Genomic DNA, 70362 nt, shown 5'->3' on the forward strand with positions numbered 1-70362 from the left:
GGGACTCTCGGCCATTTGACCTTAGAACTGAAGAAGCTTCTCGGATGAGAGGTGAAACGTCTTCAAGCAACTTAAAGAAGTCCAGACGCTTTTCTTTGCAAACTCCTTTGACCACATGCAAGTTTGCAAACCCCGACCATACATGCATAGCAGACACCAGGTCAGAGACAGGAAGTAACTGGAAGAACATTGAAATGTACTCAATGGGCAACTGGAGGAGGGGAAAAGAGGCCTCTGCTCATACTGGGCTGCTTGTGGGAGGTCAGCATGAGAACAGAAAACAAAAAACTCGTCTACACAGAGAGCACAGCTTCACATCACAACACCATGAAGCACATGACAAACAGCAGGGTGAGATGTGAGCTGATGTAGACGCAGCCATCTTGCCAAGCAGCTTTTAATCCAGCCTTGGATTCTGTCCACTATAGTTTAAGATGTATTATTTATTTGGTGTAATAACATTTCTGGGATTTTGTAGCTTAAAAATTGAATTTTCATTCCCAAGTAAAGCAAAAATGTAAATTAGCTTTTGTCAAAGCATCAATCATAGCAGTCAGAACGACTTCTTCAAAGACACGTTACTTTATTCTTACAGCAGCATAAACAAATGAAGCTACACACAGTTAAAAACAAACACTTAATTTTTCACATAACTATTGTTTTCTCACCACACAAAGCCTCTCGGCCACCCGGTCTGTCATATAATCACTTTAGGATAAAGATGCTGTGTATGTGACAAACACAGCATGACTCACACACAAACACCCCCACAAAGACGAGGACAGTGGGGGACAGTCAGGGAGTTTGTTTGAAGCAGATAAATGTTTCTGTAATTAGCTCTGTGGTGCTGAATTAGTTTAGACACACAGTGTTAAACACATATTTATATTTATCACACATAGAAGATTGATTTGATTTTAAAGACACATCATCACAGCTGATATTGTAACTGTGCCTGAATCAGCTGCTCCTGTGTCTCGCAGCCGTTAGTCATGTGACTCATCATGGAGTCCACTTCATGAGTCAGTCCCTTTGACGGGACCTGTAGAGAAACTTGAGGTTCTTGTACTCAGTGCGACTGTTTCCAGTCACATCAGGGGAGCATCTATTTTTTTTTTAAAAAAAGAACCGTGTATAAACGTGATTTTAGTTACATCTCTTCCAACCTGAGACTAATATTTACAGGATGTTTTGACTGTATTCATGAGTTCCTGCACTGAGTGAGATGAAAGAAATCATGGAAACCCCCAAATTATCATGAGATTCATGAATACCAGTATTTAAATGTTTTATTGCATCGAGTCAGAAAAGAAAGCTCCATGACACGACTTCCTGTCCACGTGTCTGTGCTGTGAGCCACCGTCAACAAACTGTTTACATGTTTTGATTCCACTTTTTGCTTTTTCTGCTATGATCCAAAAGCTCTGTGTGTCTTAAAGAAGCACAGAAATACATACAGGCTTCAATTATCTGTCCCTTCATCGAATCATGTGTGTGACAAACATCTACAGTTAATGGGTTTTCATAGTAAACAAAGACAGTATGTTTGTAATTGAACTTTTATTCAACCAGGAAGATCCCACTGAAACAAAAACCTTTTTTAGGGAGACCTGACGATGGGCAGCAGCAAGTTACAAAAATGACACAATTAAACACAGGCAGCAACAACATGCAGGCAAAAATAAATAAACAAATTAAAACATTCCATAAAATTCTATTAAAATTGAGAAACTATAACAAATCTATTAGAAACAGTTCCATGTTATAAACTCGGCCTCAATGAAATGAATTGTGTCATTGTCAGTCCTGCAGTTGGCTTCAAGGGTGCTAAATGGACCAAAGCTCTTTTGTTCAGTGTGATGCACGCTGGGCTCTTCAGAGGCTGCAGGCCTGGAACTTCTTGTCAGCCAGCCTGAGAGACACCCAGGTGTTGAGCATGGATGCCCTCAGTTTGCACCACACCAGGTGGTCCCTCAACCCCAAGATCTGAGCTGCAAACTGAGCACAAGCTTCAGGAGACAACACGGTGGAGCAGCCGAGACCTGCAGGACAAAAATAAATAACTGCAAAAACAGCACGTATGATTAACGCTGCACGTTACAGTAAAGAGCTCTGCTCACCACTTGGCATGCGGAGGGATGACCAGACATCTTGTGGTCCCCAGTCTGGAGTGAGAGGAGGGCAGCTGATCACAGGGTAAGCCGTGTTACCAGACATCACTGGGCCGAGGCCGTTACTCCTCCCAGCCACAGCCACGAACACAGTGGGTACGCCATCACCTGCAACACAGCATAAAGAAATGATCCGATTAGAAAGAATCCCAGATCAGAATAAAGACGCAGTTACGTCAGTATTAAAGCACACCTTCATATTCAGCTTTAATGCGCAGCGTCTCATCTGGACCCCTGTGTGCCGAGCTGACTCTGAGGACACAGGGGATCCCGTAGGAGGCGCACGCCTTTCTTATCTTTTCACAATGGGCCACGTCTGAGGTGGAGCCCATTAAAAGCACCACCCTGCTGCTTGCCTGGGGCTCCAGCAGCAACTGTAGACACACAGAAACCATTGAATCATCACTTTATGTCAGTTTTACCTGCTCAAAAGAAAAATCGTACAGCTGTGCTGGTTTTTTCCTGAATGACATCAAAAGCAGCTGCAGGCTTTTGTGATGTTAAACAGTGTTTGTTGGTTTGGATGTTCAAAGCAAAGAAAGAGCTAAACACTCCTACAAGATCAAGAATAGATTAGAGGCATCTGTTTGCTGTACCTTGACCCTTTCAGAGACCCACTCAAAATTCCTCTTCACCATCTGCATTGCCTCTGGGGTCACTTCCTTCAGCTCTCTGTAAACCTACAAAGGGGAAAGAAAAGTTTGAGGCTTGTGTCTTTTTTTCATATCAGCATGAAAATAAATCAAAGTCAGTCCATCACCTGTTTGTCTTTTTGCTGGCTCCGATCTCCAGCTGGCCAAAGCCTCCATGAATCGTTGTCAATCACGTCAGCGAGCACAATCTCTCCACTTTTCACACTGACGCCAAATTCAGTCTATAAGCAAAGAAAAAGTCCTTAGTTGTAGTTCTGCTGCAGCTACAGGAGAAAAGTGATCGCACCAAGATGTGACATTAACCAGCAGGGGGCGCTGCTGCACAGCTACCTTCATGTCCACCAGGGTGCAGTTCTGAGTGGCCCAGGCCTTCTCCACCATCTCAAAAATGGCCACAGTGCTGCGACTCATTATGTCCACCTCACACTGACCAATAGTGAGCCCAGCCACACACAGTTTGGCCTCCAGCAGCTGCTCCTCTGACCACTGAGGATCATTGTTGGCATCATCCTAAAAACACAATCAGTGATGAGTTTGCTGCAACACTCAGACTGAAAACACACGGAGAGAATCACTGCACGCCTGCAAGACTCACTTTAAAGAACATCTCCATCTTTAGAGGAGAAAAGCGGTAGCCCTCTTTGACTCCTGGATTCCTCTTGAGGAAAGATCCAGTCGCCACTCTGCGACACACCCACTCAATGGGTATCATCTGGCAGTGCGCTGCGATGAACGCCGTGTCCGAGTGCTGCTTAACAAAGGCTGTCTTAATGCCTGAGGAGAGAAGGGTGGATATCAGAGCAACCTCAAACTCACAGACAAATTACAACATCTGAGATTAAAAACTATATTTTATTGAATTTGTATACATGAAGTATTATTGCATGATTATCATTTCTGTTCATGTACGAGATTTAGTTTTTCCAGTCACTGAATCAACCTTTGATGCAAGCTGTTGTTTCCAAAACCTTCTGCAGAAATAAAAACCTCACCAGACTCCTGCAGCAGCTGGAACACGCAGCTCGTGGTTTTGTTGGCAATGGCAGCTTTGCCCTCCATCTGATCTTTCCTCACGGCGTTCCCAGCTGTGTTCTGGTCCTTAGACTGGACTAGAACCAGTCCCGGCTGGTCCACCAGCTCGAAAATCTGTTTAGTCTTGCCCTCATTGAGCTTCTGGCCGATTTTTAACTCTGAAAACAAGGAAAGAATTAAAACATGCTCATCTAACTGAAGCTCTAAAGTGCAGATTAAGGCTCGTGCAGTACCTGGGGTGGAGGCCATGGTGCTCGTGGATCCTGAGCAGCCCTGAAAGACAAATCACAAAACACGCCAGTGAACTTACAGAAGAATTGCTTCATTTTAGTCTGTGCACATAAAAGCCGGATTTGATTTCCTAGCAGGCAGCACTTGTTTCTTTTTTAAAGAAGAAAAACGTGGGAACACAAATCGCCTTTTAAAGTGTCACTGTTGTTAGCAACATGTTATCATGCAGCTTGTCTGTAAGGATGTCACATGATTGCCACATTCTTGGTTCTGATGAAATATAAGATACAGTTGTTGAGACCAGGCTAGTTTGAAGTTATTAATGTGATGACAGCTAGACTTTGTTTTTGGTTCATGAAGCTGTCCCACATAGAAATCACACCTTAGGTCATGTGACCCAAATAACCCATTGAGTCACACGTCAGCTCAACTGATGGGACCCTTAATGACCTGCATAGAAACCGTGTGGGTCAACGATCCATCACCCATGAGAGGTGAAATGTCTTCATGAACCAAAACCCTGGTTTCCTTCTACAAGCTTGCAGTTTAATATATTTTTCTTTATTTCCCAATTACATTGAATTTAGAAAGTCAACCAGACAACCACAGGTTAGCAGATTGCACAGGACAGAAGAGCTAGCTCATCAGGCCAGGACGCTGTGGTCTGTTTACACCTACAGGCCAGTGGCAACTCTTTCAGTGGTGATGTGCACATCCTGGTTTGAGTGGGGAGCCGTTATGTGAAAAGGCGATGACATCTCTGAACGATTGTTCATCAACTTACAGTGATGTGATTGGTACACATGGTACCAGTTTGCATACTGACGATCCTGAAACTGAACTGGTGGCTCATTGTTAGTCAGTGGTGCTGGTTTCAGTTGTTATGCAGCTGTTCTGCACTGTTAAGGTTGTGGTCAGCTGATACTGACGAAGTCACCTGGATAAGCAGTGAAACATTTCTCCCATTAAAGATCCTGTGACCAGATGAACAAAACCAACTCTCTGGAATTTTCTAACATGGATTAGTGAAAAACACGTAAGACATAACTTTTCCTCAGGTTTGATTAATAAACGTCAGCCCAACATACATCATAGAGCTGCAGCTTTTGGCTTTACAATATTTGCATTAATCAATTAATCTTTGTTTTTGCAATCTGAAACAATCTGAAATCTAAACATGTTAAAGTTTACAATTATAATTTTAATGTTGGGCATTTTTATTTGAAAAATTATGAACTTATTATATAATAATTTATCACTCGATTAATCAAGTAGTTGGGGTAGTTTTAATAAACGCTGGTGTGGGTTCTTTTATGTCTAAGAATACGTCAGTTTTGTAATGGTCACATGAGATCAGTGAATGTTACCTGTGGCGATGGAGCAGGGGAGGCCACTGAACAGACTGAGTTGATCTTTATTATGGGGATATGGTCCTGCTCTTCTTTACACTGGGTGTGCAGTCTGTCAGCAACAACAGGGCCAAGAGGGTTCAGCTTTTTCACTGATGTGTGCAGTCCAGGGTCTGGAAGTAAGAAGGACAAAGGTTAACGTACTTTTTAAGTACGAGTAGTGGAACATGTCAGCTCCTAACAGGGTTTCACGAGTTGTGCATTGTATTAGCTCACAGCCATGTTCTTATCCATATTTAATTATTTCAGAAGGAGACACATTTCAGACCTTCATCCACAGCTTTCCTCTTCAGTCTTCTGTTTGATGCAGTAGTATTCTCTTTATCGACCTCACTCTCAGAAGCACCTGCAAAATTATAATATTTAAGGTGATTACAAAAACAGATATAGATATGCTTCTTTGCTGCAAAAGAAAAGAAATGTCTTGGTGCTAAACAAAGTAAGACTGGCTTACGACCACCTCGAGACTCATTTTTAAATAAAACACATCTTAAAACCACTTCCTGTGTGGCTGCAGCTCAAGTTGGACCAAGTTGTTTACTGACTGGAAAGTTGGTAGTTTGAAAATAATATTTATTTCCCTCTAACTTCAAGTCTATTCAGTGTTAAAGGGTCAGTTTACTGAACCACAATTTCTCTGTAGATTTTAAGGTTTGAATTAAAATACTAACTAATATCTTTTGTTGATATAAGTTTTTAAGAAATGTTTTAAGGGACAAAAAACCCCAAACATTTGTTTTTGGCTGTCCGTGGTGTTCCTGCTTGGTTATCACTCATTGTAACTGACCACTGAAAGCATTGTGTAACCTTTTGATCTAATTCATACTGAAGATAATGATGATTAAATGATCTGCTCACTCATCAACATGTGTTCTTGATCCAAACGATGCTCCTTGATTTTATGCCGCTCTGACTCGTAAGTGTTTGATGCCTCGATGGTTACTGATAAGTCAGAATCAGAGGTGCAGGTTTTGTCCTCCACAGCTCTCCTCGTGTTTGCCAAGTTGCCGTCCACCTTATTTTTCTCATCACAGTTGTCAGATATTGTAAGTCTGTCTGAATCTGCTCCTGGTTCTTGCAGAGAGTCGTCAGTCCTCTGATTCATAATGGAGTCCACTTCTTCGTAGAACCTCATGAGGCATCTCGGGTCAGCTTCATCAGTCTTGCCCCTTTGGAGGGACCTGTAGAGATACTTGAGGTTCCTGTACTTAGTGTGACACTGTTTCCAGTCACGATCAATGCCTTGCTGCAGCAACCTGCTCGAGATCTGGACAAAGATGTCCCTCTTTCTGGTTGAGCTCTCCAGCTTCCTGCGTATGCGCTCATCGGACCAGACTTGGATCAGGGCTCGCACCTCTTGGTCGCTCCAGTTTCGACCAGCGTCCGACACTGTGACCACTTGGTCAAAGCTGGAGTCTGTGTGTGCTCGATGGGCATCTGGAATAAAAGAACAGATATGGAAGGAAAAGCTTACATATGCAGCTAAACTCCACAGGTGGCAGATTCTTTTCTTTGTTGGCAAACCTGAACTTCTCTCTCTCTTTATTTCCATTTCTCCGTCCATGTTGCAATCGTCACTGTTGTCATCTTAAATAAGGAAAAATAAGAAAATTATTTTCATGGAGTCTTGAATCTAAAACAACTGCTTGCAAACTTGATGCTTACCATCATCCATGTCGATGACCACCTCCCTCTCAGAGCCTGTTATCTGCCCCGTGTGGCCTGCTGGTGTTTGTAGCCTCCCTGCTTCCAATTCACCATCATACAGTCTCTTCTGCATCTCCATGCTCCCATTTTCCAGTCCTTTGTCCAGTAAAACAGCTTCCACTTCATCAAAAAACTTCATGTACTTCCCCAGGCTTCCTGCACTGCTGCCTCCTGCAGCGTGTGCACTTTTAGCAATCTTATAGTCATATTTCAAATTCTTGTATTTTGTACGGCATTGTCTCCAGTCGCGTATCACCCCATATTTTCTTTGCATCTGCTGAGCCATCTCTTGGAAAATGGATTTGTTGCGCAGCGTGCTTTTCAAACGTTCCCGAATGTTGCGGTCGGCCCAGACGCACAGCAGCGCTCTTACTTCATCATCTGTCCAGTGGCGGATTCCCTCTTCAGCAACATTCATAGAGTCAGAAACAGCAAAATGAAATTGAGTCTTTATCCCTGTGCAAACATGAAGACATTGTCATTTTTGGCTAAATGGTGATTTAAAAAAAAAGAAACTTTAACCTTCGAGGATCCACATACATGGACATCACATTTTAGGTTATTTAGACCAAAATACTCAATTTTGCTCTACAAGGGCCTGATATCCACCTCCCAGGACATTATACTGCTACTCTTCTCCTCATATGTGGCTCTCATTTTTCTTAGAAACAAAAATCAGGTAAAAAAAAAAAAAATCATTCTGATAATTCTTTGTTTTTACATTCAACAGATCCCAATCAGCCCAAATATCAAAGAGAAATTACAAATGCATGCCATGGAAGAGTTCAGGTCTTAGGAGGTTCATGTAAGTGTCTGAGTTTTTAGCACAAGCAAGCTTTATCCTTGGATGCTAGTTTTTGTTTTTTCCCAAAGTGAACAAAGTCATGTTATCATCATTAGTACAGTTGGTGTTGAACACATTTACCTTGCTGGACTGGGTAGATTCTTCTTTGCTTATCCACACCTTCTTCCTCCTGTGGCCTTTCCAGCGGCCTTTCTTCCACTCCTGCGCTGTAGTTCACTGACGTGCCTGCATCAGGCTTCTTGCTCTGAAGTCTCATGCTTCTGTATTAGCTGAGACTCCTTCCAGCTGCGCACAACACTGAGCCTCCTCAGACGCTCTGAAATCACCTCAAATGTGCTTCTGCTCTCTACTACGTGCTGTTGTCCACCCTGGTCCCACACTGAGAGTAGAGCCAGCACCTCAGCCTCCCCCCACTGCCTCTCCACTGAGCCTTCACCCTCCCCCACCTCACTATCACCCCCTCTTTGTCTCTCTGCTCCTCTCTCCAAGTTTGAGCCGACCCGGAAACGCTTTTCCGCCCAGCCTGTCTGCTGCACGGTTCCCTAGGAAACCAGGCAGTTAAGCCTGAAAGCAACGCCTTCATGCTGAAAAGCTGCCTCACCAGTGGCTTAAGCTGTGTGCTGAGGGGCGGGACTAAGTGTAATCTGAGAAGCAGCTTGGTAATGACTGAAACTGCAGGAAGACGACTCTCCATATATGGCAGCCTCACAGCAGGGAAGCAAATCTGCTTTTTTGTTTTGGGGTGAATTTTGTTTCTGCTCCATTTGGCCCTCGTTAAACCAGTTTTGATTTGCCTCAAGGGAACCGTTACTGACTCAGAAAGGTCTGAGCGCTGCAGGAAAGCCTCCGGGCCGAGGCTGTTTGCTCATAGCTCAGATGAGCTCCCAGGGATCACTGGCTGCTGGTGAATACACAAAGGCTGCGGTGAGCACATCTGTGTGGGACTTGTTCTCAGTTTGTTTACATGTGCTTTGTGTTCTTTTCAGCTTACAGCTGTTTTGTGTTGCACAGGTGCAAATGGCAGAGGAGCACTCGGACTTTGTGATGGGGTTTATCTGTGGCTCCAAGCTCACAGAGAGGCCAGAGTTCATCCACATGACCCCCGGGGTGCAGATGCAGGCTGGAGGTAAATCTGACTGCTTCTGTTGAACATTTTCACTTTTATTCATAAATTCACACTAGAAGAACTACAAAGTGAGGTGTGCACACAGTGTTGATATGAAACCCCCCGAGTGAAGACACATGAATACACAGTGCATGCTTTTAGTGATACATCCTTTGTTGTTGTAACTCGTGGAGCCCCATCCTACACAGTCTGTACAGCTGAAGGTGAAGCCTGCACCGTCTGATCAGGAGATTCAGAGATTTGTGTGAAGTCGTTCTGTTTTTGTAAAGTTCAGGCCAAACTGCACCTCAGACAACCTTGAAGTCTGCTTTGTGCCACGACTCATTTCTACCACAGGGTGGTGCTGTAGTACATCAAACTAGCTATAGCTATTGCTAATCTCCCAAAGTCTGCAGCAGTCTCCCCCTTTAACCCCATTTCCCTTCTCTCGGTCTCCTTCCCCCCTTACAGGAGATCTGCTGGGCCAGCAGTACACCACTCCAGAGGAAGTTGTCTACAACAAAGGCTCTGATGTCATCATTGTGGGACGAGGCATTTTGGCAGCCTCTGATAGGGCGGAAGCTGCAGAGTTGTACAGAAAGTCGGGCTGGGACGCTTACAGACAGAGAGTGGGCCAGAGCAGCATCTGAATGTTTTTCTGTGAGTCTGTTGTGCTCAGTGCTGTCAGTGCTGCTGCAGGCTGAGGGTCACAGACACCAACAGACTCAATAAACTGATCCACAAGACCAGTAATGTTGTGGGGATGGAGCTGGACTCTGTTAGGTGGTGTCTGAGAGGTGGATGTTGTCCAAGATAAGGACAATAATGGATAACACCTCCCACCCACTCCATGACATGCTGGCTGGCCACAGGAACAGGTTCAGTGAGAGACTGAGATTACCCATAATGCACCACTGAACAACACAGGAAATCATTCCAGCCTGTGACCATCTCCCTGTACAACTCCTCCATCTAACACACTGTAAACACTGTAGTTACACCTTTTTACACAAAAAACAAATAAAATGACAACGTTCACAGGTTGGAGTCCAATCATATATATTCCACCTCTGTAATATTCTTTGTCAGTATTCTTGATATTTATTTATAATCACCTTTGTAAATATTTTATATTTATAATTCAGTGATTTGTATATATTACTGCTCTTTCCTAAATTTGTAAACTCTGTAACATATTGTATATGTAAATAGTTTCATCTGTTACTGTCTTGGAGCAGCTGTAACTCATAATCTCCTCAGGGATTAATAAAATATTCTGATTGTGAAATAATTCTGCCTCCAGTTTGAAAGTGCAGCTGTAACAGGACCTGTGCAGGTAAACTGAGTGTTTGTAGGCAGCGTGTGATGATGTACATGGTAATGTTTGCTTCTGATATCACATCAGTGTTTGACACTTGCAGCTTGTTCTTGGCAGGTGTGTATTTTACTGTTGTGAACAGTCTGCCGAGCACTGTTGTGTTTAAATGCTGAACTGTAATCTACAAACAGCAGTCTCACATAGTTACTGTTTATTTGTCCACATGGCTGAGAGTGGTGTGCAGGACGTGGGTGATGCGTCCTCTGTGGATCTGTTTGGGTGAATATAGTGAAATTTGATGCTTAATTTTGCAGTGAAACTTGTTTCTTGGATGGAAAAGAGACTATATAGCAACACCACAAGCTGCACATACTGGAAGAATACGTTTTATATGTCAGGTAACACTGTAAGAGAACTATAAGCTTTATACTGGTGTCAGTTTTTAGTGTTTTTGCACTTTTTTAGTTTGTTTCTGACAAACAGGAAAAATCTTAAACTGTGATGGAAACAGAAAGGTTTTCTCGTCTGTGCTGGAATCTCACAGTTTTTAACTGTGACCTGTTAGTTTTTAACACTTCTTCTCTGCTCTGTTCAGGAAAATCCTCCCACACACCCACTGACTGTTAAACTTATGTAAAGCTACTGGTTTTTGTGGAATTACAGGGATTATTTTACATAACCATCATCTTATCATTGCATTAATTATCATTTTATCGAAGCGTTTATTGAAGCTGCTGGCATTATGTTATAATTTATATTATAGGGGTTATCATAATCAAATATTAACATGTTTATTACAGGTGCAGTTATAACTACTTCAAAATGATTGAGTTAATATATATATATATCATAACTCATAGGCTGAGTATATTGTTAGAGTAAAATAGTAGCTGAGCAAAGGCCTGAATGTATTCAGCTTCTTGTGGCATTTGAGTTTGCTTAGTTACAGGTGACGGAAGGATGTCCAGTCCATGGTGACCTCAAAGGCCTTAGGTCATCACCATATTCTTAAGAGTATGCCACAAGGAGGAACTTCTGTGTTTGCATTTAATTCTTAAAATACATGAATGTTCTGTACATGCAAATTATGTGCTTGTAAACGCAAGAAGGGGCGTTACAATACCCTGATGTTATAAAAGCAATCTAGAGTGTATTTTGGGTAGAGATGTACAACTGTTTTGCAGTTTACACCTCTCCACGCTGCGTGCATTAAAATCAATTGTTTGAACGACCTCTTCTGGACTATCATTGTTTTGCTCTCATCCTCAATTTCGAACCCGTAACATTTGGTGCATTGGCCGAGGTTGAGTAGAGAGAGTTGGAGAATGAGACTGAGAGGGTCCAAGGTGCTCAAACAGGCAGACACGAGTCAGTGGTCGAAGTGAGTGGACATAAGCCGGCTTATTCAAAGGTAAGGCACTACCTGTTGAATTATTTCCAAACAGTGCTGAATTGGATCTGACAAAATTGAAAGTCTACTCACTGAAAATTACTGGTAAAGGTCTGTTTTGATTTTGGTGAAAATCTCATGAGAAGTTGAAGTTGAAGTAATGATAAGTTATAAGTAAAAGTGAGTTAGAGTCTCACTAAAGGTACCGGGTTAAAGTCCCAAAGGAATAAGAATAAAGAGGATTTAGAATAAAGAGGATTTAGAATAAAGAGAATTTAGAATAATAGGTAATTGGTGAAGTTTGTGACATTAAAGTCTCAATTGAATATAAAGCCGGGCTTGGACACCGATATGGTGGGTTGGTGATTTTCGGGGTGTCTTCAAAATAATTAAATTGTATAGAACGGGACTCTGGGAGTCTAACAAGTGCATTGTTCGGAGGTGACGCTCCCAATTTCCTGGGGACGCTCAGGATTTTCCGTTGGACGGGATAGTTCGATTGGCAATCGTGGACAACTGAGGACGGTCCAAAATAGCTACTGACTGGGTCAGTTTACCGTCCGGGACGGTGGTTTGCACTTTTTTGGTCAGTAGAAACCGGGTTTCGGGCGTGTAACTTTTAACTTAAAACTTCGGGGAAGCCTGGGATGTGAAATGTCCCCAAAACAGAGCTTTTCGGCAGGGGTTGAGTTGATTGATGCTTTTAAATTGTGTAGGGTCTTAGATATTTGACCACGGCCCGGGGCCGAGACTGGTTAAATTGATCACAAAAAACTCAGGGAGTTTGTCCCTTGGAGGGTTAACTTAAAAATTGTCTAAATTGTGTAGGTTTTGAAATGAGAGGCCTAAAATCTGTGCAGTTGTAATCATAGGACGTCTGTGTAAATATATTAAGAGACTTGTCTGAGTCTGTGAGTCAGGCTGGTATTATTTTTAGATTGTGTGTGTGTGAGAGAATGCAAATAAGGCAGCTGAGAGGTCAATAGAGTATGAGGAAGTTTATAGAGACTGCTAGACATTGCTGAGGGCTGTATTTAAGACGCTGGATTTGTTTATCACAATATTGTAAGTAAAGTTTTATTTCTTGCCATGACTGTATGACTTTTGCGGGGTTTTGAGATAGGATACATAAACGGTTGATACTTAAGACCGTTACCTGGGTTCTGAGAAGTGAAATTGAATTTGAGATAATTTAATTAATAAAGATGTCTGTAAGCGATGTGTGTTTTGGGGTGTCGAAGTAAGATGTTTTAGGATTTTTAGATGGGTTTTGTTTCAGTTTGAGATAATATATACAGTTACATTTTCTGTGTGTGTGTTGTTGAGTGACAACATGCGCAGTTTAAATAAAAGGCGCTGTTCCTTCCTCTTTTTAGTTTCAAAACACAGAGGCTGTTAGATTAAATTACTGTGAGTAACGGTTTGACTTTTGACTAGGGAAATAATATGTTCACTTTGGGTCTATGAAGATATTTGACTTTTAGTGATGTTATGAGAGGTTGAGTTTATTTTTCTGTTTAAAAACACATAAGTATATGCACTTAGTACACCCACTCAAGAAATTATTGTGTGACTGATGCTACAAAACTGACCTAAAGAATGGTGATGTGTGTGGAGAAGTGTTAGTTGTCCTGATGTGTGAAAGAGCGCTATTAAAATGTGTGTGAGTGAAATGAAGGCATATTGATTTTAGATCAAGATTTAGTAGAATTACTGATTGTTTGTAGACTGTGAAAATTCAAAGGGAGACAGAGTCTAACTGTTGCTTGCAGGAAGTCTCGGTGGAGGTTGCTGCAACAGGAAGTATGTGAGTGTGTGTGGGACAGGAAACGCATGCCCATAAAAGGAACTGAGTGTGTACAGAAAGAACACAGAGAGACAGATGAGGCCCATGAAGCAAATGAAGCCTTTAAGAAAAATGAATATAATACTAATTGTATGCTTTAGTGTGTCAATACAGGTGGACTCTCTCAACATTGGAACCTTGAGTTCAGCAGCAGAAAAGTAGATTAAAAGAATTGGGAGAAAATAAGCCAGTCTTTGGCTCGAAATTGTGCGGCTGGATCTCTCACTTTGTCCCTGAAGCGGAGAAGAAGTTCAAAGGACAGTCAATCGCCTGATGAAGACCGATAGAACATCGTGGACTTGAATACAGCAGGCAAACGACAGTGCCACTGATCCAGTAACACTGATGACGACTGACGACCAGCAGCAGCATGTAAGAGTACTGCAACATGTACTGTGAAAATACAGGCTGGGCAGTTGAACAGTGGGATAAAGAATTGTGGTAGAGCACTGGACATTGACTGTCATATTTGCCATGCTTGAAGTAATTTTGGAAGAGAAGACTGGAGAAGAAACAGAGAAGAAGACAACAGCTGAGTTGAGACTGTGTTTGCTGGAGCTTTGAAGCCCGAACAGGACATTGTGCAGAGAGGACCAGTGAGAGATGAAGCTGGACGAGTTTGACTGCGAGAATATAGGATATAATTGGATTGAAAAATTGAAACCTGAACTCATGAATTGTTTAGGGATGTCCACCACAGCATAACAAAGACGTAAACATTAGAAAAGGTAAGAATAATGAAAGAAATAATTGTCATTACCTTAATGAATAGAAAACACACATACAAATTGTTACATGTGAGATTATTTTTGAAACGAATCAGAAGTGAGATAGTTTGAATGTAGAGCTCAGTGAAAAGATGCATTAATTAAATATGAATACATGAAAATGCAATGAATACATAAGGATGCAATGAAGAAAACAGCTTACACTGCATTTACATGACCACATAACGCAAGGAAGAACACGCTTACATACATGGCATAATTGGTATTTTTGAATAGAAAAGAGAAATGGGTCGTTTAGGCGTCCGTCATAATAATGAAAATGTTTTAGTTTGTTATTTCTCCAGATGCAGGAGTCGGACGAAAGTACAGGTTGACATGAATGGATAAGTTAAGGCAAGTTTCTGGTGGAATTGTTCACAGAATGAGGTGTCCAGGAACCTGAAAAGCAAGCCCTAGCTCCTGGCTGAAGACCAGGAGGGCGGTAATTTAAGGTGAGAAATCAAAACAGAGGGTTAGTAATTCGAGGAAGGAGAAAACTGACTGTTTAACTGGAGGGGTGGAAAGGTGTCTGACAGACTGCGAAGCCATAGATGCAAAATACCACACACAAACAGAAAATGCATTAACCGTACAAAGACAAGCTCATGAAGCTTGTCTAATCAAAGCTTGATGCATAGAGACATTGATTTAAAACCTGGCTAAGAACATAAGCATATGCAATGAAGATCTGCTTGCTGCTTGTATGAGTGAGAGAATGGTGTGAATGGTTAATACAATTGATGGAAAGATTTAAAAAAGATGGAAAAAACACAAGAAAAGTATTAAAGCAGTTTTTAAAAGGGTGACTTAGGAGTGCTCTTGCACTGATTGATCAAAACAAGTGATTAGTATAGAAAGAAAATGAAAATAATTGAATAGTGGCATGAGGTTTAAAAAAGTATTTCTCTTGCCAAGTTAAATTGTTGAGATATGGCTGAGTATGCAAAAAAGTTTGAGAGCTCGTGTGAATGTGGACAGAGGAGCTTGCTGTGTGTGTGTGATTGAGGCCTTAAAGGAGGGGTAGATTGTTCAGAGCTGAAAATTTGGTTAAGAGGTTTTAAATTGGTGTTGACATATTGTGAGAACGTGCTTATTTGTTAGGTTGAATGTGAGTTTGGTAAAGTGCGTAAAGGGGGATGTTGTGTACAAAACGGTGAAGCTTTTTACGTTTTGGGTGTGTGGTATGGGTGAAATTTAAGATTCTTGAAGAATTTTGAGGTTGTTGTTTTATTTTAAAGAGGGAGTTTTAATAAACATGGACATGTTTAAGGGGTTTTGTAACAGTGCACTTATAAAGAAAAAACCTGTCAGGTGATTTTGTTTTGTACTTTGATGAGCTAATACTCAGCTCTCTTTTTTCTCATTTTTGTTCTAAGCAGGCCTGCAAAAGAGTGGATAACAGCGCTGAAAATTCTCGGTGACCTTCTCCAGATTACAATGGGCAGAGGAGAAGGCTAAGTCTCTGTCTAAAAGGATTGCCGCGAGCCAATCCAGTCTAAAAGCAGAAAGAACTATTTTCTTAAAAACAAAGTAAAACAAATAAATGAGTTGATGTTGCTGAGAGTGAAGACTGAATATTTGCGAGATAGTCTCCACTGTCAGCAATACCTGATGTTAATGCGTATGAGTGAATGTGTGTAAATGGATGGTGACTGGACGGACGAGGCAGACCATAGGTTGGACCGACTGGACACTGAGATAAAGACTGGACTAAGGTTGGACACATGACTGATAACTTTTCTGTTTTAAGTTTTCTTTTTTATAATACAGGTTGGATCATAAGTGAGGAAAAACTGAGTATGAAATGTGAAGTTCTGGTTAACACACAGGTTTTTGTTTCTAGGACGTTTCAAGGATGCAGGCTGTGGATGGAGCCAAGAAAGGATTTGACATGATGATTAATTTGATTTCATTCCTTAAACACAGGTTTAAGCTCCGGAGCATTTATACATAATATGATAGGACTAAACTTTTCTTTTAATTGCCTAACCTGAGTGAAGGATTTTGAGTTTGTAACACATGAGATGTGTCACAAAAAGGGGGGTGGTAATATATGCGATTAGCTATATGAAATGTGTTCTTTTAGGGTTACTAAGCAAATGTCTACGTGACCTTTACCTAATAACCTTTGTGATGATAAACTTGTTTACCGACTTGCTCTCTTGTAGAACATACAGACTTAGGAAAGGGGAACCTAAGCTCCGAGTTTTGAGAATAATTCTGTTAAGTTGACAGGAAACACGTCGGAACAGCCAGATAGGGCAAATGTGTTAGAGCTTGTAATTAAATGTGGGACTTGAAAAGAGGAAGCAAATTTGGTACAGGACGTACTTGAGATGATCAGATGAGAGAAGGGGACGGTCAGGAATAGTTTAAACTAAGATTGAGAAAGTACATGGGGTAAAAGGGGGTGTAGCTTCAGGGCAGCTCACAGCCTGGTGTAAACGCAAGGTGCTGTCACACAGCTTAAGTTATTTGGTTGATTTATTTTATGACAAAATAATAAGGAAATATTAAAAATATACAACACGTTGAGAAGATCTCTTTTGTTATAGTTTAGTGTTTAACATGGAAGATGCCTCTCTGGAGCTTCTCTCCTGATGCTACTTCACCAAAAGAAGCTTATTTATAGAGACTATGTCAGCTCCCAAACAGACAACAACAAACCAAGACTAGCAAAAACAATCTGAATATAAATAATAACAAATAAAGAACAATACAGAATCCAAATCTGAACCAAAGAACAAAATAGTGAAATGTGGATTATTGGGTTTTTCTCTGTATATATGAAGCATTTGTAATGTGTATTTGCTCATTATCTTGTTTTATGTACGTTAATGATGAAGGCTTGTAGAGGCCAGTTTTTACTCACAAACAAGTGCTCAGCCAGACTGAAAAACAGGAAGCTGTAGTGCACAAGGCATATTAATAAATATAGACACAAAAAGAGGAACTTCCGATATAAACAACGTTGAAAATGTGTGAAGTATAAAGTACCGAAATAACACTATATAAGTCACAGTTGATGATTCTAATGTTAGAGAGCTCTTGCAACTGGCGTCTGAGCTGTGCAGAGGTCGCTCTTAAGACAGGTACTTATGTAGGTTAGCATAAGGTTGAGTCCAACAGAAGCAAGGCACCCTAAATGCGCACAGCATGCAGCAGGGGCTGCCAAAATAATATAGGACAGGTTGAGTTCATTTTATACACAATGCATAACTGTGCTTGTTTAGAGTTGATGTTCCGTCCAAAAGGGTTTTAAGCTTCACTGGTGAGAGTGTCCAGGTGATACATGTTGAGGGAAGATGAGAACATAGCAGGTTAATTGCATGCACGCTTACAAACACACATGATTAATATATAGGCCAGGCCAGAGGCCTGGACTTGATGCAGCTTTCAACTTTACAGCTCCTAACTTGCAGGAATGGCGGGGAGTGTAAGGAATGAATGCAAAACATGCTTACAGACACAAACATGACAGGGGTTTATTTTACAGGGTAAAGGTGGACCACAGGTTGCTTTGTTTCTGCTTAGCAACTACTGAGGTAAATGGTGTTAAAGATAAATATGCAATAAGTGAACAGGAAATGTGTGAGGGTGAGCCGGGTGAAACAAAATGTTGTAGATAATGGAAACTTGTCTAATGGGCATTAACAGTAATTTTCGCATGTTATGTATATGCTTGAAGCCAAAAGAGGCGTAAATCCAGATAGAAAACTTTGAAGTGCGCTTTTTAGCGGAGATTTAGGCTGACAGGGGGATGGTGTGTATTTTACTCAGGTTGTGTTTAATAAAGCTAAAAGTGTTGCTCACACACATAAAGAGTATTGAGATTAAATAAAGTTAATATAATGGATAGAGCCCAGAACATGATAATATATAAGTGAAATCAAATGTAATGTTTGATTTCAAAACAATCAGGCTAGAAATGTGAGTAACCTATGTTTAAACTGTGAAAAAGTGGGTTGATTTCCATAGAAAAACTGTAGAAAAAACAAGAACTCAAGTCAGGAGGACCAAGTTAGAAAATGAACCTGAAGATGGTCTCATGAAGAGATCTGCTGTTGGGGTGTGCTGAGACTGGACGAGTATTTTAAACAAGTGAAGGAGAAATGGTTGAGTGTGTGTTTAAGTGTAGATATGTGCTTGATATTGATATATATATGTATATATGGGGGTTTTCATAGTTATTCTAAATGGCACCTCAATGGTTTAATAATTAGCCAAGAAATGTGTATTGAACTCTCCACATACATTGAAACTGCGCAACTCTGAGTGGGCCATGCAATCAAGCAACTGTTACATATCTGCATTAAACTAGCCAACATAGACTCACCACCACATGATGCAGGATGTTGCCCTGCAGTGGGGGTAGAAAATAATTTGCAAACCAGGGATCTTATGTTGATTATAATATGCTTACTTATGTAGACACACACACACACAGAAGGGAAAAATGTCAAAACAAAACAAAAAAAACAACTTCCCTTAACCTGTCAAGCACAGGAGCAAAATAAAAATCTCTTTGGGCTCTGTTAAAATTTCTTTAGTAAAAGTGTAAAAGGCCAAACCTAAGAGGTTGGGCAACCCGGAAAGTCCCTCCAGTATCAGGAGTTAATAGTCAGGAAACATTCTTCACTTTAACGCCTTATATCTGAAAAATGATTGACTCATAGATGCAGATAGACATACAAGTGCACATACATCCAGATGTGCATTTAGACATTAAAAGTGTAGAGGCATGTACACACAGATTGGCAAACCGGTACAGAGTCTAACTGAAGAGCTTAACAAAGCAGACGTGGCAGTAGGGTTTGTGATTTTGCCTGATATGATATTGGGAACCAACTTTGAATAATGACAGGAACCTTAGACGAACACAGTAGGTTAGTAAGGTGTAGCAGAGAGAGGGTCAGAGCGAAGGTAGTGGACCTGGGAATGGTGTAGTGACGTCTTTGGAAGACGTCAAAAGAGGGAATTGTGGAATTACAGGGATTATTTTACATAACCATCATCTTATCATTGCATTAATTATCATTTTATCAAAGCGTTTATTGAAGCTGCTGGCATTATGTTATAATTTATATTATAGGGGTTATCATAATCAAATATTAACATGTTTATTACAGGTGCAGTTATAACTACTTCAAAATGATTGAGTTAATATATATATATATCATAACTCATAGGCTGAGTATATTGTTAGAGTAAAATAGTAGCTGAGCAAAGGCCTGAATGTATTCAGCTTCTTGTGGCATTTGAGTTTGCTTAGTTACAGGTGACGGAAGGATGTCCAGTCCATGGTGACCTCAAAGGCCTTAGGTCATCACCATATTCTTAAGAGTATGCCACAAGGAGGAACCTCTGTGTTTGCATTTAATTCTTAAAATACATGAATGTTCTGTACATGCAAATTATGTGCTTGTAAACGCAAGAAGGGGTGTTACAATACCCTGATGTTATAAAAGCAATCTAGAGTGTATTTTGGGTAGAGATGTACAACTGTTTTGCAGTTTACACCTCTCCACGCTGCGTGCATTAAAATCAATTGTTTGAACGACCTCTTCTGGACTATCATTGTTTTGCTCTCATCCTCAATTTCGAACCCGTAACATTTTATAAAATGATTTCCCACTCTGGAGAACAATTCAATTCAATTCAATTTTATTTATATAGCGCCAAATCACAACAAAAGTCGCCTCAAGGCACTTTATATTGTACAGTAGATAGCACAATAACAAATACAGAGAAAAACCCAACAATCATATGACCCCCTATGAGCAAGCACTTTGGCGACAGTGGGAAGGAAAAACTCCCTTTTAACAGGAAGAAACCTCCAGCAGAACCAGGCTCAGGGAGGGGCGGGGCCATCTGCTGCGACCGGTTGGGGTGAAAGAAGAAAAACAGGATAAAGACATGCTGTGGAAGAGAGACAGAGTTTAATAACAGATATGATTCGATGTAGAGAGGTCTATTAACACATAGTGAGTGAGAAAGGTGACTGGAAGGGAAAAACTCAATGCATCATGGGAATCCCCGGCAGCCTACGTCTATTGCTGCATAACTAAGGGAGGATTCAGGGTCACCTGGTCCAGCCCTAACTATATGCTTTAGCAAAAAGGAAAGTTTTAAGCCTAATCTTGAAAGTAGAGATAGTGTCTGTCTCCCGAATCCAAACTGGAAGTTGGTTCCACAGAAGAGGGGCCTGAAAACTGAAGGCTCTGCCTCCCATTCTACTTTTAAATACTCTAGGAACAACAAGTAGGCCTGCAGAGCGAGAGCGAAGTGCTCTAATAGGGTGATATGGTACTACAAGGTCATTAAGATAAGATGGGGCCTGATTATTTAAGACCTTGTATGTGAGGAGCAGGATTTTGAATTCAATTCTGGATTTAACAGGAAGCCAATGAAGGGAAGCCAAAACAGGAGAAATATGCTCTCTCTTTCTAGTCCCTGTCAGGACTCTTGCTGCAGCATTTTGGATCAGCTGAAGGCTTTTCAGCGAGTTTTTAGGACATCCTGATAATAGTGAATTACAGTAGTCCAGCCTGGAAGTAATAAATGCATGAACTAGTTTTTCAGCATCACTCTGAGACATGATATTTCTAATTTTAGAGATGTTGCGCAAATGGAAGAAAGCAGTCTTACATATTTGTTTAATATGTGCGTTAAAGGACATGTCCTGGTCAAAAATGACTCCAAGGTTCCTCACAGTGTTACTGGAGGCCAAGGTAATGCCATCCAGAGTAAGAATCTGCTTAGATACCATATTTCTAAGATTTTCAGGGCCGAGTACAATAACCTCAGTTTTATCTGAATTAAGAAGCAGAAAGTTAGCGGCCATCCAGGTCTTTATGTCTTTAAGACATTCCTGCAGTTTAACTAATTGGTGTGTGTTACCTGGCTTCATGGATAGATAGAGCTGCGTGTCATCTGCATAGCAGTGAAAATTTATGCTATGTCTTCTAATAATGCTGCCTAAGGGAAGCATGTATAATGTAAACAGAATTGGTCCTAGCACTGAACCCTGTGGAACACCATAATTGACCTTAGTGTGTGAAGAGGACGCTCCATTTACATGTACAAATTGGAGTCTATTAGATAGATATGATACAAACCACTGCAGTGCAGTACCTGTAATACCTACAGCATGTTCTAATCGCTCTAATAGGATATTATGGTCAACAGTATCGAACGCAGAACTGAGGTCTAGCAGGACAAGCACAGAGATGAGTCCACTGTCAGAGGCCATAAGAAGATCATTTGTAACCTTCACTAAAGCTGTTTCTGTGCTGTGATGAGCTCTGAAACCTGACTGAAACTCTTCAAATAAGCCATTCCTCTGCAGATGATCAGTTAGCTGTTTGACAACTACTCTTTCAAGGATTTTTGATATGAAAGGAAGGTTGGAGATTGGCCTATAATTAGCTAAGACAGCTGGGTCTAGAGATGGCTTTTTGAGTAAAGGTTTAACTACAGCCAGCTTGAAGGCCTGTGGTACATAGCCGATTATTAGAGATAGGTTGATCATATTTAAGATTGAAGAATTAATTAATGGCAGGACTTCTTTGAGCAGTTTTGTAGGAATGGGGTCTAAAAGACACGTTGATGGTTTGGAGGAATTAATTATTGAAGTTAACTCAGAAAGATCAATTGGAGAAAAAGAGTTTAACTTAACATTGATGGTACTAAAAGTAGGTGTAGATAATATTACATCTGTGGGATGATTATTGGTAATTTTTTCTCTAATGATAAAAATTTTATTTGTGAAGAAGTTCATGAAGTCATTACTAGTTAATGTTAAAGGGATTGTTGGCTCAGTAGAGCTCTGACTTTTTGTCAGCCTGGCTACAGTGCTGAAGAGAAACCTGGGGTTGTTCTTATTTTCTTCAATCAGTGACGAATAGTAAGATGTTCTGGCTTTGCGGAGGGCTTTCTTATAAAGCAGCAAACTATTTCTCCAGGCTAAATGATGATCCTCTAAATTTGTGACACGCCATTTCCTCTCCAGCTTACGAGTTATCTGCTTTAGGCTACGTGTTTGAGAATTATACCACGGAGTCAGGTACTTCGGATTTGAGGCCTTAGTTTTCACAGGAGCTACAGTATCCAGAGTCGTACGTAGTGAGGAGGTAAAATTATTAACAAGATAATCGACCTCTGTTGGAGTAGCGTTCAGATAGCTGCTCTGCTCTATGTTGGTACAGGGCATTGAAGATGATAACAGTGGGTGGATTATATTCTTAAACTTAGTTACAGCACTTTCAGAAAGACATCTACTGTGATAAAGTCTACTCTCCACTGCTGTGTAATCAATTATTGTAAATGTAAATGTTATCAGGAAATGATCAGACAGCAGAGGGTTTTCAGGAAACACTGTTAAATGCTCAGTTTCTATGCCATATGTTAAAACAAGATCTAGAGTGTGATTAAAGTGGTGGGTGGGTTCTTTTACATTTTGAGAGAAGCCAATTGAGTCTAATAACAGATTAAATGCGATGTTGAGGCTGTCATTTTTAGCATCTACATGGATGTTAAAATCACCCACAATAATTATTTTATCTGAGCTGAGCACTAAATCAGATAAAAAGTCTGAGAAATCAGAGAGAAACTCTGTGTAAGGCCCAGGTGGACGATAGAAGATAACAAGTAAGACTGGTTTCTGAGTTTTACAGCTGGGGTGGACGAGGCTAAGCATCAGGCTTTCAAATGAATTAAAAGTCTGTCTTGGTCTTTTGTTAATTAATAGGCTGGTGTGAAAAATTGCTGCCACACCGCCCCCTCGGCCTGTGCTTCGAGGTTTCTGGTAGTTAGAATGACTCGGGGGTGTTGATTCATTTAAACTAACATACTCATCCTGCTGCAACCAGGTTTCTGTAAGGCAGAGTAAATCGATTTGTTGATCAATTATTAAGTCATGTACTAACAGAGACTTGGAGGAGAGAGACCTAATATTTAATAATCCACATTTCACTGTTTTACTCTTTGGTTCAGATGTGGATACTGTATTGTTCTTTCTTTGTGATTTTTTATGTTTAAGTTGTTTATTGCTGGTTTTTAGTTTGCTTTTTGTCTTTTTGGGAGCTGACACAGTCTCAATGGAGATGGGTTTTTTGGGGGGTAGCAGGAGGAGAGAAGCTGCAGAGAGGCGTGTAAGACTGCAACTCTGCTTCCTGGTCCCAACTCTGGATAGTCAGATTTTGGAGGGTTTAATAAATTGGTCCATAATTCTAGAAATGAGAGCTGCTCCATCCAAAGTGGGATGGATGCCGTCTCTCCTAACAAGACCAGGTTTCCTCCAGAAGGTTTGCCAATTATCTATGATGTGACTGTTCTCCTCAGTGGTAAAGCAGCTGTCTCTACTCCTGTGTCTCTGTCTCAGGTGGTCACCGTCCCGTCCAGGTGATCATCACAGAATCAGGAAACCAACCAGACTCCCACCCTGTTCAGTGGAACGCCCACTCGTCTGCACACATCACCCACTACATCCTTAAATGGAGAGTATAAAGTTTTTTAGATTTGTTTTCTCTTCCTCCATTATTGAGCAAAACTTAATATCTTTTTTTCATTGATAATAATTTCAGCCTGTAAACTGAGCCTCAGCCAATTATCTTACATCTCATGTCATCTTACAGGAAACTCTCACAGCCCGAGGAGAGAGGTGGCAGTTCCTGGCCATCTAAACTCACAGACGAGGGTCAGCTGATCAGTGTGCTGCATTTTGGACACAAACAGGTCCACATTTTGACTTCACCACCACTTATGGATCGTGTAAGTTAAGAGAGGCTGGAATCACCTCAGCGCTGTGTCACTGATGGTTTTGAAGGAGCGTGTATGAGACTGTCCTGAGTAACTAATCTCTGACTTTCTCTGTTTGTCCTGTAGTGGCTACAACACGAGGTCAGACCAACCCTCTTCCACCTGTGGTTGACATCTCAGAGTCTGTGACCGATATGACCTCCAGCAGCTTCATCATCTCCTGGGTTTCTGCCTCAGACACAGTTTCAGGTTTCAGAGTGGAGTACGGGCTCATTGAGCAGGGACACAGCACTGGATAGCCTGTGGTTCTTGGTAGGGGCAGATACAGACATTTACACTTTCAGTTCAAAAGTGTTGTGTGTTGAAATTTTGCCTGATTACAAATTCTCCTGCTCATCACAGGTTTGTTGATACAAGATATTTGTTTCTGTCAGATGTGTCCTGCAGCTACCTCTGTGAACATTAATGAGCTTCTCCCTGGTACACTGTTAATGTCTGTGAGGTTACTGAGGGAGGCGAGGACAACCTCATTCTTACTACCTGACAAACAACAGGTGTGAACACTCGTCCTTTATATTCTGACTCCATTTCTGCTGTTATTTCTCATCATCTTAATTTTAAAAATAAGTGCAGCCAGACTGAAATACAGTTTGTGTCATGCATCAACATCACACACACAGTGGTTCTAACTTGTTTGTTTCATAGCACCTGATGGTCTCAAAGAGCATGAAGTGGAGGAAGTGGGAGATCCATCCATCATGATCAGCTGGGAAAAACCACTGGCTCCCATCACTGGTAAGCTATGCTAACATTTTCAGTCGCTGGCTACTGAACTCATCGGCCTGCACACGGGTAACTGTGTGGTCATCCTCTGTGAAGGTTATTGTGTGGTCTACACTCCATCAGTAGAAGGTGAAATCACAGAGCTGAATCTCCTGATGCAGCAACGTCTGTCACTCTGAGTGACCTTTGACCAAGGAAACCTGTAAACCATCAACACGAATGAACCTGCTTCAGCTGCTGCTCCTTACTACCCACAGCCTCCACTGATGGATGTGTCAGCTCACCTGTACTGTAGCCGTGGGGAGAGCGAGGGAGAGATGAAGCTGAGAACCAGTTCATAAAGTCCTCTGTGTGCCCAGCACGTCTGTCTGACCATCTTCATCAGCTGCTACATGTTGCTTCCATCTCTCTCCTCCCTGGATGTGTCTTCTCTCTGTCTCTTTCATTCTTTCCTGTGGGATCGTTGCCCACTCTCTCTCTGACTGTGATGCCATCTCTCTCCCTGACTTCTCTCACAAAATAACATGCAGCACATTTTGAATTCTGCTGCTTCAGAAGAAATGTCACAGTTGGAGATATTCAGGCTGACTTTTCCACAAATTCAGTGTTTCACAATAAAAGCCTGGTTACAGCCTTGATTCTACTCTGCTGTGGACACGGACAGCTGGACACTCCACGGCTGAGGAGTCCTCCCTGTTAGAAGAAGCAGCATGTTTGTGATAGAAGGACACATGAAGCTAACACGGCACATCCAGTTCATCTCCAGCCCTGTCAGCAGTTCCAGCTGTAGTGCTGTTACAATAATAGTCATCACTTCTAGTTTCACAGCAGGAAACTGGGAACATTCAGCGTCTCAAAGATTGACCTGTTAGCACCTGCAGACATTGTTGAGCTGGGTCTGCTGATCTTATGGAGGTCTTCATTTCTATAAGCTTCAGCAGGATCCACAGTCAGAGTCAAAGTGGAGTTCTAGCATGGACGTAACGCTTCAAGAAGCTTCAGACAGACAGTGTTCTCCAAAAGTTCTGCTCTAAAAGGAAACTTTGAGCTGGCTCTGTAATTGTTGTAGTCAGAAGGATGCAGTTCTGCAACGTTATGTACATATGGACAGTATTAACATAGGGAAAAAGATATATATACGTATAATATAGATATAAAATGTACAATATACAAGCCGTAAGTAATATGTAATAAATAGTGTTATGTATAAACAGTTGAGTTGTTGCACATAGAATTGGTATTGCAGAGTGGTGGTCCATAGAGGAAGAGGGAAGTGGGGGGCTGTGTTATCGGTGCATGTGTGAGTTCAGGGTGGTTATCGCTTTGGGGAAGAAACTGTTTTTGAGTCTGTGGGTTTTTGTGTTGATGCACCTGTAGCGATGAACATGTAGATGAACATGTTTCTCCTGTTTCCTCATGAAAAGAGCTTCAGCGTACTGACACAGCTTCTTGGAAAAACGATCTCAAACAGAATCCATCAATGATCAGATAGAAACACATCAGCTCACAGCATGGAGTTCATACTGAAGCCCACAGTTATATGTAGGCCAACAACACACTGTTTGAAACCAATGAATTTACTGTACTGAGGAACTCTGTACATCATCTATCCGATCTTTAAGTGATGACGTATGAATCCTGCTTCTGGGTCCAAACTGCGTTTTTTAAGGCTGTTGTGTTTTTCACATGATTTCATGCTTTGTATCTGGTTCTGTTGAATCTGAACATGCCATGGTCTCCAGGATCTGTAGGATGTGTTGTTGCGGGTTGCTGTCTTCACCCCTCTCTCACCAGGGTGGAGCTGGACCTTGCTCCCTGCCTCTGGCCTTGCCTACAATGGAGACCTGTGGCCATCTACCATATTCACCCACTGGCTTCTCATCATGCGTGATGTCCTCCTCACACTACTTAAGACCGCAGGAGAGTCTGCTTCTTCACTGGATCGTTGTGCTAACTAGCGTCAGTGTAGCTGCTGCTCTCCTAGTAATTCCTTCTGGTTTCTCCTGACGACCTTCTCCTCTCCTTGCACAAAGCGTCCCTTCAACAGCCAAACCCATCTGCTCTCTGATTGGATTGTTAAATTTGTGATTGACAGGACATTGACCAATCAGCTGAAAGGAAGAAAAATCAGGTCAAAGTTCGTCCTTGCAAGTGGAAACTCATACCCAGCCTGGGTACCCAACTTGAGTGCAGTGTTTTAAACGTAGTTTTTTTTTTTTGCTTTATATCTTAACAATAACAATTTGTAACTTGTGTAAATATTTTTTTACAAACACACAAATTCTCATCTGTAGAGTCACAAACATAAAATTTTCATATATTTTGGTTTACAACGTCACAAAACTGACCACAACTACACAAAATATTTATAACGACAATTTGAGCCCATAGTGGAGGTTTAATGAAGTTTGCTGGATGAGAATTATCATGTGCAATGCTCCAGTTTGACCACATGGGGGCAGTGCTGTTACACACTTAGGACATAATAACAGTGTTGGAGTGTGAAAGTAAATCAGCTTTAAACTATAAACCACATTTTTTTCTGAGTATTTCCAGAGTGTTTTCTGATGACATCAAACTGTTTGTGTGTTTGTTGTCACAGCAGCAGCCATCAGTGAGCAAAACAACAGCAGGTTCAAATACTCAGAGGTACAATTTATTTCTAATGTCTGACCAGTTTGTAGTTTATGTGTTTGAGTTCAGTTTAAGAGCTTTAAAATACTGATTATAAGAACATAAGATGGAAACAAACACATACAGAGTGAAACAGTGTTTGTTTCCTTCCTGGTTTACTATTTTATGTATGTTTGTCACACTTAAATGTTTCAGATCAAACACATCAAATATTATACAAAGAAAACACCAAATGCAGTTTCTAAATGAACGTGTTTGTTATTAAGGGAACAAATCCAAAGCTTTACCGTCCAGATGTGAAACATTTACATGTGACAAACATATAAAAACCTCTGACTCTCAAATTTAGGTTTAAAATCATTGAACAGCGCATCAGTTTAATCCTCTGTTTTGGAAACAAGTTAAACTGCATTTCCTATAAAATAAACTAATGATGCTGTGAGGCGACAGTGCTAACCACCATGCTGCCACAGTTAATAGTTCACTTTATCATTACTGTAAAAACTTCATCATGAAGCATGTTTTTATGAGGAGCTACATTCCTCTGAACGTTTGGCTTGACTGTTTATTTATTTCCATCCTTGTTCTTAATGCTTTGAACAGCACAGCACTATGAACTGTGGGTAATCCCTCTGGTCCACAGAGATAAGAACTCAAAGTGTGTGCAGAGAGCCGTCATGCACTTGATAACATGACAGCAGGACAGCCCTGAGCCCTCAGAGGCCTCAAACCCATGAACTGCAGATGTTTGTCACACATATGATTCCATGAAGGGACAAATGATTGAAGCCTGTATGTATCTTAAATTATGAGTAAAATCGATTTAATATAGCTAATATTTTCAGCCTGCAATGTTCTTAAGATATGTATGTATGTATGTATGTGTATATATATATATATATATATATATATATATATATATGTATATGTATGTATGTATATGTATGTGTGTGTGTACAATACAATACAATTTTATTTATATAGCACATTTAAAAACCACAGGTATGCCAAAGTGCTTCACAGAATGAGTTAAGAGCAATAATAGATTCAGATATAAAGCATAAAATACAAGATACACATAAAATATACTAACAGGCAGGTGACATAACTAACCAATAATACACCAGGCATAGTAGGCACAACCCGAAAGGCTGAAGGTTAAAACATTATAAACATTAACAAGTAATAAAAAAATAAGTTCCAATACACTAAGGATGTGGGCTCTAAGAGGTGGTGAAAGCAAGGCTAAACAAATAAGTTTTTAATCGAGATTTAAAAGATTGAATTGAATCAGACGCCCGAATAGCTAGGGGGAGGTTATTCCAGAGGTAGGGTGCGACAGCGGCGAATGCGCGGCCACCTCTGGTCTTGAGCCGAGATCTTGGTCGCACCAGGAGCATTTGGCCTGCTGATCTAAGCGCTCTCCCAGGGATATAAAAGCTGAGGAGATCCGTAAGATAGCTGGGCGCGGTGTTATTTATGATTTTAAAAGTGAGCAATAAAATTTTAAAATCAATACGAAATTTAATAGGGAGCCAGTGCAGGTCGGAAAGAACTGGAGTAATAGACTCAAACCTGCCAGTTCCAGTTAAGAGACGCGCAGCCGCATTTTGAACAAGCTGCAATTTATGAATAAGGGCAGAATGGAGACCAGTATAAAGGGAATTACAATAATCTAACCTTGATGTAACAAAGGCATGGATAAGTTTCTCCAGGTCCTTACGTGGTATGTAGGGCTTGGCCTTAGAGATTAGACGTAGTTGATTAAAACTCGATTTAACTACGGAGGACACATGTTTGTCCAACTTGAAGGAACTATCCAAGACAACACCCAGGTCCCTCACAGTGTCAGAAAGGGAGTCAGCAAAGGGCCCAAAAATACCAGTTGATTCAGCCCGAGAGAAGGGAGTATCAAAGATTAGAATTTCAGTCTTCTTATCATTTAAAATAAGAGAATTGCTCAGTAACCAGTTTTTAACTTCATTCATACAATCAGAGAAGTGTTGCAATGACGACGTGACATCCTCAGCTAGTTCAAAATAGATTTGAATGTCATCCGCATAAAAGTGAAAAGAGAAATTGTATTTATCAAAGATTCGGCCCAAGGGTAACAAATATAAAGAGAACAGCATGGGACCCAGCACAGACCCCTGGGGGACACCAGAGGTAACAGGGGCAATGGAGGAGGCGTAGGTACCCATGGTGACAGAAAAGGACCTTTCTGAGAGATAGGATTTAAACCAGCTAAGGGCACTGCCTGTGATGCCCACCAGATGCTCAAGCCTCATTAAAAGGACATTATTGTCCACCAAATCAAAAGCAGAGGACAAATCAAGCAAAATTAACACCACAGGGGGCCCTGAATCAGCAATTGAGAGAAGATCATTAAAGACTCTCAGTAATGCAGTTTCTGTGCTATGGCGTGGCTTAAACCCCGACTGAAATTTCTCCCCGATATTATTTGCATCCAAATAAGCTTGAAGTTGGGAATGAACAATCTTCTCTAGGATTTTTGACAGAAATGGGAGTTTGGAAATAGGTCTAAAGTTAGCGAGGTCATTCTGATCAAGGGAGCTCTTTTTGAGAATAGGTTGCACTACAGCGTGTTTAAAGGCAGCCGGAACACAACCCGATAACAATGACAGGTTAATTAATGATAAGATACAGGGCCCGATAATGTTAAACCCATCTTTAATAATGCGAGATGGAAGGATGTCATGAACAGCGTTTGAGTTTTTTAGGTGATCAACTATACCCTTAAGAGTAGGAAGCGAAACTGGATTAAACTGATTGAGGTTAGTAGAGCATCTTAATGCTGGGGCCTGACTCATCACAGGGGGGTGTGAGACACTGAGAGATAAGATTCTGCCTGTAAAATGAGTTAAAAAATTTTTCACAAAGGGCTAAGGAAGCCAATCTAGGCGTTTCAGGACAAGGATTGATCAATGAGTTAAAAGTTTTAAATAAAAAGCGTGGGTTGTGACTGTTATCCGCAATGACACCCGACAGAAAAGCTGCTTTAGCCAACTTGGCAGATTTCTGAAATTCCAGGCGGGTCCCGCGAAGGATATCAAAAGACACCTGTAGCCCATCTTTTTTCCACCACCTTTCAGCCTGGCGGCAAACGCGTCGTAAAGCGCGTAAGGACTCATTTAGCCACGGCTGAGCGCAGCTTCTAGGCCTTTTTACTTTCATAGGAGCCACAACGTCCAGTAAAGAGGAGCAGGTAGAGAGAAAGGAGTTAGCAAAATCATCAACTGAAGAGGGTGTAAAACAATCAATGTCAGGGAGAACAGATTTAGAGAAAGCAGCTGAAAATTCAGCTACAGTCCCAGGATTGATAATGCGCACAAGACGTCGAGGACCCTCAAAGTTCTGGTCCAATTTGCATAGCTCAGCATCAAAGATGACTGGGAAATGATCGGAAATTCCAATGTTGCTGATGTCCCTGATGCAAATGTCCAGTCCATAAGAAAAAATCATATCAAGGGTATGTCCTTTAAGGTGGGTAGGTGCATTGACCCACTGGATAAGATTAAAAGAGTCAGCTAAGGCTAGAACAGTGGTTCCCAAACTTTTTTTGCTGGGCCCCCTTTGTTTAACAAGAAAAACGTTCGCGCCCCCCCACCCCCGCGCGTGCACGCGCGCACGCACACGCACAAACACATCCTTCAACCACGCACACCCATATTTTGCTCCATTGCGGTTTATTTCACACCTCAAACATTTATTAAACAATTAAGCAAATACAAATAATCTGCAATAAATTACAGGTGGTAAGAAAATAAACTACCAACTCTTTTACGCTCAGTCCGCACCTACACGGGTATTTTTGAACGCGCAGCTGTTTCGGGCACATGTAAACGGCGTATCGAATCACCGAGAACGGAGATTTTTTAAAACTCCTTTTTTTTGCGTTTATGTGTGGACAAGGAATACAGAGTTTGTCACGCAATGTCAAAGGTATGTGCCTTTTTCACGTCACACTGTGCGCCACGTTATTGTTTACATGAGATGAATTGCAGAATGGCAGATAGAGACAAAATACTGTTAATCTGACTCTGCAGGTTTTACAGGCTTACATATACAGGCCATTACTGTCCCTGCATTTAGAAAGGCAGAGGCATCACGGTGTAATTATTTTACATGTAGTTGTTTTTTTTCCTGTGTAATAATATTCAACATTGCTATCAATACATTTTTCAAAAAAACCCTCTACAAAATGGGTTCAAAAACATAAACAACTGTGGGATACTGTTTGTCCGTGATTTGAACAACCCAGCGCTGCTCCCGATGCAGGGAAAACTAATTCTGCAGGGAGACCTACCTCAGCACTTGTGCAGGTGAAACCAAAGGGAAGATATGCTTCACCATATTTTCTAGTCTTTGGCTTAGAATGAAGTTGGTTTGGAAACATATTCAGCTATGCTTCATCTCCTGCTTTGCGTTTGTGTGGGCGCCCCGTGCTAGCAGTGTCCAAGCGTTGTTTTTGTTTTTGTTTTTTTTCCCTTTTCATGCCGCGCCCCCCTGCAATAGCAGGGGGGACTTCCCAAAATGTGGGGCGGGCCCCACACTTTGGGAACCACTGGGCTAGAAAATCCTTGGCAAACACATCATCTTTGCAACAAATGTGAATGTTAAAATCGCCTGTGATAAGAACACGATCATAATTTAGGTAAAGAGATGCTAAAAAGTCACCAAAGTCGTTAATGAAAGTCTTATTATATTTCGGGGGACGGTAAATCACAACACAGAGAGTCAAGGGGGTACCAGCAAGTTCCAGCAGCTGGGCTTCAAAGCTAGGGAACATAGGGGAGGGCAGGTGCCGTACTCGGAATTTATTCCTAAAGACCACTCCTCCACCCCTGCCCGAAGGTCTCGGTGAGCTAAAAAAGGCACAATTCGGAGGAAGGAGCTCTGAGAAAGGGAAAGACTCACCGGGACGAATCCAGGTTTCCGTCATGAATAGCAAATCCAGTCCTGTAACAGTAAAAAAATCGCTCACAATAAAAGTCTTATTCGTCAACAACCTAACATTAAATAGCGCCATCCGAGTCGAAGACGCCGAGTCGCAATTGGAAGCACGTCTCGGGCGGCATAGGTTGCCATAGCACACACCGCCTTTAGGAGGCTTAATCCAACATCGAGCCGACGAGTAAACCACTGGGGCGGCAGGGCGGGCCTGGAATTCAGCATCGCGAATCCATCGATGCCTAAACAATCTAAAGGTAAAGTGCTCCCAGAAAGTCGGGGGAAGGCGGAGAGCATCCACATCGACGTCGAAGCCAGCCACATACCGTGCCTTTAGGTAAGCCTTAATGCGGACACGACACCACTCCGTTTACCCCTTTTCCTGTAGCGTCTCCTGCGCGAAGGAAGCGGAGATCGGCAGTACGTTCCTGAGAGGTGATCCGTCCGCGGCAGACTGGTATCTCCTAAATTCCACACCGGCTCCGATCCATGGAAGTATGACCCGTAGGTATAGGGTGGCCGGAGACTTAGAAGAGTAAGCCGGTCATAGGTTAGCAATGCAGAGCCACCTGAATAGCATATTAGCAGAAAGGTAAGAAGCAGCAGAGAGCAGTGGAGACGGCCTGCCAAACACACCGGCGCCATCTTCGCCACCAAGTATGTATATATGTGTGTATGTGTATGTATGTATAGTCGAACAAATCCTTTGACTGGATGATGGCAGAGAAAAGGACATTAAGGAAACTGCCGGACATTATGAACAACTCTGGGCATCCTCTGCACACGGCCATAAACAACCAGAGGAGTCTGTTCAGTGACAGGTTTCTTCTCCCAAAGTCCAGGACCAACAGACATAAAAACTCCTTTATCCCACATGCCATCAAACTGTTTAACTCCTCGATGGAGGGGAGAGGGAGTGGAAGCAGGAGGACATAGGATGGCGGGAACAACTGAGCTGTAGTGATTTTCACTGCAATAGACTCACAATTCATCTAATCAATGAGAATGTTTCACTAGTATTCCTATTTATCCTTTGTATCCCTATTATATATTCTGTATTTAAACGTGTGTATATGTGTACATAAGCTAGATCCATCCATCCATCCATCCTCGGACAGTAGAGGGCAGAGTGCCTTGGGACTGAGTTGTGTGCTTCGCTGCCGTCAGCTTGCCATTCTGCTATTAGTGTGTTTCCTGCTTTCATTATCTCTCCTGTTTTACAGATCAGAAATGTGCCCAAATGTATGGAAACGCACAGCTGGACACTGTGATATTTAGTCTTTCATAATTTAAGACATGTTTATGATGTGCACTGTATTACACTATATTTACTTGAGCTATTCCAGCTCTGCCAAACGTAATAGCTTTGCTGCATGCCTGAGTAATGGTGGATGCTATTGTCTTTCAGCAGTTACAATCACTTCTGTATGACATGAAACTGCGATCCAATTATGTTTACAGTTCCTGTATACTTCTGTAACATCGTCTTCATTGCAAGTGTTTGTTGTTGTTATTTGTGTGTGTGTGTGTGGGTGTGTGTGTGTGTGTGTGTGTGTGTGTGTAGCGTGTCTGTAAAATGTTCCAAGCTGGCCTGAGGTCACTCATAAAATTGCTGTTTTAATGCTGTTAGAACCAAACTTGTCTGAAAACATACAAAGCACGAAAGCTAATAGGAGACAACACAAATGTTAGCAGGTACAGTAAAAGTGAAGAGAGTTCTTATTTCGTAATAAGACACTAACAGGACAATGTGGATTATTTTCCTTATTTGTTTTTTTTATGTGAAACGGGTGAGTTTATCCATTTGGTTCATTTATTTTAACTTCATGTTTTGTTTATGCCAATACTGTTGATTGACAGTAAAATATACTGAATCTTTTTAAAGTGCAGTGTAAAGGTGCACTCAGTTGTGGTGAAACGAAGTGACAAAAAAGGTGAAGCAGACATGTTTGTTTTTAAGTGAATAAATTCTTGCAAGACTGACCAGGTGAACAGCCGCGTGCTTCCTGTGTTCATTATCGTCTTCACGCCCGCTATAGCAGGGCGTGTAACAGATTTCCGGGGGCTCGTCCAGGATCAGCAGAGGTTGAAGAGCACGCCCTGCTGATCCAGTTATTGTTGGACCCAAAGTGATGGTGTTGCTAAGGAGTGTGGGACTGCTAACACCACCGAGCTGCAACAAAACTCGTGTCAGACAACAAAGGAAGAAGACTTAGCTGATATTACACTACAACGAAGTGCAACACTGACCCCACCATCGCTGCCACTGCAACCCTAACAGCTTTACTGTTTGGGGTATTGTGTATAAATATCCTGGACAGCCCACATGAAGAAGTGGAAGAATTATTTTTTTCAAGGATTGGGAAATTCAACACTACATTTACAGTCTATAAGAAGCCATGTGAGTCAGAAACCAAAGTAACCAAAGCAGTAAGACATGGAGCAGAATAAAACTTAACTTAAGAAAATCTAAATTAAGTCTCAGGATCCTTCCTTTAGGCCCCTTTCCTGTAGTTCTCCACACACACTGTGTACTTACTGGTAGTGTGTGGGTTTTTACAGGGTAGTGTTGCTGGAATCTTGTGCAACACTGAACCACAACTGTTGCGTTCCTGAACATTTGGACACATGTTGCTAAATTCTTCTAGAGACAAAATGTTTCTATACTGTCCATAAATGCTTGTTAGGCCTTGTTGCTAAAGCCCATATAAAGTAAGTCAAACGAGCAAAAATGTTTTAGTTTACAATGACGTAAAACAGATGATGGACAAACCAAACCAACCGTGAGGCAAATTAAAACCATATAGGAACTTTGTGTATAGGGAACAAACTGTTTCTTTTTCATATATCTAAGTAGCAGTGACATGTTGCAGTTGTGCTTTATTAAATTACATAAAGAAGGAGGAGATAAACGTGGGGCAAGCACAGGCAACCATGTTCTTTAATAGTTGATCATGTTTTATTTACTGCTCATTCATGTGGTCTTGCTCTGTAGTTAGGGTTAGGTTAGGCTAAGAAGAAAACAAAGCTGGAGTGTTTCAGTGTGACTCAGGTTGGACTTCCTTCTGCATCGTGTCTCCTGAACCAACTCAGAGCTCCATTAAACGTCTCACTAAAGTTTGAAAAGGCCTCGAATCACATTAAAAATCAGCTGCCATTACTGGTAAAACTGGGTGTTACAGCAGAATGGCTGCTTCATGACCTATAACAATTTAACCCTTTATTGACCAAGGTTCATGCAAGAATAACATACTTTCTTGTAATCGTGACTATAAATGCAGGTAAGTATTGGTCACACTGGGGAGAGAGGAGAGCGGAGTTAGAGCTGGGTTGAAGTGGATTACCAGAGAGGGTAAGTATGAGAGCCTTTTCAGCTTACTTGCAGGAGGTGGAGGTGTGGTATCAAGGGGGAGGTGAAACGGCTGAACTGGGGTTCATTGGATCCAAAGTGGTGAGTGAGCAAGAGGGCAGGCAGGTGAGGTTTGGAGATATTTCCCAGTGAGGTGGAAAGGAGCCAAGATCCAAGTGGTGAACTATCACATGTCTCCTCATAGTTTATAATACAAGTTTGGTAATTCTCATTAGACAAATTCATCATAAATGCAGACTTAAAGGTCTCAGCATGTCTGTCATCAGCCTGTATGTGACAGCAGGACAGCCCTGATCTCTCACAGGCTGAGTGTCTCTCACAGTGGAACTGAGCCAGAAGAGCTTTCTCATGAAAACTGATCGACTTTCTGGACAACTCTTTCATTTCCTCATCACATTTATGCAATAATGTTGCTCGACTGATGTTTTTTAAAAGCAACATTATTTAACACTGAAAAACGTAAAACTTTTAGTCCACCATCATTTTTCTTTTTTGGATCACAAGATTTAAAAAAATATATTTTGTTAATTTTTCCAAATCAAACTTTATCTGCCAATAAGGAAACACAAACAGTCAGGCCTTTTTCAAAAACCCCTTTAACTAAAGATCTCTCATTAACTACACAACACATTTTTTCAGGGACAAAATTTTAAAAGGTGTGTAGTTTTTTTAAAATGTAATTTTCGCAAACATTTACTCCCAAATATAAGTTTCTCTATAACAGATATGCCAACAACTTGTGAGAGCTCAGAGTCTTTAAAGGAGGGGAAACTGATTTAGTCAGATTCGTTACAAACAGCTGCTCAGACCATCACAACCTGAGGACGTAAATTACTACGTAACGTTTGTTTGTCCAGAGATTTTCAGATCAGCGCAACCATTGGTTGGCTCGGGTCCAGCCAGCCTGACGTCACTTCTCTCTCGCTCTCTCTGACTCTGAAGTTTGGAGTTGAGAAATGTCTGCTGTCGGTGTCACACTCGGCTCAACTTTGCTGTTTTTCAGCGTCTTCACGGTCGTCTCTGCAGGTGAGATTTGCTATTAGATGATGCTCTTCTGAGAAAACGAGGAGTAGACGAAGGCGAAACGAGGGTGGGTGGAGTTAACATCTGTAATCCAGCTGTGACAGAGACAAAGAAGTGTAATGTGTGTTTCAGTGTGATGTGTTGTAGTGTCAGGAGTCAGTATACAGCTACAAAGCTTTTTGTTCAGTGTATACAAACAGCTGTAGCTCCATAAAGGCAGCATGCAGAGACTCACAGTGTCTTATAATGAGAGGCTGCTTTCTCTCACACATGTTTACGTTTTACGAGCACGTGCTGTTGTTCTGTGGAAGCAGAAGTTGGCGAGGTTCACAGTTCACGATGTTCCGCCCTTCAAGGGAAATGTATTCCAGGCTGTGGGGAGGATGTGCGGGAGGGCCCCTTCCTGTATGTGTTCGGAACTCTTTGCCAATATTGTAGACAATATTAAACTTAATCAACATATCGGCCTCCTCTGTAGTGATGGGATTTACGGCTCTTTCTAGAAAACCGGCTCTTTCGGCTCACATCCGGCTCTTCAGGTTGTTTTGTTGCTTTTAATTAATTAATTAATTATTAACAACAATATAAAATTATGCAAAAAAGGAATTACTAATGTAAAAAAACCCCGTGGTTTTATTTATATATGTTTATATATGGGGGAACACTTACAAAACATATTTGGATTCAATATTTAAATTGCAAAAAAGAGCTATTAGAATAATAAATAAAGTTGGATATAGGGAGTCCACCAACCAGTTTTTTGTAGGATCATCTATGTTAAAATTCATGGACATTATATATTCTAAAACTTTAGAAATGATATATCGTGTGATGAAAAAGAATGTTCCAATTTGTATTTTAAGTATGTTTCAACTAAGAGATGGAAAATATGATTTGAGGGGGTCTTATAAGTTTGAAATACCTAAAGTGAGAACCAATGTTAAGTATAGATGTGTGTCAGTTTTGGGAGTGAAATTGTGGAATGGACTTAATGATGAACTGAAGATGTGTTTTTCTTTGTCATTCTTCAGGAGGATTTTAAAAATTTGTATTATACAAGGTTATAGAAATTTGGTTTGTTAAAAATTTTTTGTGATGGTTTAAAAATAAATAATTTTGATTTATCATTGTTTTCTTTTCAAACTGTTATACAACTTATTTATCAATGCTATTTATTTTCTTGGTTAAGGATTTGATTATTTCTATGGGGGTAAGGGATAGGATAAGTATAAGCCACAAGGCTTCAGCCTATTCCTTTTTCGGTTACTATTTGAGTACTTTTATGTAAAATTATAATTTGTTGTGTTGTTGTTGACTGAAATAAATTTCAATTCAATTCATATATAAATATATGCGGTGGCCCATAGAGACAAAGCACGTACAAACTCCAAAACACATTTCTAGCGTTAACTGAACTTCCCAAACAGAGCTACCTAGATCACTTAAATTACACAATTGAAAGCATATTTGTGTTGTTTGTGTATTTATACACAAGCACTCATATATATTCAAATAATTTAAAAAAAAGAAAAATGTTAATTTACCTCTTACTACCACACACCAAATCCGGTTGTTGGTACTTGCTGGCTTGTGTAGCCACTAGGTAACAAAAGCTCAACACTGAGCCTAGTAACAATAAGCGAGCACTTCTGTTGTCTTTTTGTACGTGTTTTGAAGTTTGTACCTGCTTTGTCTCTAGGGGCCACCGTAAATATACTTTTATTTATTCACTCCACATAAAATGTAATAAATAAATCATATAATACAAAAACCAACTATTCACATTTCAACTTTTAACTATTTAAATTTTCAGGTTTTTCCTTTTAAACAAATTTAAAGTGAAACAACACAAAACACTGCAAACCACAACACAACTAAATATAAATTAAAATATGAAAACAAAAAGAAGATGTACATTCTCTGTCAAATAAACTTTCTGAATCCTTTATCATCCGCAACTGAAAATAGTTGTGGATGATCACTATACCTTTCTAATGTGACGTTCTTGTCCCTGGCTCTTTCTCTCTCTCTCCCTCTGTTCCTGTGCTACTGTGAGTGTAACCCCTCTCCCCTCTTCCCAGCGCAAAGCACAAGGCTCGCCTGTGGAGTGAAGCAGAAAAAAAGTGGGAGAGAGAGAGAGGGTGAGAGAAAGAAAAAAAAACCCTGTCTCGCGTCGTTCACTTCAAAGATCCGGCTCTAAAGAGCTGTTTTGTTCGCGACCTACTACTACTACTACCACTACTCCTCTGACGACCTGCTGTTGCTGCCTGCTGCTGAAAGGCAGTCGGGAGAGGGGACACTTGGGCAGTGCATTTACCACGGCTTATGGTGTGTTTTCTGGATACACTGTGCTTTTTCAGCGTTCAGAGGTTGATGGCTCCGTGTCAGAGCACTGGCTATGAATTTTAGACGGACCAGGCCTAGTCTACTCACTAGGGCTGAGTATCATCACTGATTTCTATAATCCATTCGATTCTGATTCACGAGGTTTTGATGCGATTCATTTTTGCCTCCGACAGTCAGAAATATAATAATTCTGATCATACATCAGTATTGACACTTGTGAGACTTCATCAGAGGTGGGAGCATCACAGCTGATGCCTTTGTGTCAAAGTAACTGAGAATAAAACACAGAAAAACATGAAGGAGATTTTCCTGGCCTGACTTTTTATAGCAGATAACCTTAAAAATATTCTGCACTTTTACATATTTTTGAAACGTTTAAATTTCTTCAGTACTGAATAGCAGATATTAGGCTTTCTTGTCCGAGGTCATTTAAGTAGGAAAAAAAAGACAGCGGCCAAGAGCGGTGTACACAACAGAAGACTGGTGGGTAATAAGCAAATGAATAATGCAGAAAATCAGAGAGATGGGAAACTGTTCTTGAAGTGCGTCACTTCACAGCGCTCTCCTTACTATGGATCTGGTGAGGTAACTGTTGGATCTGTGTTTCCACAGGCCCGGCTAGTTTAGAGACTTATTCCTCATGAAGAACGGAAAACAAGACTGAACATCTTCAACCGGCTTTTTCACTCGCTAACGAGGGAAGTTTGGGTCAGAACCAGCTCGTGGAGCTCACGCTCCTCACCTGACTCCAGCCCAAATCCTTCAAAGAGCAGCTGCAGCCTTTTTATTGACGTGACAGTTACAGTACGCATCACAGCAAAAGCACCTCCCCTCGTAACCCCCCTTGGTTACAAAGACACGGCACTATGTTTGTGTACGTGTGTGCACCTGTATGCATGTGCAAGAACGTGTGTGTATGTGTGTGTGTGTGTGTGTGTGTGTGAGAGAGATCTCCTGCTCACCAAAAGGATCATAAAAGCAGGTGATAAATCCTCCCCCAGCACAGAGTGGCTGTAGAGGTAATCAGGATCATGATCCTACTGCTTGAACCAAGACTTTACAAATTTAAGAAACACAATGACAACATTTAACAATTTGACTCCAACAGTAACAATAAGCTAGCTAGTTAAAAGTTAGCATAAGATACCTTGGTGATGCACTCTTATCAGAAGCGAACCACTTTCTTAGCACAGAAAGCCCAATGTTAACCATGATCCCAAATGCTGCTTCATAGTATAGAACACTGATGGAGGTTAAGATGTTAAAATGACTTAAACAACATATTTAAAATAATGCTGCTCATAATTGTATGTTGACCTTTAACCTCTCTGCTCTGTGTTGTTTTTTTCTTTCAGTCCAGATAAACATCACAACCCAGTCTGGACAGGACGTCACTCTGACATGTCGAGTTACAAATAACATCACAGCTGTAGAGTGGAGCAGAGCTAACCTGGGACAAAAAAATGTCTTTTTGTACCAGGATGGGGGTTTTGTTCCAAACAACCAGCATCAATCATATAAGAACCGAGTGGCTCTGCGGGACAGAGGGATGAAGGGTGGAGACGCGTCTCTGATTCTGAAGAAAGCGACCACTGCTGACTCTGGAACATACAAGTGTCGTGTCTTTTTGAGAGAAACACGCTCATGGAAGTTCACCATCATCAACCTGAGAGTTGATCCTCCAGGTGAGTGAGTAGAGTTTAATGTGTGTGTGATCAGAGGTGAAGCTGCTTCCTGGTTCTTGAAGTTTGTTTGTTGTATGGATGAGCTGGTGGATGTCAGAGGTTGACAGCACATGATTTTGTTCTGTGGAAGCTAACAGCTTGTAGTTTCTGACACTTTGTGAATATAGCATGAGGCAAAAATTCACCCACAGATGGTAAATGGACTGGTTCTTATATAGTGCTTTTCTACTCATCTGAGCCCTCAAAGCAGATGGTCCTTAGTGACCTGCGTCCTGTTCTAGGAAGTGATATCAACATCCAGGGTATGCTGAATTTATTCAAACTGACATTGGACATCAGGATAATCAGTCAGGGGATGAAAAGACATTGATTAAATACTGACTATGTGCTGTTTAACATTAAATACAAAACCTGAATTCAAACTTTGTCTTCGTCAAAATCTAATATGAGTTCGACAAGCAAAGTGCAGGTACTTTGCTTTCGATCAGATATTAACGCTTATAGAACAACTGTTGTAAAATGTCTTTGCTTCTAACAGAAGATAAAAATAGAAAATCACAGGATAAAGTTGAATCTAAAATGTGACATTATTTATTATTTATTACTGAAGCTCATCAGGGAAAGACATTAGACCCAATCACAAACAAAACAAAAAAAAAATTAGACCCTCCCGTTCTTTGCACGCAGAGGACTGAGGGATCATCCAGGAATAGTTATGCTATTTATTTTCTGGAGAACTGAACGGTCCATAGATGTTCGAAACCTAATGATCTCTAATCTGGATCTTAATCTGATCCAGAGCAGGTTGTGTTCACAGCATAAGTTAACTAGTTAAATGTTAGCATGAGATACCGTGGCAGTGCACTGTTGTAAGAGGCAAACCACCTTCTGTCATGGTCCTTGTAGCTGTCGCACTGAAATGTAATTATTATGTGATTGCAATGTTCAAAATTTGGTGTTTAATCTGGATTCGTGTTGTGTTGTTGCCACCTACTGGTGGACCTGAGTGTGGTGCTTTGTGGTGCGCATGATTTGGGGTGATGCTCAATTAAGCGCACATGTCACCAGAGACTGAAGGCTCGAGCCAGAAAGAGAATGTTGGTTTGTGTAAAAGGTGGAAATATGGAAGATATGGACTACAATCGCTCATGAATGTTCAGTAGAAAGGCGCACACAGTATGTCGGTGCATTTACTTTGTGTGGATGTTTTATTTGAGTTGTAATTTGTGTTCTGCGGATGTAATATCCGTGTTTTCCATTGATCATTTCACCATAGTGTTTGCTGGTAAAAATAAATTAAAATACTGGCTAAACATCAGCTGGAGCATTCTACCTCGAACATGAAAAACCTTCAGGAGCAGTTACAGTCCTCTATGTTCTTGTTCATTCTGTCATGTCTTTTTGTAGGTTTGCTGTGTGTTAGAGTTTGGTTTTATACCTGCCTGTGTTCCCTCTGTCTGTCCATGGTGTCACTGTGTCTGCTCGTGAGTCTGTTAAGTTCAGCGTCTTGTCTGGTCCTCTGTGTCTGTTAGTTTCCTGTTTTATTCTGAAAGCCCTTGTCTTATGCGAGTGTGTTCAGGTTACGTTCCCCTGCCTCGTCAGCTTTGATTTCTCCCAGGTGTGTTCCCCTCCTGTCTCCCATCCCTTAATCAGTGCTGTGTGTATTTATAGTGTGTGTCTGCCTGTGCTCGTCGTCGCGTGTGTTACTCCGTGTCTCTGTGTCCAGCCTTCTCCATCTGCCATCTCTGTGTATGTCCCACTATACTTATGTTTTCACGTTTGTTTGTTAGTCTTTTCCCAGTTTATGTTTATGTTCAGTTCTGCCCTCGCCTTGGTTATTGTTCACTGTAAATAAAACTCACTCGCACCTCTGCCACTGTCTGTTATTTGGATCCTCCTTCTCACTTCTGACAAACATTGGACCCAAGCGCTACGGTGCCTCCTGAGGAAACACCCATGTCCCATTTTCAGGCGGTGTCCAGCCGGTACCACATGACCACCAGACACTCACCCTCGGGCGCCCTCCCCTGGCTCAGGTGCAGAGTGCTATCCCAAGCAGGGGGAACCCTTGGGGGGAACCTTCTAAAAGGTGTCCTATAAATGTCTCTTTGTTTGGTTCCTCACTGAGGACCAGTTTCCCATAGGAGACCCCATCATGGAGCAAAAGGTCCAAGACAACATAGCCCCTGGGATCCCAGGAACACACAGTCTCCTTTACCACCATAAGGTGGCAACTCACGGAGGAGAAATAAACAACAATTAAACAAAAGGTCAATAATTCTGCTCATAATTGTATGATGATCGTTAACCTCTCTGCTCTGTGTTGTTTCTTCTTTTAGACCAGATAAACATCAAAGCTGTGTCTGGACAGGACGTCACTCTGCCATGTCGAGTTACCAATAACATCACAGCTGTGGAGTGGAGCAGAGCGGGCCTGGGACAAAAAAATCTCTTTTTGTACCAGGATGGGGGTTTTGTTCCAAACAACCAGCATCCATCATACAAGAACCGAGTGGCTCTGCGGGACAGAGGGATGAAGGGTGGAGACGCGTCTTTGATTGTGAAGAAAGTGACCACTGCTGACACTGGAACATACAAGTGTCGTGTTAAAATAGCAGAAACAGGCTCATGGAAATACGTCACCATCAATCTGAATGTTTCTCCAGGTGAGTGAGTCAGATAAAAATTATTTTTCTGTAAATCTGGCATGAAGTTTGTGTTTCATTCATTGGCTTTAGTAAGGTACAGCTTTCTGTATTCTCCCTGCAGATAATCTATTTGACACTGAAAACATGCTGTAAAACAAAAACGTTACCTACGCTCACGCACACACCACAAACCACTGAGCTTTCATCACATATGAGTTAAGGCAATTCCTGCAACACTTCCATTTTTTCATTTGAGAACAAAGATTGAATATTAAAACTAAATTCAAACACAGGCCTGTTTCATATGCATACAGTGGCTTGTAAATGTTTTCGGCCCGCTTGAACTTTTCCACATTTACAGCCACAAACATGAATCAGTTTTATTGGAATTCCACATGAAAGACCAACACAAAGTGGTGTACACGTGAGAAGTGGAAGGAAAATCATACATGATTCCAAAAATCTTTTACAAATAAATAACTGAAAAGTGGGGTGTGGCTAATTTAGCACATGTTTTTATCCTGTGGAACCTGATTGATGTTTCAATCTGGATCTGAGCAGGTTCAAAGCATAGCGAAAGTTACCATGGACTGGATGTTATAAGATGCGAACCCAGTGTTAACCCTGAACCCAAATGCTGCTTTATAGTACAGGCCTCTGCTGGACTTTAAGACGTTAACATGGGAACTAAACATGTCAAACGAAATAAAATACATTTTTAAAGTAAATAATTCTGCTTATAATTGTATGTTGACCTTTAACCTCTCTGCTCTGTGTTGTTTTCTCTTTCAGACCAGATGAACATCACAGCCGAGTCTGGACAGGACGTCACTCTGCCATGTCAAATTACCAATAAGATCTCAGCTGTAGTTTGGAGCAGAGCTGACCTGGAACCAAAAAATGTCTTTTTGTACCAGGATGGGCGTTTTGTTCCAAACAACCAGCATCCATCATATAAGAACCGAGTGGCTCTGCGGGACAGACAGATGAAGGGTGGAGACGCGTCTTTGATTCTGAAGAAAGTGACCACTGTTGACTCTGGAACATACAAGTGTCTTTTTGAAATAGAAGAAACACGTTCATGGAAAAACATCACCATCAACCTCAGTGTTCCTCTAGGTGAGTGAGCAAGGTAACTGTAAACTTCTGTAAATCATTCAGTAGTCCCAGCAGAGAATCTATATCTCACTGAAAACATGCAGATAAAAATCAGCCAAAGTTTCGGGTGAGCTTAAGTCTAACCCCACTCTATCTGATTATGATGTTTCAGGATACATGACCTGCCATTTCATCTGCTTACCTGTATCTTTATTTGTTTCTCTTCCTCTTTTTTCCATTTTTTTCTGAACTGAGCACCTGATGGCTTTAAACTTTATTTGCCCATCTTCCCTCTCCTCCCTGTGCCGCAAGCAGCAGGCGCACCTCGCAAACAGAGGGCGCCCTTACTCCCAGCAAATGGGTGATAGAAAACCGATTGGTGCCTGTGCCATTCCCAAAATCCGCTGCCATGATGTCGGGCAAACATGAGTCCAGCATGACTCTGAGCAACTTTTTTTTGCCGCCCCTACCACGATGCCTCCCTGGGCAACCGCCCATGTCGCCTATATCAAAAACTGCTACTGGGTCCAGTGGATAGCCAACAACACAGACACAGTATATCCCATCCTTCTTACCCCATTATGGTGGGTGAGGCCCAGTTGCTGTGGATTTCAGAGGTCCACTAGCTGTTGTGTTTAGCATGAGGCTACACTGATGATCTGGTGGATGCTAGGAGTTTACATGAATTAAAGAGAAAATGGCAAAAAACTTCAATCCATCTCCTTCTGTTTAACTAAGCCAAGGTTATTGGGCCTGGAGTGTGTCACAGACACTGAGTTAGTAGCAGGTGAAGCCTGGACAGGGTGCCGGTCTGCAGGGCTAATACAGAAAGAGTAGATCATGGATTTGAACCAAGGACTTTTCCGAGAGGCAAAAGTGATAACTACCATACCACCACAAGGCCCTAAAACTCAGATGTAAAAGTAAATAAACAACTAACATCTCTCTGCTCTGTTCTGTTTCCTCTTTCAGACCACAAAATCATCCCAGCTGAGTCTGGACAGAAAGTCACTCTGACATGTCGAGCTCCAAACAACAGTAAACGTGTAAAATGGAGCAGAGCTGACCTCAGAGATAAATATGTCCTTTTGTACCAGGACGGGCATTTAAATCCAGACAACCAGCATCCATCTTTTAAGAGCCGTCTGACTTTGCAGGACAGACAGATGAAGAATGGAGACGTGTCTTTGATTCTGAAGGATGCGAACACGGCTGACAGTGGAACATACATGTGCCGTGTCTTCATGGAGGAAACACGTTCATGGAAATTGCTCATTAACAACTATCTGATTGTTGTTCCTCCAGGTGAGTGAGTAGAGTTGAGTGTGTGTGTGTGATTAGAGGTGAAGCTGCTTCCTGCTTGTTGTTGTTTGTTGTTGTATGGATGAGCTGGTGGATGTTAAAGTTGTTGCGTCTGTAAGAAAAATGTCCACATGATGACTGATGGATGAGAGAGGTCCCATTTTTGTTGTTGTGCACAAATCATTGAACAACACAAACACTTAGAGCTCCTTTCAGTGCTGCCTGTTTTGTTACTGCACACATTTCTGATGGTCCTACAGTCCAACGTAGCGAACATCTCCCTGAAGCCTCTTCCTTAGAGAGCAAAGGTTGGATCAGAGCAGCTGAAAGGACACATCTATGAATGCTAGCTAACATCTTGTATTTCTGACACTTTGCATGTTTAGCATGAGGCTAAAATTCCCCCTCAGTGGGTCACTGGTGACCTGCTGGATGTTCAGAGGTTCATTAAGTCCAACATGACTAAAAACTCAAATGTCAAAGGAATTGTATTTTGACCTTTAACCTCTCTGCTCTGTGTTGTTTGCCCTTTCAGGTCAGAAAATGAACATCAAAGCTGAGTCTGGGCAAAATGTCACTCTGCCATGTCAAAGTTCAAACATCAACATCACAGGTGTAAAATGGATGAGATCTCGCATGGAAGGTGAATATGTTCTTTCGTACCAGAACGGGAATTTTGAACGAGACAACCAGGATCGATCTTTTAAGAACCGCGTGGATTTCCTGGACATACAGATGACGGATGGAAACATGTCTATGATTGTGAACGATCTGACGCCTGCTGACAGTGGAACATACATGTGTGGCGTCTTTATGGAAGAAACACGCTCATGGAAATACATCAGCTACGTACGTCTGAGTGTTACTGATCGTTCAGGTGAGTGAGTAGAGTTGAGTGTGTGTGTGATCAGAGGTGAAGCTGCTTCCTGGTTGTTGATGTGTGTTTGTTGTATGGATGAGCTGGTGGATGTCAGAGGTGGACAGATGTTTCTCCAGCTGTTGTCTTTGTGGCTGGTAGTCTAGAGTTGTAGAGCAGCATTGTTTGGGTAAGGTTAGAGCAGAAACATTTATCAGTCTCTGTCTGGGGGAAATTTAAATGGTATTTTCCCCCATAAATATAAATCCTCTTATCAGCTCTGGCAGTATTGAAATACTTCAAATGCACAGTGTTGTCATTCTTTATTCACACTTTTTTCTTTCTTTTTTTAACCCAATCTACTTGACAAAGAAAGAGATTCTGTTCTTCACTCGTCGCCTACCTGACGCCTCACAGCTGTTTCTCACCTGCAGGTCCGACAGGAGGATCTGTTGCAGTGATCATCGGTGTTTCTGCTGTTGTTTTAGTTGTTGGATTTTTGATCTACAAAAGAAAACGCCGTTCTAACACTCATGATGATCCAGAGGATGAACAGCCTCTTTCCCCCCAAGAGCTGGTCGGTGACTGATGTCATGATGAGTCAGGACTCTGCTGAACACCCAGCAGACGACTGTAGACGTCTAACATCTCTGATTATTAATGTTCAGACTCCGACTGTTTGGGTTGGAAAAATATAAATTGTTTATAAATAATTAAATTAAGCTGTTTTATTATTTGAATATATACAGAATGCAAATGTGCTCGAGTTGGCACTCTGTGTTTGAGGATCATGAGCTTCTTCTGCTAAGACTGGGCTGAAGTACTGAAGAGTGGACGCAGAGCGCTTGACAGTCTTTGCTGCATGCTTACACATACACAAATCTCTGGTTAAAGAGTCTGAATAAGCTGAAGGATAACATTAGATAATCAAGGCTATGCAGGATGTGTTTTTGTGTCCATGTGTTTCTAGACAGACTGGGGTTCGGCCTTGTGTACTTGTGATTTCAACTGCCAAAGGCAATGAAATCTTTTTAGATGACACATATTTCTCAAACTGGACTTGGAGCTTCAGGTTCAGCTGTTCGTAAGAACTTGTGGACCAAACAAACTGATCCTCATGCAGAGATCAGCTTTTTTTAGTAAACAAACAGAACAGCTGCCACTGCTGTGTGCGTCTCACTCTAGACAAGTCACCGATCCTGGATCCAGCAAAACAGCCCCAGACCATCACCTGGTTGATGCCACACACTGTGGAAACATCCGTTCATCTACTCAACGTCGTACAAAGATCCTTCATGAACCAAAGATTTACAATTTTGATTCATCAGTCCATAATACCTTCTTTCATTCAGTAGTCTAATGTTTCATGGTCCAGGCAATCCAGTGTTTTATTCTGACATGTGGCTTTCTTGCTGCGACTCATCCTGTCAATCCTGCAGCTCAAAGTCTTCTCTTCAAAGTTGAAACTGAGGCTTCCTATGACCGTGATCAAGCTGTGCTCTTCTTGGCAATTTCTCTGTATGAACCTACTCTACATTTTTAAGTGTTTTGATGGTCTGTCTCTCTTCCATTGTTAATTGCCCTTTTCTCACCATTTCTATAGCAACACACTACTTTCTGCAGTACTGTTCACCTGATGCTCATGGGTGTGGTACCACAGTGTGTTCCAGCACTTTTATGCAGACAGAGGGGGTTGGAAGAAATGCAGAAAAGTTGGAACACCTGTAGGAATTAGTAGCACCAGCTTTCAAGGCTTGATTAACCTCCATTAATGCTGAACAGCTTTAAATTTTAACCCATTTTTGTTCCCAGAAAAGGGCCTTTTGTATAATTCTGAAATGTACATTATTTTTCAGTTTTGGGTAACCTTACCTTTTTTGTTGTGGAAGTTCAACACTTACCTTTGTACCATTTCAAGCCAGTCATTGGACTTGATCTGCAAATTAATAAGTGGAAATCAATGGATGTTTCTAAAACTTTTGACCTGTAGTGTAGCTGATGTGTAGATATTTCTCTCTGATCCTGAACTGTGAAGCTTTCCTTAATTTAACTCATGCTGCAGGGAGTAAATACTGCAAAGTTCCTCACCTACACCCTGTGTCATCTTCAACTTCCCCTTGTTAATAAATATTTACACACAATTAATACTGGATTGTTTTACTGTGATTATCCTAAGTCAGACGGCACAGTTAACATCCAGATATTTACGTGCAAGAGAAAGTTTTATGTACCATGTGACGGTGCATGAGGAGTAGATGTGATGTGGTTTCTGAAAAAGCATCAGTACAAGATAAATACAGTTAATATTACTTGTCTCCAGTCTTTTTATCACTGTAATTGTGTAAGCATGCACAAAATGGTGTGTTTAAAGATTAAAAACAATTCTTAACTGCAACACAAGATGGCAGTCCAACACAAAGAATAACAGCATCTTCATTCAGGCTGTCAGACCCCTCTGTATACCTCAGACACAGTTCTGTGTCTCAGAGTGCACCAGTGACAGCAGCACTTTTACCATCACAGAGCAGGAAAGCTTTCAGTAGAAAGCTTCGGCAGCAGGACCAGATGCAATCAGGTCGGGTCCTGAGAGCCTGCTTTGACCAGCTAACACCGGGAGATCTTCAGCCTCTCCTTGGCCCGAGCAGTGGTTCCCACGTGCTTCAAAGAGTCCATCATTGTCCCTGTAAGTAACAGTCCGCTTGATGCAATGATTCCCACAGTGCCCAGTAACATTGACTTTAATGGTGATGAAGTGTTTAGAGAGACTGGTAAAAGATCACGTCACTCCTTCACTTCCTGTCACCATTGACCCACTTCAGTTTGCACACCAGACTAATCGTTCCACAGACGACGCCATATCTCACCTGCTCCACACATCCCTGAGCCACCGAGACACTGGCAGAGGGAAGCAAGAGTAACATGCCTCTGCTGACTGCAGGTGTTTTCAGCTCCTCTCTGTGGTGGAACACATGGAGAAAGAAACCTCGACGTGATGACCCGACGTCGCTGGATGATCTCCTCCACAGCAGAACAAAGGTCCAAATAAAGATAATGAGAGTTTCTCCTCACGTGTCTCCTCATGGTTTATGATACAAATCTGCTAATTCTCATTAGACATCTTAATCAGAAAAGCAAACTCTCTTTAATTCATCATCACATTTATGCCATAATTTAGCTCAACCAATCAGATTAAAAGTGTGTTGTTTTTTTAAATAACAGTAATTTTGTAATACTGAAAGACGTAAAACCTTTAGTCCACCATCATGTTTTGACTTATAAGACTTTCAAATCATTTCTTTTGTTAATTTTTCTATATCGTATCAAATCAAAGTATATCAGACTTTAACTGTCAGTAACAGAACAAACAGATCAGCCTCACCAAAGTCCATTTAAGGACAGATCTCTCTCATCAACCACACTTACCTTTTTTTCGGTTTCAGGGACAAAATTTGAAAATGTTGGCAGATTTTTTTAAATTTTAATTTCTCAAACATTTACTCCTAAATATGGATGTTTCTTTCTAACAGGTATGCCAGTATTTTGTGAGTCTTTGAGAGGGAAAAACAGGATTTATTCAGATTCATTTTCAGCCCTAAAACTAAGTCCTGCATACAAACAGCTGCTGCGCACAAACTATCACATATGAAACCCGAGTAAGTAAATTAGTACGTACGGTTTATATGTTAAGAGCCTTTCAGACCAGCGGTGCGCAGCCATTCGAGGGCTCCAGCCAGCCTAACGTCTCTCTCTCTCTGACTCTGAAGGGTGGAGTTAAGAAATGTCTGCTGTCAGTGTCTCACTCGGCTCAACTTTGCTGTTTTTCAGCGTCTTCGTGTTCGTCTCTGCAGGTGAGATTTACTGTTAGAAACTAACATAATGAAAACGAGGAGTAAAGTAGACTGTCTGTGTGTGGAGGAGACACAAGGCTGGGTGGAGTTTGTGTGGAGTTAACATCTGTAATCCAGCTGTGGCAGAGACAAAGAAGTGTAATGTGTGTGTCAGTGTGATGTGTTGTAGTGTCAGGAGTCAGTATACAGCTACAAAGCTTTTTGTTCAGTGTATACAAACAGCTGTAGCTCCATAAAGGCAGCATGCAGAGACTCACAGTGTCTTATAATGAGAGGCTGCTTTCTCTCACACATTATGTTCACTTATTATCAGCACATGTTGTTGTTCTGTGGAAGCTAACATCTTGTAGTTTCTGACACTTTGCATGTTTAGCATGAGGCTAAAATTCCTCCTCATGACCTTCGTCTTGTTCTGGGAAGTGATATCAACAACAGGGCATGTCTGTCCCATCTATTTACTCTGATAATGGAAAAATCAGGATAATCAGTCAGGTAATGAAAAAATATTGATTGAATGCAGATTCTGTGCTGTTTAAGACTAAATACAAAAACAGAATTTAAACTTATATATGTACAAATTTAACATAAGCTCCACAAGTGAAGTGCAGGTATCTTGTTTTCAACCAGATATTTTTTTTTATACATCATGATCTCTAATCTGGATTTAATCTGATCTGGAGCAGGTTCACAGCATAAGTTACGTTAGCATAAGTTACCATGGCAATGCATTGTTATAAGACGTGAACCAACTTCCTAGCACAGAAAACCCTGAACCCAAATGCTGCTTTATAGTACAGGCCTCTGCTGGGCATTAAGACCATAACATTCATTAAATCCATCCAAATGTTAAAAGACATAAACAAATATTTAAAGTAAATAATTCTGCTTATAATTGCATGTTGACCTTTGACCTCTCTGCTCTGTGTTGTTTCCTCTTTCAGACCAGATGAACATCACATCCGAGTCTGGGCAGGACGTCACGCTTCCATGTCAAGTTACAAATAAGATCTCAGCTGTAGTTTGGAGCAGAGCAGACCTGGAACCGAAAAATGTCTTTTTGTACCAGGATGGGCATTTTTTCCCAAACAACCAGCATCCATCATATAAGAACAGAGTGGATCTGGGGGACAGAGGGATGAAGGATGGAGACGCGTCTTTGATTGTGGAGAAAGTGACCACTGCTGACTCTGGAACATACAAGAGTCGTGTTAAAATAGCAGAAACACGTTCATGGAAAAACATCACCATCAATCTGAGAATTCCTCCAGGTGAGTGAGTAACTCTGATTTTTCTGTAAATCATTTACAGCAGAGAATCTATATCTCACTGAAAACATGCTGGAAAGTGAATATGTTACACTTCATTTAAACTTTCCTATTTTGATCACCTAACAGTGGTCGGGGGGCACACGGGAAATGCAGTGATGAAATTAGCTCCTTTAAAGTGTAACATATGTGCAAGAATAAACATTGTAAGTGCTTCACAGTGGAACAGATATTATAATAGTAATCACTGTATAGTGGCCGGGAATAACACTCACTTATTCCTAGCTTTCTGGAGGAAACAAATACAAACCAAAGATTGTACATAAGCACTGCCCTTTTTCCCCTTTTCCCACACCAGGACCAACATGTTGGTCGGTCCTGGTGTGTTTTAGTATGAATTACATACAGTATCTCTGTTTTTTTGGCCCAGACATGACACCTCACGCCTGTTTCTCACCTGCAGATCGATCAGGACCGGGTGGAACTGGATCTATTGGAGTGATAGTTGGCCTGATAGTTGCAGGTGTGGCTGTTGCTGCTGGTTTATCGTTCTGCAGAAAACAAAAGCCACAGAGTCAGAATTCCTTCCAGCCTCCCGATGATCAGGACTAGACTGTCTGCTAAACTCTAAACTGAGTCTTCAGCTGGTGCTCGAAACTCTCAGTGCTGACACCAAACATGATGAAATACAGATAATCACTGTCATGCTGGACATCATCATCATCACACTTGACAGCAGAACAGCGACTCAGATGATATAAATAGACAAAGTTTAAGTTTATACTTTTGTTTCCTTTGATAATAGTTAATCATGCTTAATTCCTATCATGTATACTTAAGATTAAATCTGATCAACATGATGACGAATGAGAAAACTTAACATCCTAACATCACCAGTCATCCTGTTGAACCTCAGCTCTGTATTTCAATATTATATTAAACAACACTTCCTGACTTTTCTACTCTGTGTGTCCTGTTGAATGTTTGCAGGCTAACTGTGGCTCAGAGGTTGAGCCGGTTGTGGTTTGATCCCTGAGTGTTCCAGGCTGCACTCTGAAGTCTTTGAGAAAGATACAAACATCAAGCTGCTCCACACAGAAAACACTTGGGTGTGGAAATGGGTGAATGTGTCTCACTATATAAGAACCAGCAAAATTAGATCTTTCATAATGATACAGTTTTATACTTTTTTAAATCAAAACAGATCATTTAGGTTCTCCCAAACAGAAAATACTGAATGTATTTATTGTTTTTTGTAGACAGTTACCTGCAGTGGGTTTCAATGGTAATGAATGCAGGTCAGCCGATTCAACAATGAGACACCCCTGATGTGTTTTAGTATGAATCACATACAGTATCTGTGTTTCCTTCATGTGTACTGACCTGAGCGTCACGTCTGTGCCACAGAACATTTGGCCGTGCTGTAACTGAGCTGTAAAGATCAAAACCAGCCCTGCAACACATTTTTTCAGGAAATGCAACTTGTAGTAAATTGCAAGCTGCCAATCATAGCAAACTGTTTTTGTACGATTTAAAAAATGTCAAAGTAATGTAATTTTTTTACTGTCGTTTTGAGAAAAATAGGAGATGTGGAAAAAGATTCTCACTATGTTCCAAAACCCAGAGGACCTGGCCTTTGCGGTCTACGTGGGCCATGTCCTCCGAAGACTGAGAAGGCCGGAAGTGCAAGGCTGTGAAATGGGACGGTCTAGCCTTCAGATTTGTGTCACCAGCTGTCTCGATGGAGTTTAATAAACTCAGCCGTCTGCTCCTCGCTTGCTAAAATATAACACGACACTGGAGTAAATTCTCGACCATCTCACACTTTTGTTTAATCAGTTTTCTGTTTGACGTTTATTCAGCTGTGAAAACGATGACTTTAATCTCAGCTGAACTGATTTACTCAGGAACAAATAAAGCACTGGAAATAGATAACTTAAAAATTTTATTGTTTGGCTAAGTGACTTATATATCATTTTTAACCTCAGTAGCGAAAACTATGTGCTGGGAGTTAGCTGTTGGGTAACAGATGTCTCCGAAAACGTCAGAGCACTTCTATAAATATGTGATATCTTGATAAACTGAACAGATATTTGAAGTTTACACAGCTACTTTCTCGCCTGAAAATATGTTAAAAGTTTATTTTGTGGCGTTATTTTTGTGCCACTATTCTGAGTGCAAAAACAAATTTTTTGCAGGTGCAAGTGTTGCATTTTAAGCGAAGAAAAGCTAAATTTGAGTGAGCAAAATTCATTGCTGCATGCAAAAAAAATGTATTTCAGTGTTTGCTATTATCCACACACACACAATAGCAGCCCCTCTCGCTCAGTTTGTGCATTTGCGCTCGCTAGCAATGTGTTGCTTGCGCTCTCAGCATTTCTGCCCGGGCGCGCTCAGCTCTTTCTGCACACCGTCATATTTGTGCCACAAAACCAGCCAATCACAGACTTGGATGCAAAAATATCTGATTGGCTGTTTTGGTCTCCAATCAGCTCGAAATGACGAAATGCAATATCCCAGAATCCATTTCGTCCAAAACTCAAACGAGGCAGTGGCGGAGGAACACAGAGTGGCGGAGTTTGAAATATTAATCTTTCTGGGTCACAAAATAAACCTTTAAGATATTTTCATGTGAGAATGTAGCTGTGTAAACTTCAAATACCTGCTCGATTTATCAAGACATCACATATTTGCATAAGTGCTCTAATGTTTTCGGAGATGCCATATGAAAGAATAAAGTTACATTGAAACCAAGCATACCATTGTTTTTCTTGTGACATTACCAATAAGCTTGATGTGTCACATGGCCCTCTTCCTATTGAAAAAACAAAAGTTGTACCCAAGATGGCCGACTTCTAAATGGCCACCATGGTCACCACCCATCTTGAGGATTTTGCCCCCTCACATATACTAATGTGCCACAAACAGGACTTTAATATCACCAACTATTCCCATATCATTACGGTGTATCCATATAAATGGCCCACTCTGTACTATGGCTCTGCAGTTTTTTTTTTCTTTTATTTTAACCAATGTTGCCTCACCTTGAGGTTGGCAAATCTGCCTGTCACGTTTTGGTGGTCAACTCTCTCAAGCATCTCTTTCTCAACTGACATCACAGCCAGGTGCTGGAGTCTGCTTTGACCCATGGTCCTTCTCAGCCAGGTATCCCTGTCTGTCTTCTTACCTGGTTCTTCCTGACCTTGTACTTTCTCCTCACATTCCCCTCTTTCCTCTCTCCCTCTTTGGACTGACAATCATGCACAAATAGATTGTATTCAATTAGATGAAAAAATTACATTAATATGAAAAAAAAAATACTATTAAGATACTAATAAAAAAGACCTCTCTGTGTACTTTCAATCAAAAGGCAAATAACCAAACCACATGTACATCTAATAAAAGATATAAATATTGAAACACTGATGCAATATTATTTTTGATTGGCGGATCTTTTGATCTTGCACTTTTACCTGAATGTGGCTCCTTTTTTTTCAAAAAAAACTTCCTTATATCCTTTGTGAACCTGGCTGTCTCTCTACACACACACACACACACACACGCACACACGCACAACAGGAGTTGTGGGGCATCCAGTCGGTTAACTAGTTAGTACCTTGGGTTTAACATCGGCACATGCACATATGACAAAATAACCAGCTTCTCTCATTCTATTTCCAACAGCAGGCTATGGACAATTTTTAGTTTTAGATTTTAAATATGATGTATAAATTTCAATGGGAGCAACAGGACGGTCAGATGTCGCTGATTTTACTACAGAGTAGGACGGATTGTAGAGTAGCAAACATAGTCGGGGACACACGTTTTCAACACTGCAGGATACCTGGGTGTGATGTTTTTCTGCTAAAAAGAAACATGTTCTGACTCCTACCTAACTATATAAAGAATAACTGAAGGTTAAATGCAGCTAATATGTCCTGTTTTAAGCCAGACACTTACACCTCCGCTCCGCTGCGTCTCAGCTACCATCGCTCTGGCAGCAACGGTGCTGGAGCCACAGTAGGGGAGAGCCGAGCTGGAACAAACTATTTGGGGAGGGGGGGATATCTATACTTTTGTTGTTAAACGGTTATGTCTCAACCAAGTACTGTATGGTTTTTATATTTTTAGTAGTGTGTCACACAAACATCAAATATTGTCGAAAAAGTAAGAAATCTTTGGGGGCGCTTTGATTCATTTTGGGGGTGCTGCAGCATGCATCCTTTTTTCTTATTTTTACCTGCTGTGTAACTCCATCCATCACTGGTTGTTGCTGACATATGGGCTCAAATGTTGTGGTCATAAATATTTTGTACTTGTAAATCAGAATGCGTATCTTACACACAAATTCTTAGTCTGTAGATAAGAATTTGTGTGTGTGTAAAAAAGATTTGTGTGTGTTAAAATATTTACACAACTTGCAAATTCTTGTTGTTAAGGTCTGGTTACAGATATAAAGCAAAAAAATACGTGTGAAACTCTGCACTCAAGTTTCAACTTACAAGTATGAATTTTGACCTGATTTTTCTTCCATTCAGCTGATTGTCAATGTCATGTCAATTACAAATTTAACCATCCAGTCTTTTTACACACACAAATCTTTTACGCATTCTGTTTTACAAGTACAAAATATTTATGACCACAATTTGAGCCCATCTGGTGAGAGCTTCATGTCAATAGCACCTTTAGAAATATGTTTATTTAGAAAAGTGGTGAAGCTATATTTAATTCTTTTGCTTTAGGGAGGGATATATTTAAAACAGTTGCATAATTTGATTTGTTCACATTTCCAACACACAGTTCAGTGCTTTTTGTGCCAATATTTAACATTGATAAAAGAATGTTTATGTCTCTTGTGCAGTTTTTGTTGTATGGAGGAGGCGTCACAGAGATTTAAGAGCATGTGCTAGGAGAAAATAATCAGGACTTGGATGGACATGGGAAGTCTTAATAGCAGCACATTTTTCATTTGGATGTTTTGAATATGTGTGATAGTTTGAAGGTGCTGTTTGCTATTGTTTAAATCAATGCATTCACAATCGTGAACTTTAAAAACTTTATTTCTTAATAAAGTTTTGTTACAGTAAAATGAAACTGTTCAGGACCATGGTGCCGGTTTTAATCCAGCCCACTTTTTCATTTTGAGAAATCCGGCCAAATTTATTAACCCCCCCAAAATGTTACTATACAGAGTTGAGACCATGATGAAGAATCACAGTCTTAGATACCTCTCTGCAGTTTTTTTTTCTAAACCTACCAGAAAGCCCTTCCTGATAAAAATACATTTTTCTTCCCACCCTCACAAAGTGCTTCCTCACAGGGGTCATCTGATTGTTGGGTTCTCTTTGTATTATTACAATATAAAGTAAAATACTCACTTTAATTTTCTCCCACATCAATTATTGCAATTCACTTTTCACACGTGACTCTCAGTCCTCCATAGCTCATTTCTAATCAGTCAAGAATGCAGCAGCAAGGCTGCTAACAAAAACTAACCAGCGGTCACATATTACACACCTATCTTTGCATCTCTCCACTGGCTTCTACTTATTAACATATAAAGCTCTACAAGGAGAGTACCGTGCTCATATAGCAGAGCTTCTAAGACCTTTTCAGTACAGCTAGCCTCTCTGATCATCTAATCAGATCTTCTAATGGTCCCTCCCTATAAGTTTAAACCAGAGATGACCATGCTTTTCAAGCTGTTGTGAGCAAACTGTGGAACAGCCTTCCTCAGTCAGTCAGATCAGCTGAATCTGCTATTTGTTTTAAGTAACTGCTGAAAACTCATTTTTATAGGTGAGTGTTCCCTTAATCTTTTTCTCTTCATTTTTGGCCATAGCGTGTGTAACAGTGTTTATGTGGTATTATTCCACTTGCCACAAATGTCAGTGTAATGGGGAAACAGCGCCCCCCCTCTCGGTGTGGCTGGTTAGGGGAGGCTGGCTGCAGTAATCGCTGCCAGTCTGCCGTAGCCATACGAGAGGAAATAAAGTGGCATCGATCAGAGACTCCTTGTTTTCTTAAAACACAACACAACGCAGAGTCGAGGAGTCTGTTTGGGCCGAACTGTTGCAGCAGGATGAAGCAGAAACCGGTTACACTGGTGCCGTGACCCCAGCTCCTGCATTCCTGCGACCGCAACGGTGCTGTCTACTTCCTGGAGAGTGGAAAAGTCGCGGGAGACTGGCTTTTCTTAGTCCCGCCATTTTCTGCGTTCTTTAGAGACAATTGGGTGGGATTCTGTGCTTTCTTTTTTTGAGAGTTTAAAAAAAAAAAAAAAAGAGAGGGGGAGAGAGACTCACTGCTGAGCCATGGCAGATTTTCCCAGTTTTGGCAGGGGAAGGGGGGCAGTTGGTTTTACCCATCTGCAGTCATTTGGCAGAGGCAGATCACGGTTGCTGACAGCTCCAGTTTCATCCACACCTAAGCCTGTCCTTACTGAGTTAAATGAAAGCCATATTGATGTGAACTGTGATGATCTACAAAATGCTGGATCAGAAACCAGTCCTACAAAAGAAAACCTTTATGCAGAGATTGCAACGCAAATTGGGTTTTCTATTGGGGAAAGCATTGCCTCTTGTCTTGAATCTCGGTTGGGCTTTGGAGTGGGAAACAGTGTTGTTGGGTCTGCCAATAATGTGTTATCAGAACCCTCACTATTGAATGTGATTGTAAAGTCTGATGTTAAAGAACCTGTGTGTTTTAGAGGGGATGGCTGTGATACATGCAGTGTTCAGGAATGGGAGGAAATGATGATGACTTTTTTTAAGAGAAGAGGGGTACCAGTTGCTGAACAAGCTGATGATGTGCTGAGTAAACTGCTGGGGAGGGCACGAGAGATAGTCAAGGTGGGCATACGTAGTAAGCCATCTGTGTGTCTTGAGAGGGGCCCAGAGCCCATTTTTAAGATCTTAAAGCAGCACTTCAGTGACACTGCCTGTTCAAGCATGCCTTTAGCTGACTTTTATGCAACACTACCCAACTCAGGTGAAACACCATTTGACTACTGGCTCAGGTTGAACAGAGCCATGGAGGTGACAGAAGACTGTCTGAAGAGACAAAATAAGTCCTTTGCATATCTGACAAAAGAGCTGACTGCTATGTTTATCCGTCACTGCCCAGACTCAGAACTGTCTCTTATTTTCAAGTGCAAGCCCCTGCAGCAGTGGACGGTTGCTGATGTGCACGAGAAATTGCTGGAGCATGGCAAGGACCGGAAGTGCACCACTCAGTTTAGTGCAGTCAGTGCCTTGAGTTTTCAGCACCAGGAGGTGAGTCCTAATGAGCAGCGGGCGACAGGCAGCAGTAAGTGTATTACACCATCACCTACCTCTACCTCAGCATCACTTACCAACCTTAATGCACAACCACCTACTGATCGTCTTGATCATGTGATAGCCCTGTTAGAGAAAGTCCTGGAGGGACAGCCTCGACAAGCAAAGCTGCCTGCTAAGGATGATGCAAGGGTCCCTCGGACCCAAACACACAAGATTGTGCCTTGCGTGATTTGTGGTGGCACTGAACACTCTACGTATCACCACTGTAGAGCCCATCAGCTGTGTTTCATCTGCCATGCTGGCGACCACACACGGGCTCAATGCCCCAGGGCCGTGTCTGTCAGAGTGAGGGGGCCTGAATCAGCCACCCAGCAGCTGGGAAACTAGATGGCCTACATGTGGAGGGGGTAAGTGTTAGGCCTGAAATCGCCCCCAAAGAGGATGATTTTGATGATTTAGAATCTGTATTACACACTGTTTGTGAGGAGCGCCAGCTAGGCCGGAGACCCATTCTTCAGAGCACACACAGATTAAAACAGCATGATGAGCTGTTCTATGAAAATGTGACCCTGGGTGGCAAAGTGTCTGTTAAAGCCATGCTTGACAGTGGCTCTATGGCCTGCACTCTCAGCACCAATATGATGCCCCAACTATTACATCATGCAGTGCTGCAGACCCCCACCCTGCAACCCACTGATGTCGTCCTGATTGGCTGTGGTGGTTCGAGGACAGTTCCATCAGGTGTGTGTGACATTACGGTGGAGATGTATGGCTGTAAAGTTGTTGTGCCAATGTTGGTGATTGCAGGGCAGAGTGAGGACCTCATTTTGGGCAGCAACCTAATGAGGTATCTGGGTAATTGCCTGAGGGAAGAGGGACATTTAGCAAGACCAGCAAGACCCTGAGTGCTGAAGAACAGCCCAATAAAAATCTGCTGAGTTCAATGTCAGGACTGGTGGCCCCAGAGTATGTTGGTGATAAGATCGGAACCGTCAAGCTAAAGAGAGCTGTAACATTAGAGCCTCTGACAGAGCACCTGGTTTGGGGCAGGCTGCAGCTAGTGAATAGTGGGGAGGTGGGCAGTGCTGTAGTTGTAGAGCCCACCGGGTCGAGGTCTGGTCCGAGGTCAGTTATGGTTGGGAGAACTGTAGCGCATCTAAACAGTGATGGTTGGCTCCCTGTGAAAGTGCTGAACCCCTTTGACAAGCCGATAACCCTGAAACGGAATATGAAGTTGGCTGACGTGTCCCCCTGTGCAGCGGTGGAGAATTTCACCCCCACTGGCTCCTACTTGCAACAGAACATGCAACGGTCTACTAGCCCAGCTTGGTGCCATGACGAGCAGAGTCTAGTCACCGATGTTTCCACTCTGCCTGATGATTCACCCTCACAGGAGATGACAGGGTGTTGTAGCCCCTTACATGCAGTACTGCAAAGTCTGGGGCTGTCTGATATCGACATTGATTCGTGTGCAGTTTCACCGGCTGGCAGAGAGAAACTGGTTGGCCTCATAGCCCAGTTTGAGTCTATCTTCTCGAGAGACAAGCTGGATTGCGGCAAGGCTAACGGCTGCCTACACCGCATTCGAGTTGTGGACGACAAGCCATTCCGGTTGCCATGCCGACGTGTGCCGCCGACGCATTATGAAAAGCTAAGACAGGCTCTAAATGACATGGAGGAACGGGAAATAATTCGGAAGTCTTGCAGTGAGTTTGCATCACCGCTGGTCTTAGTTTGGAAGAAGTCCGGTGAGTTGAGAATCTGTAATGACTTTCGCTGGCTTAATGCTAGAACTTTCAAAGATGCTCACCCACTCCCGCATCCGGCTGACGCACTGGCTGCTTTGGGAGGGAACGGATTGTTCTCTACGATGGACTTGACTTCGGGTTATTATAATGTGGAGGTGCATGAGGAGGACCGTAAGTACACGGCATTTACGTCTCCATTTGGGCTGTACGAATATAATCGTATGCCACAAGGACTGTGCAACAGTCCGGCAACCTTCATGAGGATGATGCTAGGCATTTTTGGGGATCAGAACTTCCTCAGTGTGCTGTGTTATCTTGACGATGTTCTGGTTTTTGCCCCCAGAGAAGAATTGGCACTGGAGCGCTTGCATATGGTGTTCCAGAGACTCCAGGTTCACAACCTTAAGTTGGCTCCAAAGAAGTGCCATTTTCTGAGACAGTCTGTGAAATTCTTAGGGCACATTGTAAATGCTGATGGGATACAGTCAGACCCTGACAAAATAGCATCCATTACATCCCTTACAGAGGCAGACCTTATGGAAGAGGGTTCGAGTGTTCCATCCCAACAGAAAGTCCGCTCATTTTTAGGGATGGTAATGTTCTACCAACAATTTATTGAGAACTGCTCATCCATCGCAAAACCTCTCTTTCGGCTGACATCTGGGGATAAAGGCCCTCGTGGTTCACGGCGAAAGCACCGGCTGGTGCGTACAAAGCTGTGTGAGGAGGACTGGACGGACGAATGCAGGGCAGCTTTCAATGAGCTGAAGCAGGCCTTGTTGGATTGAGTGCTCCTGGCCCATCCTAATTTTGAGGAGCCCTTTTTGCTCTCTGTTGATGCCTCCAGCAGTGGCCTTGGTGCCGTGTTGTCACAAGTCCCTGCTGGGGCTTCTACATCAAGACCGATCGCCTTTGCCAGTAAGACACTCAATCATGCACAGTCCAAGTACCCAGCGCATGGGCTGGAGTTCTTTGCATTGAAGTGGGCAGTATGCGACAAGTTCCATCACTGGTTGAGGGGTCATCAGTTTACCGTATGGACGGATAATAACCCTCTTACTTACATACTTTCTAAGCCGAGACTGGATGCATGTGAGCAGAGGTGGATCGCAAAGCTAGCGCCCTTCCAGTTTGACATAAAGTACATTCCTGGTCCTAAAAATGTGGTTGCTGACGCGCTGAGCAGGGAGCCCTTCGTGCACCCCAGGGCCTCCCACCGGTTGATAAGGGTTCCATATAATGAACTTCTGGCAGAAGCGGAGGCAGTTGCCACTGGTGGAGTTCAGGAGGCCTTCAGATGGACTGTTCACTCAGCTGATAAGTCCTCAAGCACTGACCAGCCTGTTGTTTCTCAGTGCATGGCTGTTGAACAGGCTGGAATGTTGACGTCTTCTGAGGTGGGAGCTGTCTTCCAGGCCCATAGTGAACATGAGTCCAGGGTGTGGCCACATGCTCTCCTTCTACCCCAATGCTCTCAGACTGTGCTTCCGCCGAACCAGTCTGCCTCTGAACCCTTCTCGCATGATGACCTAGTGGGACACCAGCGGCGTGATGATGTGCTGTGCAGAGTGATCTCCTATGTGGAAAGGGGACGGAGACTCTCGAGGAGGGAGCGCGCAAGTGAACCGGTTGATACGAAGGGACTTCTAAGGGCTTGGGACAAGTTGACTGTGAGAGATGGTGTGCTCTATCGAGTCTCCAAGAATCCCGTCACAAAGACAAAGAGTTATCTGTATGTTGTTCCGCCAACCTTGCGTCTCGCTGTACTGAAAGGCGTCCATGATGAAGCCGGTCATCAGGGACAACAGAGAACACTTTATCTGGCCAGGCATAGATTCTACTGGCCTGGTATGGCCAAACATGTGTCAGAGTATGTACGGTGCTGCAGAAGGTGTGTTGTTAGCAAGTCGCCTGAGCCAGAGGCGAGAGCACCTTTGGAGAACATCAGAACATCAGAGCCCCTTGAACTGGTCTGCATAGATTTTTGGTCTGCGAAGGATTCGGCGAACAAGTCGGTGGATGTGCTTGTGGTCACAGACCACTTTACTAAGATGGCTCAGGCCTTTCTATGCCCCAATCAGTCTGCTAAGGCAGTAGCACACCAACTCTGGCATAACGACTTCTGCATCTACGGCTTTCCGAAACGCCTTCACTCGGATCAGAGAGCTAATTTTGAGAGTGTGCTCATTGCCGAGCTATTGAATGTGGCGGGTATCCAGAAGTCTCACACGACCCCATACCATCCGATGGGAAACGGCTCTTGCGAGAGGATGAACCGTACCTTGGGCAGCATGATTCGTGCATTACCCCCCAGAGCCAAGCAAAGGTGGCCTGATGCACTGAAAGCTCTCACATTTGCCTACAACTGTACGGTACATGAGACGACTGGCTATGCGCCATTTCTGCTGATGTTTGGCAGAGTGCCAAGACTGCCGATTGATGTGATTTTTGGCTCTGTTATTGAGCACCAAGACATCATGGACTATGATCGATATGTCCAGACATTGAGGAGGGACCTCAAGGAGGCCATGGATTTGGCGCAGGAGGTGGCACGCAAAAATTTGAAGCGTCACACGGACCTCTACAACCGGAAGGTGCGGGGAGCGCCAGTAGTGATTGGTGATCGTGTCCTTTTGGCCAACAAAAAGGGACGTGGCAAAAGAAAACTTGCCGATCGCTGGGAGAGTGTTGTCTATACAGTTTTTGACAAAAATGATGAGAGTCACACCTTTAAGCTGATGGATGATTCCACAGGGTGAGTGAAGGTTGTGCATCGCAACCTGATAATGCCAGTGAACTTCCTTCCCCTCAGTGGTGCTTCAGTTCAGGATGATGGAGATGAGCATTCTGAGTCTGGCTCACTAATGGTTGGATGCGACGGAGAAGCTGTCTGCAACTCATCGGTGGGCACGGCTGAATACAGAACAAGAGCTTGGGTGTCTGACTTACCGTCTGCAGTGTCCAGCAACTCGCTGATGACAGAGGTTGCTCAACCAGAAGGAAGCATTGTAGGTCAAGAACTTGCCTGTACCAGTGTTCCCTATGTTGACACTGAGGAGCAGGTAAATGCCACCTGTGGTGATCAACATTCTGACCTGCTTATGTCTGTGGCCCCAGTAACAGTCTCCTCTGTTTTGGAGTTGGCAGCCACTACTGATGGTGACCAAGACAATACAGCTGCTATTGAGGGTCATGTCTCAACCACAGTTGTTCTGCCCAACGCGGATCCGACTGATGTTGGCAGGGTGGTGGGGGCCCGTGCTAGATCGAGAGTGGGTCGTTTACTTAAGCCTGTCTCCAGGTTGATTGAAATGATGCACCAGAAACCTGTTAAAGTTTGAATGTTGTTGGATAACTGTAGGTTGATCCTATTGTTGTTAAAGTGGGACTTTGATCTTTAGAATTGAGACAGATTATTTGTCTTTGATTTTTCTGTGTCAGAGTGGCGTACAGTTATGATGTGATGAAATATGTAACTGGCATATTTTGTTCTTTTTTGGAAGGGGTCTGGCCAACTTCTTCTTCTATTGATTCTTTTGGGAATAGTCCTCTGACTGAATTTTCTTTGTGACTGTACGACCTGATGTTGCTGAACAGATTTATCACATGTTGATAGCTGTGGATTAGCTATTGAATTTTTTTTTAAATCTTGTTTTTTTTTTTAGGATTATTGGGTTTTTGTTCTCTGTTGTGCTATGGTGATTGTGGTGTACCTGTTTTTTTTAAGGGTGTTATTTTGTTTCTGGTGTTTGTTTATTTGAGAGTGCAAGTGGAATTCAGCAGGGGGGAATGTAACAGTGTTTATGTGGTATTATTCCACTTGCCACAAATGTCAGTGTAATGGGGAAACAGCGCCCCCCCCTCTCGGTGTGGCTGGTTAGGGGAGGCTGGCTGCTGTAATGGCTGCCAATCTGCCGTAGCCATACGAGAGGAAATAAAGTGGCATCGATCAGAGACTCCTTGTTTTCTTAAAACACAACACAACGCAGAGTCGAGGAGTCTGTTTGGGCCGAACTGTTGCAGCAGGATGAAGCAGAAACCGGTTACACGTGCACGTAATAAACAAACAATAAACAGATTTATTATTAAAGACTGAGACACAGTAAGTTAGTTTCCTTTTCTTTTTTCAGACAACAAACTTGGACTTTTAATTTATAAAAAATAAATCTGGCACTGTGTGTAAGCATCCAAAAGGGGGTAGCAGAGATGAAGTAAACCGATCTCAGAAGGAGAATCTGCTGCATTGTTTTGACCTTTTGGCCTGGTTACGTCTCCTTTTTTCTTATAAAGGTTAAATACCCTGCAAAGTCACTCAGTAAAAATGATTACTTACAGAAAATGTACATAAAAGCTCAACATGTCTGTCGTCAGGCACCTAATATGTGATCCGTCACAGGCTTAGTGTGAACACGTCTCTCACACTGGAACTGAGCTAAAGTAAAAATCTGTATCTTTGTTTCATTTCTGGAGTCGTCAAACACTCCACCATTTTGTCTGCAAATAAAAGTGAAACTACTGAGCTCATCCACTGGCTTAGCGTTTCTCATTACAGGGAGATGCTCAGACTTTCACTTCCGTTATTCAGAAGTTGGAAGAGTAGGTTTGGATTTTTTTTAGTCCAGCAGGAAACTGTTGGATTTTCTTTAAGACTCTTGGTTACATGTGTTTTATATAAAAGATAGTTAGTTCACACTTCACACCTGTTCAGTGTAGAATATTTGCATAATGCAAACATTATGCAAATCTGAGCTCTTATCAGCTCAGATATGAGCTGAATCTAAAAAGGTCTTTCATCATGTGATCATGCTGAGTGTGTAACATAATGGATGTCCCATCAGAGGTATCAGAAAACATTCAGAGATATTGTAAACTGGGCAGATATAAGGAGAATTCAATTGAGGTTTTCTTTTTATTTTAGTTTTTATTTATATGGCGCCGCATCAAGACAACAATCATTTCAAGGCTCTTTTAATTGTAAATTTATTGTAAAATATACCCCAAATAATTTGTGATGGAAATGAAATGCTGATGTCCTGACAAGGAACTCCACAGAAAGGGAGGTAAAGTTTAAGCTGTGAATTTCTGAGCAAGCACACACAAACACACAGAGTTCAGCTCTGAAACACTTCCATCACTCTGACTTCACCTTTCTCAGAAACCAGTCAGAGTGATCAGCTGACTGTATCCACCCACCCACACATACAACTTCACCTGGTAAAAACTCATTTACTTTCACTTCATTTGTTAACTTGTGGTCTAGTCAGGTTTTAATCTCTGTCATTCTCAAACAATTACACCCTTTGGTCATCTGTGGGAAATGTCTGTAGCTTCTGCGTCTCTCTGCTGGACTTTACTGTCTGTCTGCCTCCTGCTCATCTCTGCAGGTGAGATTAAACTTATTTTAGATCATACAGACAAATGATATTGAGACTATTGTAAAGAACAGATAGAACTGTTTTTTTCTAACCAACAGATCAGGGTTTGTTCAACAGAGACAACTAAAACTCCTAGCCTGGAGTTCTGCTGGAGGTTTCTTCCTGTTAAAAGGAAATTTTTCCTTCCCCCTGTTGCCGGGTGCTTGCTCATAGGGGGTCGTGTGATTGTTGGGGTTTCCCTGTATTATTAAAGGGTCTTTACCTTACAAGATAAAGCACCTTGATGTGACTGTTGTTGGGAGTTGGTGCTATATAGTTACAATTAAATGAAATGGAACTGAACTGAATTAAGATAGATCCACCTTCAAGCCAAAGAAAACTAGAAATTAAGTTCAACACAGTCCATCAATTCTAGCAGAGCTCAGTGGTCTCTGTCTCACTGGCTGCTGTTGCAGTGATTTTAACCTCTCTGCTCTGTGTTGTTTCCTCTTTCAGAGCAGAAAACCATCACAGCTAAGTCTGGACAGGACGTCACTCTGACATGTCGAGCTCCAAACAACAACATCACAGTTTTAGAGTGGAGCAGAGCTGGCTTGGTATATGAAAATGTGCTTTTGTACCATCTAGAGCAGCTTGATCTAGATGGCCAGCATCCATCTTTTAAGAACTGGGTGGATCTGCAGGACAGACAGATGAAGGATGGAGACGTGTCTTTGATTCTGAAGGATGTGACGACTAATGATGCTGGAACATACGAGTGTCGTGTCATCACAAGAGGAACAAGAGGTAATCTGGGTGTCACCATCATCTACCTTCATGTCGTTCCTCCAGGTGAGTGAGTAGAGTTGAGTGTGTGTGTGATCAGAGGTGAAGCTGCTTCCTGGTTGTTGATGTTTGTTTCTAAAGATGTTGTTGATGAGACTTTGTAGAAAGCAGCTGGTCTGAGTGATGTGATCAGAGTGCAGTAGATAATGTCTGACAGCAGTTTGAAGAGGAAATGGATTCTGTTCTGTTCTTCACTCATCACCTACCTGACAGCTGACACCTCACACCTGTTTCTCACCTGCAGGTCAGACAGGAGGACAAGAGAAGGATGAAGACAAGAAAGATGGAGGAAAGGAAGACAGAAGGAAGGAGGATGGATCTGTTGGACTGATCGTCGGTCTGACAGTTTCTGCTGTGCTTTTTGTTGTTGTTGCTGTTGTTGGTTTCTTTAAGTGCAGAAAAAAGAAACCGAATCCTGCTGATCCACATGAATTAGAGCGTCTTCAGCCTGAATGTGAGTCAGATGAACAAACACAAAGATAAATAAATGATGGTGAACATCCAGCAGACGGCTGTAGAAAGCTGGATGTTCAGAGTCTGATGTTATTTCTCTGATGATCATCATGTTCAGACTCAGACCAACAGTGTGTGTCTGTGCTGTCTGTCAGTGACTCTGAACTACAGTTTCTTCATCTTCAGGCTGTTCATGAGATTTACTGACACAAAGTCAAACTGTGTTACAAACACACATGAATTTCTGAGCTAAAATCTCACAACCAGTGAGTGTTTTTGTTTATAATCTTTCCTTATTCTGGGAGTTTGAATCACAAAATTTAGAGATCAGTGTATAATTCCAAATACTGTGTGTGATGATGTGAGTGTAGATGAAGTTGTGTGGATTACAGACTGTTAACAAACATGTTCAGGATCCATGGATCATCTACAGCTGAATGATGTTTGGGGAAATTTGCGTTGTTGAAGTGCATTTCAAATCAAGTAGAGCTTTTTTTATGTTGGTCTAAAATATGAACTTTAAGTGACTTTTGTTGTAACTTTTTGTAACAGCCCTCTCTTTAGTTGACATTAATCTTTTTAAGCCAACAAGTTTGCATAATCTTTCATTAAATCCAGTTCATCAAATCTGCATTTAAAAATTATTATAGGATTGTATATAAACATAAAGATTGATGTAGTTGCAGACTCAGATATTTCTCCCCATCTGATACTAAACCATAAAGCTTGCAAACCACTTTTGTTTAACTTTTTTCAGGAAAACTAACTAACGCAAATAATGCAATGTGATTGGACGTAATGTAAAGCTCTTAACCATGTGTACTTTTTTTGTTTTAGCTTTTTGTTGTTAATAAGATTTACATATAAAATTGACTGTTTGTTTGTTTTTTTATTTCAGTTATTTTGTGATATTTGGAGGTTTAGTAGTTTTTATTATTATTGAATAATAATGTACACACCGGGACAGGGAGGAACGCTGGTTTGAGCGCGGAGTCAAGGAGGCCATTTACGTGAAAAGGGAAAGACCATCTCTGAATCGAGGAGGGGGCCTAACGGTACATCTTTCGCCATCTTACAATGCTGTGATTGCAGCCATTCCCCAACTCTCTGTGAATGTACCACACACAAGGCCCTCATGCCCCTTGATCAGTGTACAGTTTACAAGGTTGGGGAAACCTGCAGTCAGCTGAAGAAGTCACTTGGTTGAGTGACGAAACATATGTCCAGATAAACAGAATCAACTATTTTGGATTTACTTACCTGGATGATTTCACATGCATCAAGAGAAAGACACAGCCAGAACATTATACACTGCCTTTGCAGAAGAAAGACACTTTTTCCAGACATATGGATTTGTGTAGCAAAGAAAAAATGGATAAATAACTCTTAACATGTTTTAGCTTCCTGAAAGTAGCCACCCTTTGCTTAATTAACAGCACTGCAAACCCTTGGCCTTCTCTCAATGAGCTTCATGATGTAGTCACCTGAAATGGTTTTCACTTCACAGGTATGTCTTGTCAGGGTTCATTCGGGGTGGAGGGACCAGCCCAGTCAGGGGCCAGCAAATAGGTCAGGTGACTCACCGGCAGGGTGGGGTACAGTCCACGACGACTGTGGTCATCTGATTTGACCTTTTCTACGTTCTTTGCCTCTCTTTATCTTAAGGATAAAGAGAGGTAAATCTTCTCTTTTCTTATCTTCAGGCCACTTGGAGACACGTTCTGATCAAACCATCACCAGTTTCACATCTGCACAGCTGTTTTATATGTAAGATACAGGGCGTGGCTGGGCTAGTCGGAGTGTCTTAAAGAAGTATCCACTTGCCATGACTAAGGGCTGTCATTCCCCCCGTTCATATGGAATATGTAACAAAGTGGAGAGATAGTCTCTCACTCAGAGAACCAAGGTTAGCCACACGTTTTGTGTTTAGCTTTTCCCAGTTTAGCTTTTCCCAGTATCCCAGTCTCCCCTCACCTTTAGTTTGTTTTATAGTTCAGCTTAAAATAAACTTGTTTTTGTTTGCTTTATCCCGTCTCCATTGTCTATATTTGGGTCCACACTCACTCTTCACTCTCTACTGTCTGCCTCTCACCTATATTGCTCCTGCAATAAGGAAAGAGAAATAAATCTGTGGGTTATTGGTAAATGTACTATGATTCTGTCAATAACTGCACAAGCATGTGATGCAATACAAACAACACACTGGATCAGTGACGGTGTTAATATCAAAGAGGCACTTACATCTATGCAGCTGCTTTTTTCTGTATGTAGTTTTTGTCCTGTGTGGAGAAGTAGAAGTGAACTCTGGGGTCCTACCCTTGGCCTCAAATCTCCACCTGCCTGCACCAACAACAAAGTACAATCTAGGTTTTATACTTCTTTGAAGTTTGCTTGAATATTGCAAATACTTTTATAATTAGAAGTTAATATTGATTGAAAAAACATTTAATTAAATGCTTTATAAATATAATCTCTTTGGAGCATTTTTTTTATTCTGGAATAAGCATGTTCTGCATTCCTCTGACCATTCGGTTTGCTTGATCCTCCCATACTTTGTTTGCTACTCATTTCAATAGTAAATAAAAAAACAAAACAAATAATAACCAAACCTGCATTTAACATCATGATGCTATGGACTGTGGGTAATTTCCTCAGGTAA

The 70362-nt window shown here is 41.7% G+C and overlaps 4 protein-coding genes and 1 long non-coding RNA gene across 9 annotated transcripts; 4 read left to right on the plus strand and 1 right to left on the minus strand.

Moving 5' to 3' along the window:
* Nucleotides 1–1557: 1557 nt before the first annotated feature.
* LOC102078617 (uncharacterized) lies at nucleotides 1558–8486 on the minus strand. 2 transcript variants are annotated; one of them, XM_019354524.2, is made up of 15 exons: nucleotides 8129–8486; nucleotides 7162–7659; nucleotides 7027–7083; nucleotides 6355–6933; nucleotides 5765–5842; nucleotides 5455–5609; nucleotides 4090–4129; nucleotides 3817–4014; nucleotides 3420–3598; nucleotides 3155–3334; nucleotides 2932–3045; nucleotides 2768–2851; nucleotides 2365–2545; nucleotides 2121–2279; nucleotides 1558–2042 (listed from the first exon to the last, which is right to left on the minus strand). In XM_019354524.2, the coding sequence occupies exons 1-15, from the start codon at nucleotides 8262–8264 to the stop codon at nucleotides 1876–1878; spliced, it is 2805 nt and encodes a 934-aa protein (XP_019210069.1). In that variant the 5' UTR covers nucleotides 8265–8486; the 3' UTR covers nucleotides 1558–1875. The 2 variants fall into 2 exon arrangements, with proteins under 2 accessions (XP_019210069.1, XP_019210068.1); XM_019354523.2 differs by having other exon boundaries at nucleotides 7021–7083; nucleotides 8129–8485.
* A 219-nt stretch (nucleotides 8487–8705) lies between these two features.
* On the plus strand, nucleotides 8706–9907 carry LOC102078054 (uridine 5'-monophosphate synthase). The gene is made up of 3 exons (XM_005465896.4): nucleotides 8706–8932; nucleotides 9020–9134; nucleotides 9585–9907. Exons 1-3 carry the CDS (start codon nucleotides 8885–8887, stop codon nucleotides 9761–9763), a joined length of 342 nt encoding a protein of 113 aa, XP_005465953.1. The 5' UTR covers nucleotides 8706–8884; the 3' UTR covers nucleotides 9764–9907.
* Nucleotides 9908–23646: 13739 nt separating this feature from the next.
* LOC112844668 (uncharacterized) lies at nucleotides 23647–25265 on the plus strand. Its single transcript, XR_003217403.1, has 3 exons — nucleotides 23647–24205; nucleotides 24320–24747; nucleotides 24899–25265. It is a non-coding gene; the product is annotated as an uncharacterized LOC112844668 (long non-coding RNA).
* An 11555-nt stretch (nucleotides 25266–36820) lies between these two features.
* Nucleotides 36821–48552, plus strand: LOC102078149 (butyrophilin-like protein 2). 2 transcript variants are annotated; one of them, XM_005465897.4, is made up of 7 exons: nucleotides 36821–36977; nucleotides 40676–41005; nucleotides 43345–43671; nucleotides 44446–44772; nucleotides 45724–46056; nucleotides 46589–46930; nucleotides 47344–48552. In XM_005465897.4, the coding sequence occupies exons 1-7, from the start codon at nucleotides 36908–36910 to the stop codon at nucleotides 47496–47498; spliced, it is 1884 nt and encodes a 627-aa protein (XP_005465954.1). In that variant the 5' UTR covers nucleotides 36821–36907; the 3' UTR covers nucleotides 47499–48552. The 2 variants fall into 2 exon arrangements, with proteins under 2 accessions (XP_005465954.1, XP_025760081.1); XM_025904296.1 differs by lacking the exon at nucleotides 43345–43671.
* Nucleotides 48553–49198: 646 nt separating this feature from the next.
* On the plus strand, nucleotides 49199–52984 carry LOC100701701 (coxsackievirus and adenovirus receptor homolog). 3 transcript variants are annotated; one of them, XM_025904303.1, is made up of 5 exons: nucleotides 49199–49945; nucleotides 50437–50562; nucleotides 50674–50757; nucleotides 51699–52025; nucleotides 52486–52984. In XM_025904303.1, exons 3-5 carry the CDS (start codon nucleotides 50688–50690, stop codon nucleotides 52632–52634), a joined length of 546 nt encoding a protein of 181 aa, XP_025760088.1. In that variant the 5' UTR covers nucleotides 49199–49945; nucleotides 50437–50562; nucleotides 50674–50687; the 3' UTR covers nucleotides 52635–52984. The 3 variants fall into 3 exon arrangements, with proteins under 3 accessions (XP_025760088.1, XP_005465956.1, XP_005465957.1); XM_005465899.3 differs by lacking the exon at nucleotides 50437–50562; XM_005465900.3 differs by lacking the exons at nucleotides 49199–49945; nucleotides 50437–50562; nucleotides 50674–50757 and adding an exon at nucleotides 50857–51249.
* Nucleotides 52985–70362: the final 17378 nt, after the last annotated feature.

The sequence above is a fragment of the Oreochromis niloticus genome, unplaced genomic scaffold (assembly GCF_001858045.2).
Source record: "Oreochromis niloticus isolate F11D_XX unplaced genomic scaffold, O_niloticus_UMD_NMBU tig00000734_pilon, whole genome shotgun sequence".
NCBI lineage: Eukaryota > Metazoa > Chordata > Actinopteri > Cichliformes > Cichlidae > Oreochromis > Oreochromis niloticus.

Bases quoted from the DNA above. Each gene is read 5' to 3' on its own strand.
- LOC100701701 (XM_025904303.1), top strand. From the start codon at position 50,688: ATGTCTGCTGTCAGTGTCTCACTCGGCTCAACTTTGCTGTTTTTCAGC. The intron at 50,758-51,698 runs GTGAGATTTACT...TTCCTCTTTCAG, and splicing joins CTTCGTGTTCGTCTCTGCAG to ACCAGATGAACATCACATCC. The intron at 52,026-52,485 runs GTGAGTGAGTAA...TCTCACCTGCAG, and splicing joins CAATCTGAGAATTCCTCCAG to ATCGATCAGGACCGGGTGGA.
- LOC102078149 (XM_005465897.4), top strand. From the start codon at position 36,908: ATGTCTGCTGTCGGTGTCACACTCGGCTCAACTTTGCTGTTTTTCAGC. The intron at 43,672-44,445 runs GTGAGTGAGTCA...TTTCTCTTTCAG, and splicing joins CAATCTGAATGTTTCTCCAG to ACCAGATGAACATCACAGCC. The intron at 44,773-45,723 runs GTGAGTGAGCAA...TTCCTCTTTCAG, and splicing joins CAACCTCAGTGTTCCTCTAG to ACCACAAAATCATCCCAGCT.
- LOC102078054 (XM_005465896.4), top strand. From the start codon at position 8,885: ATGAGCTCCCAGGGATCACTGGCTGCTGGTGAATACACAAAGGCTGCG. The intron at 8,933-9,019 runs GTGAGCACATCT...TGTGTTGCACAG, and splicing joins GTGAATACACAAAGGCTGCG to GTGCAAATGGCAGAGGAGCA. The intron at 9,135-9,584 runs GTAAATCTGACT...CCCCCCTTACAG, and splicing joins GGTGCAGATGCAGGCTGGAG to GAGATCTGCTGGGCCAGCAG.
- LOC102078617 (XM_019354523.2), bottom strand. From the start codon at position 8,264: ATGAGACTTCAGAGCAAGAAGCCTGATGCAGGCACGTCAGTGAACTAC. The intron at 5,843-6,354 runs GTGAGCAGATCA...ATAATTTTGCAG, and splicing joins TCAAGAACACATGTTGATGA to GTGCTTCTGAGAGTGAGGTC. The intron at 2,280-2,364 runs GTGTGCTTTAAT...GCTGTGTTGCAG, and splicing joins CATTAAAGCTGAATATGAAG to GTGATGGCGTACCCACTGTG.